Source organism: Engraulis encrasicolus, chromosome 3, assembly GCF_034702125.1.
Source record: "Engraulis encrasicolus isolate BLACKSEA-1 chromosome 3, IST_EnEncr_1.0, whole genome shotgun sequence".
NCBI classification, from domain to species: domain Eukaryota; kingdom Metazoa; phylum Chordata; class Actinopteri; order Clupeiformes; family Engraulidae; genus Engraulis; species Engraulis encrasicolus.
The window spans coordinates 2,742,070-2,814,158 of NC_085859.1; the positions used below are offsets into that span (position 1 = coordinate 2,742,070).

At 42.2% G+C, this 72,089-nt stretch overlaps 2 protein-coding genes across 2 annotated transcripts in view; one reads left to right on the forward strand and one right to left on the reverse strand.

The window, feature by feature from the left end:
* Window positions 1-29,561: 29,561 nt before the first annotated feature.
* On the forward strand, window positions 29,562-46,624 carry LOC134446455 (E3 ubiquitin-protein ligase TRIM47-like; the record flags this gene model as incomplete). The annotated part of the gene is made up of 7 exons (XM_063195821.1): window positions 29,562-30,164; window positions 42,584-42,679; window positions 42,987-43,220; window positions 43,343-43,514; window positions 43,845-43,961; window positions 44,515-44,574; window positions 46,602-46,624. Coding segments are annotated over exons 1-7 (1,278 nt in total), but the record flags the coding sequence as incomplete, so codon positions are not given.
* A 25,302-nt stretch (window positions 46,625-71,926) lies between these two features.
* LOC134446456 (hemicentin-1-like) overlaps window positions 71,927-72,089 on the reverse strand; it is a 77,172-nt gene continuing 77,009 nt past the window's right edge. The window contains exon 43 of the mRNA XM_063195822.1: window positions 71,927-72,089. This exon is cut by the window's right edge and continues 255 nt beyond it. Within this exon, the coding sequence (XP_063051892.1) occupies window positions 71,927-72,089 (163 nt within the window).

Genomic DNA, 72,089 nt, shown 5'->3' on the forward strand with positions numbered 1-72,089 from the left:
TCTTTTAGACATTAATCAATACTTTAATGTCTTTACATTAGGTCCAAAACATGTCTTAATTTGGTCTGGATTTGGCCTAATTATAATATTTGGAACCTGAATTTTAGTAATAACCTCAACACAAACAAAATTCCGCGCTCCCCCTGAAATCTCTGTCGCGGACCACCAGTGGTCCCTTGACCACACTTTGAGAACCACTGATCTAGAGTGTCAATCACATGACTGGTATACTATTTTTAATCGGAGTGTTTTTGTATAAAAGCAGAAGTGTGTGGAGGCAGTGCGGCTGTTCTCAGTTCGGGGATCTGAACTGCAGCCCCTCCAGGTTCTGATTGCTCATGATCTGACAGGCTCCATAAGAGCATATTTGACCAATTATTGGGTAAGACAATATTGCTATGTATTGTAAGCTGCAAGGAGGATATAAATTCAAATAAATTTTAAACAAGAGTTAAAAGAACGGCCTTCCAAAGGCAGGCATTACATTTGAATTTATTGACACATTGCAGCCTATTTTGATTTGGTTAAGTTCACTATGCAAAGTGGATATAAACCCAAATAAATTAAAAGAGTAAAAGAACAGGCAGGCGTTGCTTTTGGATTGTATTCAGTAATGTATATGAACTGTCATATATTGTAAAAATGAATTGTCATGTATTGAACAAATACTAATAAAAGAGTGGCAGACATACGCTGCCAGACACCTTCAACTGTTGCAGAATCATTCCTTACTGATTGCCTTCTTCAACTAAACAGCCGGGTCATCCGATAGGTGAGTGCTCTTTTCATATATTCTTTGTCACTGTTATTTATTTAAGTGTTAAACAGAACATTGTATTGGCTGCTGGGTAAGTCCAGTAAGGCCTGGTGTGTTATTCTTTTTATATATATATATATCCCTTTTGTTGTGTTCGGGTCATTCTTGACCCGTTTTCAAGTTAAAGTGTAAAAAAAACACACTTCTTTCCTTCATTGTCCTGGAATGAGGCTTCATCCAATCCTCAGTCACAATCATTTCAACACAAAGGAATATGTTTTATCATTTTAGTAAATTTTAAAGGTCTACAAAAAAAAAAAGTTTCATCTGTGGTTTTCGGGTCAAAATTGACCCAGCATAGATTTTTGGTTGTTGTATGCATTTCTGAAAAGCTGTTTGTTGACCATCGTCCTCAGTTTGGTGATTCATGGTGAGGAAAATATCTTTCTTGCCTTAAAAAGAAAAGTGCTCGCTTTTTCATATTACAAATCCAAGATGGCTGCTGGACAGTCCCATACACTACAATGTGTCATCTCCTGTTGTGAAAGGAGCACAGATGTATTTCTGGTGTCTACTTATATGTTTTCATGGTCAGGAAATCCATTTCTGTATTATATCATGATACTTTTTGCACATTTGTATTGCAAAATAAATTTTTGCACATTATAAATCTCTTTGGGTTGGTGTGGACCCGAACACCACAAATGTCACCATTGATGATATTTTTCAATGTTAGAAAAAAAACTAATAAAATACATTTGGGGTTTGTTGTACTCTCATGTCAGCTGTAATACAAACCCCAACTCCGATGAAGTTGGGACGTTTGGTAAACAGTGAATAAAATCAAAATGCTATCATTTTCAAAACATTCAATCTATTCATTAGATGGAGAATAGTGAAAAGACAACATATTAAGTGTTAAAACTGAGAAAAAATATTTTTTGAGGGGACATATGTACTCATTTTTAATTTGATAAATCCAACACGTCTCAAAAGAGTTGGGACGGGGACAATAAATGGCAGCAAATGTCGAGGAAGACTAAAAACAAAACAAAAGACAACACTTAACAGTTAAATACATTAACCGATGAGATGATTTTATATAAAAAACAGTGTTGATTCCTATCTTGGACATGATTTCACCAGCTTAAATGGTGGGTGTATTCCTTGTCATGTTTTGCAATGTTTTCCTTTCTGTAGTGCTTACAGTGTGACAGGTCTTGATCAAAAACCCACCATTTTATCACCTGCTGGTCCTTATGATGGAGCCAAACTGTTAAAACATAGTAGAGAATGCAATTTGACCTTACTATGTGGCAGTAATCGAATATCTCCCTTCAAAATATAATGCATGAGTGGCTTTTCATGCTGTTTAAAACTAGAGGTGCTTAACTCGAATCTTTGAGGCGTCCGGATTGATTGGATCATTCCAAGGAGGGTACCCGGATTAGACGGATCACTCGGATCACTTATTTAAAATAAATAAAAAATAAATGATATTTATGTATTTTTTTTAAAACGTTTCTGCCGTTAAGTAGCTTTGCGCCTCGCCTTTGTTGTTCCATTTATCAATTCACGTGGATAAATCAAAGAGTAAGACAGTTTGATCAACAAAACTCACTTTATGAATGTCACAGTTCCTAAACTCATGCTGCGAGCCGACCCACCTGGGTCTCCTCGCTAAACATGCAACCACAACTCGAACAGCCTTTGGCAGCAGTGAAACGGCATGTTCCTGATTTTGCAATAAATAATGTGTGTGTTTGTATTTAAGAAGACTAAAAGTCAAATATTTGGGAGCAGAAGTCTAGTTAAGCAGGGACAGTCAGGAGGCGAGCAGCAGATGACCACTCGCTTCCGCTGCCGAGTTGCCTTGCGACTCGCACACTCGTGGCAAAAACGAAACGTAAGCATTGATCCGATCCGTAGGGGATTCGCTGCTACCAACAACTCAGTCAGGATTCGTCTCACCGAGTCGCCGAGGGCGCCGCTGCTGAGTGACTCGGACGAGGGGAGTGACAGCAGTGGCTTTAAAGACTGTACGCTGTAACGCAGTGAGTGATAGTAGAGTCACGTCTGTAGACTATAATTTCCCTAAGAGTAGCCTACAGACTGAGATGTAAAAGCGTTGGCAGAGCACTGTTAACATTTAGGAATGTAGACCTCAACAGAGTCAGAAGCATACACACGGGGATCCGCGACTCAATTGGCCACAGGCTGGACGGATCAAACAGGCTCGATGAATGACGAGGCGGGAGTTGGTTCAGTTTTACTCAGTGAATGTTCGTGACTGAACAGCATAGCCTACTAGGGAGATTAGAGAATGGCTGTTGTAGTCAACTAAAGAGGATATATTCCGGTTTCACAATTTCTCGCGCTGTAACTGCCATTTTGTTGACATATTAATTAAATGCCGTCTGACCCGCCTTTGGCGGATCAATGCACGACAGCCATCCGGTCTGTTCGGATGAGGTCTTTACCCGGCTCTCCAACCGGATCCTCCGGGTTTTATATCATCTCTATCTAAAACCCATTTATACCAATGCACTACTGCACCCGCCATCATGGAGGCTGACTTTTGAAGCTAGCACTGACACAAGTTGGATGGTCCATTTTTACTGTAGCACAGGATGTGCAATGCTCTATTATTGTCAAAAAGAATGGACTTCTACAACTTCTGCTGACTTCTGTAAGCAAAGGACAGTTTCCCATGTCTTCTGGGTCTATTTCAAGTGAGCTCAGGTGCTTAGGAGAATGTTACACCCCTGTATCATTTTCATGCATTAAGCATTCTTAATATGGTAAATTTTCAATAGCTCTAGCACTCCAGGAATTAGAGTTAGACTACAGCCAATATATATTTCATGATGTCATGAACCTATACAATGATTTTATTAACAAAAATATGTCTTATATACACTCAATCATTGTAAATCAAAGGGAATTCAAAAATGTATGTAATAACTATGGTAATTATTCCCTTTGCATCTTTAATTCTGAGTGACTCAGCCTCTCTGTGATGATCTTATACCTGGACACCTATATTGTCCGTCAGTACAATTCATTTTGAAATGTTCTTCTTTGTTGTTTTATCTTATTTGGATGTTTACTAAATTTCACTGATCCCCGTCCCAACTCTTTTGAGACGTGTTGGATTTATCAAATTAGAAATGAGTACATATGTCCCCCAAAGCAATATTTTTTCTCGGTTTTAACACTTAATATGTTGTCTTTTCACTATTCTCCATCTAATGAATAGATTGAATGTTTTGAAAATGATAGCATTTTGATTTTATTCACTGTTTACCAAACGTCCCAACTTCATCGGAGTTGGGGTTTGTACATGGACAACATAATCACTAATTGTATCACTTTAGGAAGTATGATAGTTTAGGCAATCAAAAACGATTTGCATGATGTAAGATAAAAGCCATGTAAAGTCAAAAAGATGAATAAATTAAGTACTCTTTCCACGGATATGAATACATACCAAGTTAGCTATGAGATGAAAAACAATATTTGATGAGAACTAGTGTTTTTAGGTATTTTATGGCTGAGTTTTGCTATCACGGGTCAAAAATGACCCGAACACCAGGTGTATGCAGCTTTTGAACACAACATAAGGGATATATAAGTATGTTTTTTATTTTTGGGTGGGGGGGGGGTTGTGCCTTTATGATGCCAGGGCAGTGTGAGAGGAGACAGGAAATGAGCAGGAGGGATATGGGGTAGGGTTGGGAAATGACCCCGAACGGACTCAAACTCTATCAAGACCGTGCGTGCGTGCGTGCGTGCGTGCGTGCGTGCGTGCGCGCAGCCTCTGCTCTCTCTAGTGCAACTAGTGCTGTTTCAGTGATTTGTATTGTACTTACTGTGTGTGCTTGTGTGTGTGTGTGTGCATGTGCGTGTGTGCGTGTGTGTGTGTGTGTTCTTCCTAAAGTACTGGATCACTTTGGAACACTTTGGAGTTTATTATAATTATTTGGTCATTTTATAGTTAAAAACCCCAATCCTACGGCTTCTTTTTTATTAATCTTAACTGTGTCAACATGAAGACAAATTAAATAAAATTTGATGTTAGAAATGGTTGTGATCATGTGTGATTCTAGTGAAAACACACACACACACACACACACACACACACACACACACACACACACACACACACACACACACACACACACACACACATACACACACACACACACACACACACGGTGGCATGAATGTATTTCTTATTTGAGACGTCAGTTTTACCTTTTCCTGTCAATACTGCTTGTTTATGAAGTGTACTCTGTCAACAGGAAGCCAGTCAAAATAAATTAAAATGATTTTGGGAATTATTTTGTGATCTTGTTATTTATTACAAACACACACACACACACACACACACACACACACACACACACACACACACACACACACACACACACACACACACACACACACACACACACACACACACACACACACACACACACACACACACACACACACACACACAGTGATATGATGCTTATTGAACTTCTCTTGAGTGGAGCACTCAACTGCAAAAGTTTCTTTCTGTTTTTACGTGTGTGTTTGAGTAAATTAAACATCTTTGTTTCATTGCATACATGACATTTACAAAGAATTTCAAATTCAAATATTGTAATTTAGAACATCTATTGGCAGAAAATGGCAGAAAAAATGCCATATTTTATTCTGACTTCAAGCAATGCAAAGAGAACATTGCAGTCCATGCATAAGGGTGGGAGACGTGACGCCTTGTTTTTTCGTAACATTGGTTAAAAACCTACAAAACTGTTGTTTTTCCTTTAAAAAACAAATGTCAATGAAAGAAGATGTGGTACATTATGATTCATATTAGTCTTAGATGAGAAGAAACATTTTTGTTAAGATTTATGTACAGGTTTATATGTCAAATATCCTGCGGTGTGACTGTAACATTAATGAAACCTGGAATATAATATATATATAAAAATTAACCAACAACATTTTGAATAATGTATGAAGCATTTGGCATGATTGCATAAATATTAACTTTATATTAAGATATGTGAATGTGGAAAAAGTTCAATTTCGTAACACAAATTGCGTCCTGTGGGGTGACATGTATGTCAATGTTTGTGAATGGGCAGCTGCAAGGTCAACTACAAGGGTCTTAAAGACTGGCTCCTAACCAGTCAGTACCTCAGTTATTGGAGACTGCTGTGGAAGTTTAAGGTGACTCTTAACCTCTTAATATGTCTTCATATTGCAATCTTTCTGTCACGCAATGCTTCGGTTCATTTTATGGTGTCCTGTGGTGTGACTGCTCTTAAAGAAGGAAAAAAAGTTTTTTTATAAATGAAAACACATATTAGGATTAAACACAATACCATTATCAAGTTATCATGAGCTCAGATGTCAGTCATGTATACAAAAGGATGAAAATGGCCATAATGGAGTGAATTCCCTGTGGTGTGACCCCATTTTCCTGCGGTGTGACATCCCTATGCAATGTGTTGATGCAGGACACATTTTCCCAAAAATGGCAAAATAAGGTGAAATTCCACAGACCACTGAGTGCTTTAATTTTTCTAGGAATCAGAAAAACTTTTTTTTTTTGCGTTACGCCCTTAAACGTCAACCACCCATAAGCAGGTTCATGCTGATTCATGTGGTATATCCGATTTCACATGAAACTACACAAGCAGCACACTTGCACTTTCTCATGCAAGTTAAAGGCCTAGGCTACTGTGTAATATTTTTAGTAGTCTGTCCATAGGCTACTTCATGCTGCCTATTCACAAATATTACTTTTCACAAATACTTACCAACACCATCAAATCCTTAGTATTCATTATGATTATGATTAGTGTTACGCAGGAGTGTCGATAATAAAGTACAATTCCACACAGGCATAGTAAATGGCAGATTAACTGGCCAATGCATTTGCATTTGGCCTCTGTAAGCATGTTTAAAGTAAGACAACATTATTGGATTTGGAATAAGCAATCAGTTAATCAATTATCAAAAGACTGAGTTTCAGCTTGTCTCACAACAATGTTTTGATGACATCTGTAGGCTCTCCTAAAAAGAATGGGCAATTACTCAACATCCTCATCTCATGATTGTCACATGGGGCCATTACTCAATGGTTTGAGTGCCCACCAACAGAAAAACAAGACACATGAGATTAAAGGAGATTAACATTAGCATTAATTAATATAGGGCTATTTCTTGTGGAAAAAATACTTCAGTAATAATAACCTATTTATTCATAACTTATATCAATAGTAGGCCTATAATATAATATAATATAATATAATATGATATAATATTAATATAATATAATATAATATAATATAATATAATATAATATAATATAATATAATATAATATAATATAATACAATGTAATGTAATGTAATGTAATGTAATATAATATAGCCTAATATAATGTAATATAATAATATATACATGGTTAATATGGACCCCGGGAAACTGTGCACTGGAAAAAATGGGCCTCGACCTCAAAAAGGTTAAGAATCCCTGTTCTGTGGTATATTATGACTGAACCTGTTGTTTCTACCATAGAAGACTCGATTGATAAATAAAATGAAGTGAGGTACCGTCTCGTCTTCCCAACAGAACTTCACGCCACAGCTTGCATTTCTACCATAGAAGACTCAATAGACAAAATGAAATGAAAGGTATTTATTAATACACAGGGAGGCAACATTTCTCTTTGGCGCAGGTCCCCGACCTGCAGAATATAGTTTGTAAAACGGGGGGCTCATATCCTGCCGATGATGAGGCAGGGGCGAAGCCTACCCCCCATTACAGGACAGGGACCAACTGGTGACGGTGGCTCGTGGAGATAAGGCTGAAGAAGGCTGAAGCGGACCAGGGAACCAGGACATCGGGAGACGTAGGTTGAAAGAGATGGAGTCCAAGGAGACGAAGGTTGCAGGAGATGCGGTCCAAGGAGGCGTAGCTTGAAGGAGACGGGGTCCAAGGAGATGGAGGTTGGAGGAGACGGGGTCCAAGGAGACGGAGGTTGAAGGGGATGGAGGTGGGGCGTCGGCGTCTGATTACTCTGATTAGCAAAGAGCGGAAACAGACAGAGACTTTTAAAACCAAGGCGTAGACATTCTATTGGCTGAAAGCTGAGGCGAGAGACGTTGCGGGGTTCCCCATCCGGGAGCTATGATTGGATAATTAAGGCCAGTGATGAGTGTGAGGTACGTCTCGTCTTCCTAGCAGAACTTTACGCCACAGGCATACATTTCCTATTGTCATTGTGACACAGCACTCCACAGCACTCAATTGTTCACTGCATACTGCACACAAGAAAATTGCATTCATACCTCACCCGTGCAAGGAGGCAGACCCCAAGTGCGCCCCAAGGGAGCACTGTGGCGGGACGGTGCTCAGGGCTCAGTCATGGAGGAGGATGGTAAATGATTTTAGATGAAGTATTATGTGGTTTACTACTTTTAAATGTAGATATGCAATATAGAATATTTGCCAAATGTAACAAATTCCTATGCTGATAACTTGAATTGTCCTCTTTTTGCACAGCTCTCCCTCTTATGTATGGATTGACTGTTTTTTTCATATGGATTGAAGAGTATTTTGTTCATTTACAAAATAGTCCCCACTTTTTGGAAACCAGTTTGTATCTTAATATGTTGTAGCTCCCAACTCACCATACTTATATAGTGATGAAGGGCTACAAGGGCATGTCAAGAATCACTTCGCTGGGTTACACTTTACAACACAGCACTGTACTAACTAAGTCAGCTGTCACTCTGTTATCGGTATAACAGGGAATGTATTGTGCTCGTCACACCGTCATCATCACACCTGGTCCCACCTTCCGCCTCCCTGATGACAAGGAAGATTCTGATTGGCCAATCCCCAACCCCTTGATCCCCAGGCTCCTCCTTACAGGAAGTCAGCTGTCACTCTGTTGTCGCTCCTTAGAGTGCACTCGTCACACCGAGTGCGTTTTAATATGCGACCTTGCCTCCTCCACTTGCTTCTCGTCATGATTATATCACTGACAACAGCATTATATTTCAATATCTTGCAAAAGCTCAATTGTAAAGTCTTTTTATCATTTGCAATTGGGATGGTGAATGAAAAACAGTCCCTCAAAAGTTGTTGTGGCTAGGCTGACAGCTGGGAAACTTTATCGTTTTCTCCACGGAGGAGGGGCCAGGAGGCGGGACGAGGAGACAAGCGCAAGTGGAGGAGGCAAGGTCGCATATTAAGATGCACTCACCGACTTCATACCTGGTCCTACCTTACCTCTTCCTGATGACAAGAATGATTCTGATTGGCCAATCCAAAACCCCTCCCTCCCCAGGTAGTCAGCTGTCACTCTGCTGCTGCTTCTCAGAGTGTGCACTTGGGATTCTGTAGAGAGCTACAACATGGCGTCAGCGTCTTCTCAGGAGGAAGAGTCCTTCACTTGTCCAGTCTGTCTGGAGCTGCTGAGGGATCCGGTGACTATTCCTTGTGGACATAACTTCTGTATGAGGTGCATTAATGGCTGCTGGGATCAGGAGGACTGGAAAAGAAAATACAGCTGCCCTCTGTGCAAACACACCTTCGACTCCAGACCTGTCCTAAAAAAAACCCACCTGATGGCTGACATGGTGGAGAAGTTCGGAGGTAAGTCATTACTGAGGACCTCTAACAGCCTTTAATTCAAACATGCTGCCAATGACATGATGCCAACACAGCCTTGCTCCATTCTCTCTCTCTCTTTGTGTGTGTCTCTCTCTCTCTCTCTCTCTCTCTCTCTCTCTTTGTGTGTGTCTCTCTCTCTCTCTCTTTGTGTGTGTGTCTCTCTCTCTTTGTGTGTGTCTCTCTCTCTCTCTCTCTCTCTCTCTTTGTGTGTGTGTGTCTCTCTCTCTCTCTCTCTCTTTGTGTGTGTCTCTCTCTCTCTCTCCCTCTCTCTCTCTCTCTCTCCTCTCTCTCTCTCCTCTCTCTCTCTCTCTCTCTCTCTCTCTCTCTCTCTCTCTCTCTCTCTCTCTCTCTCTCTCTCTCTCTCAATGACACACACATACACATGATTGATGGAGACTCATAATGTCACTTTGTGATCTGACGTCCTAGTATAGGTTAATGTGTACGTGTAGGAACATTTCCTATAGATTTGGTGGGATGTTTTTTACTTCTAGGAAGAAATATAAACAAACCCACCTGTGGATTGAGAAAAAGACAAAACTAAAAAATGTTGCTTTTAATTGTTATTTGTTTTGGTTTGCGGAGACACTTTGATGAATGTGTGTTTGTATACCTTGTGTGGGTTGGGGGCGTGGAGGTTTTGTGTCATGTAACCAAGTGCTACCTCCCTACCTGATTAATGCCTTTCACCTGAAATTGTTTGTCATGACGTGTAGGCATGTAGCCAAAGTTTAATAAGGGTGTTCACATTTTGACTGCCTCAAATAGTGACTGTGTGTGAGTGACAACAATCCCCATAATGCACTGCAATGCTCAAGTTCCACAGGCCACACCCAGTTATTTGGGACTCTACACATCATCCCTCACTCAGCTTGCAGGCAGTGTTGCCAGATTGGGCTGCTTAGGATGGCCGTGTGCGGGTAAAAATGCCATTTAGCAGAAAACCCGCCCAATTTTAGCCATAGAAATCACTAGAATTGGGCGGGAGTTTGGGCTTCTAAGCGGGTTTTGAGCATTTTTTTTGGGGCTGGAAATCATCAGCCTCATCTGGCAACCCTGCTTGCAGGTGCATCACAGTGGGACAGACATCACTGGAAAGGAGAAGCTGGAGCACACTGCAGCTTAGTTTTCAAGACTTTATTTTGTGCATACACCCGACCAACGTTCCGGTGTTGCTACACCTTCTTCAAAGTCAAATGAAAGCAAGAGAGAGACACACATTTCAAGACTTGACATTCACAGGTGATCCCACTTGGTTTGTTTGGCTAAATTGGTCTCATCTCATTGCAGGTAATTGACCCCACCCCCCAACACCAGGACAAGATTGTAGACAATTAGACAGCTTGCCAACTTCCCAAAACAAAACAAAAAAGTGAAAAAACAATACACAAAGAACATTGTCAATAAACCACAGCTACAATTATTAAAAGACCACAGCCGCGATGCTGGAGCAATTTGTTACAGAAAGCAAGACATATTGAGTTTCTCATTTATGCCCTGAGGCTCCACTGAATTTAGAGTATGAATCCAAAATGCCTTTCTACGAAGCCTCTCTGTCTAATTAAGGGCGTTCTTGACGGCGTCTTTTTGACGAGGTTGAAAATTTGCTAGGCAGCGAGCATGCTCAGTGTGTCCGCGTGAAGCATCATGGTTAGAATTTGCCGTTCACGACGCAGTTGAAGGGAGTGACCTCTGCGCGGCAGTCGTGTCACATGGCGTTGAACCATCGCGGGAACAAAAGTTTTGTCAAGCAGCTACGCAGTAGCAGAAACCTACTGCGCTGGGCAGAAGACCTCCTCCATGATGTGAGGAATCTGCCGTGATTGGTGTTCATAGCTCATGTGATTCATGTGTGTGTAGTTGAACGTGCTTCATTTTCTACATGCTCAAATGCATTTCATGCTCAAATGCAGCATACTTAGAGTGGCATCATCGATATGTATGGTCGCACAACCCACTTACAACAGTAAAAAAGAGAAACAAACCACCCTGTCGTCACATGCTCCATCTTCGCCACGTTAGGAGTGTATGCCGTAGGTTACAAATTCAGTACTATTCATTGGGCCGCCTCCTTGACGGTTAGAGTAGTGGTTGCGCGCCTGACTTCCATTCGTGAGGTCCCCGGTTCGAAACTGCACCGAAACACAGGTCTTTAGTTGCTGATGGTTAATGTGGAAACAGACCCGTTGCGAGAGACTTATCTTGTCTTTTATGTATGAAAGTGCACGAAACAGAGTGGCCTTTGTGGTTGGCGCGCCATGGTAAAGCTACATATTGAACACCTGGGTTCAATCCTCGCAGGATGGGTTGGCGCTGTTAAGTAATTTTAAAACGGTCCTATCTGAATGACGACTTTGGTCCCAAAACACAAAATGAATAGCCTAAAGTGAGCACTAATTAACTGAATTATTACATGGAAGTGAAGCCAAATTATCACAAATTTAACTAAGAGTTGTACCATGATTCACCGAGTGGTAACCTGTGTCTCTACCTCAAGACCATCTGATTTCTCTTCGAGAGGCAGAGAGTCTCGGATTTCACAAGCATGTGCCGACATTGGTAAGCGCGTCATGGAATTAGTGCCATGATGATTTAATTCCATGAGAGGGCACCCTGGTACACCCGCTGTCAAAAAAGGTAGATCCACCCACAGACCTATAGATCCACCTTCTTTGCCGCTGTTGAAATCTCGTCGTCCTGATGTGTCCAGCTTGATTGCGACGCAGTTATCCCCTCCTTTTTATGACCAAGCAAATCACGTTTTGATCAAATCTTTTGCTGCGTAGTTGCAAACGAGCCTACTGTCTGAAATCTTGTCCTGGAGTTGGGGGTGGGGTCAATTACAAAATTCAAAAATTCAAAAGTATGACTGGGTACCTAGCAATGGAAAGCCTAATGCAAAATGGAGTGTCCCTTTAAAGCACTTGAATTGGAAAATATATATGAAATGTTCCTAAAGCTGATTTTCCAACATATTGACCCACACTGTATCCACTGCTCTGATTGAATGTGGAGCATATTGTGGTGTTGATGCACTTATTTAGGCCAATGTGATGTTTTCATATTGTGGTGTTGATGCACTTATTTAGGCCAATGTGATGTTTTCATATTGTGGTGTTGATGCACTTATTTAGGCTGATGTGATGTTTTCATATTGTGGTGTTGATGCACTTATTTAGGCCGATGTATTGTTTTCTTTCTCAGTGTCTGATGGCCAGGCTCTTTTTGCTGAACCAGTAACCAGAGAGGACTTCTTAAAGTGTGAGTTGGACACACACACACACACACACACACACACACACACACACACACACACACACACACACACACACACACACACACACACACACACACACACACACAGGGGTCATTCCACGTCAAATCAACAGGAGCCCACGCACTTAGGTCTCAAAAAATTCTGAAAATATTACCAAGTGTACCCATGGTACTTAAGAGAAACACTGTAAATTTATTTGAATGTAAGAGGTATAGGCTACTCTCCGCGTTACAGCCAATTTTAATGGGGGGAGGGGGGTGCCCATTTTGTTCACACTCTTTTTTTGACTAAGTTCACAAGCCCATGGCTCAAGAACTAAACCATGTACAGTAGGAAGCTCAAATTTGGCATGCTGCTACATAGATCAGAATCGTTTGTTGCAAAACTGTCCGTTTTGGTCTGGATGATCCTGCATCGTCATAGCATTCCCTCAAAGATGATACAAATTTTATTGCAGTTTTTGGATTTGCTCTGTTTAGGCCTTCAGAAGACATATTTGTACCCAATATAGATTCTTGATTTTTTCCCCTGGTAGAGATAAGTAGACACACTCTTACGTATGACAAGCAATAAATAGAAAGGAAACCCTATCAGTGTTTGAACAGAAGACCACACAAGTCTGACAAATCATTTTCAGAGCTCCAGAACCCCTTGTGGGATTGTCCACAGATGTTTAAAATATTTTTTTCCTTATTCTCCATGAATTCTTCTTTTAAAAAATGCCAATGAGACTTGTCTTATGTGATGCTTGTCTTATGTGATGTTTTCTTTTTTAATTTCCAACAAAACAAAATTTGAACATGGGCAACATGCACATTGAGAGCAATATGTTTTCTATGCGTTTATTCCACTGCCATCTGCTGGTCAAAAAAGTAACAACATGACTCTTTGTGCCTGACCTAGTGTCTCTTTTGGTGTGCGAACCTGCTCCCACATTGAACGCTCCTGAAATCATTGAAATTGAAAGGGATACCTGCATCCCTGCACAGGGACTCTCTTAGGTGATCATGTCAGGGCAAAAATTGCATTTGATTATTTAGTCTTTACATTAAATGTTATAGAAATCAAGTTGCTCTCTTTTTGCATTTTGCCCATGTTCAGGGTGGCAATTAAAAAAGAAAACATCACATAAGACAAGTCTCATTGGCATTTGTAAAAAGAAGACTTCATGGAGAATTAAGAAAAAATCTGTGGACAATCCCACAAGGTGTTCTGGTGCTCTGAAAATGGCACCCAAAATTATTTGTCAGACTTGTGTGGTCTTCTGGTCAAACACTGATGGGGTTTCCTTTCAATTTATAGCTTTTTATGAGAGCGTTTCTACTTGTATCTACAAGGGGGAAAATCATGAGGCTATGTTGGGATTCTTCTTGGGCGCACACAGCTGTGTCCTCGAAATGTAGATAAACAGCCAATCATGGCTTAGTTTTTAAGGGAAAATAAGAAGCATGTGATTCCTGTCGACCAATCAAGTTTGACGGTCAGATTAACCCCCCTCCCACACACACACACACACACACACACACAGGTAACCCCCCCCCCACACACACACACATACACACAAACGGGTAACCCCCACACACACACACACACACATGCACACACAGGTAACACCCCCCCCCCCCCCACACACACACACACATACCCACACACAGGTACCACCCCCCCCCACACACACACACACACACTGGTACCCCCCCCCCCACACACACACACACAGACATAACCCCCCACCCCCTCCACCCCAAACACACACACACACACACACACACACACACACACACACACACACACACACACACACACACACACACACACACACACACACACACACACACACACGTAGCCCCCACCCCCTCCACACACACACACACACAGACACACACATGTAATCCCCACCCCAAAACACACACACACACACTTAACCCCCCCCAAAACACACGTAACCCCTCCCAAATAGTCCTGGACCATCCATGTAGACCCGTTCGCAATTTTGAGTTGGGGGCGTTTCTCACTGGAATTGAGTTAGTGGGTTCCTAGACATTAAAAATCACGGAGGTGCTCGTCCACCATAGTGCCAGATTTTTCACAATATGGCCGCCAAATATGGCCGCCATCGCCTATGACAAAAACCTGTGTTTTTTACTTTTAAACTGTTTATACACATGCCATACATCAATTCTGACCAATTTTGGAGAGGAAATCATTTCTGACAATTTCATGAGGAGAATGTGTGATTGTGACCTTAAAAGGTCATTGTCAAGGTCAAATGTGCTAATCTGAAGAATGTCAATAGACTTTCTTTGTAAAAATGAGAAACAAATTCTCAATTATGGTATGAGGAGTTATTTGCTGATATTGCCATGATTATTTTGTGTCAGTATAGTGTCAGTATAGTCCTTAAAAGGTCAAGGTCAAGGTCATGTTCCAGGTCTTTTCCCTATTCTGAAGAACTCGGCCATGTGCTTGCCTATTAGGTCATTGTTAAGAATAAGGAACAGTCACTATAAATGTAAACCTAACATTTCCACACAGTCAGAGGACAGGACAGCACATGCACTGTGAAGTGTGTCAGAGATCACAAGAGTACACAACTTCACTGCCTCTTTCAAATGCTTGTGCATAAGATTCAACGCGGAATAAGGCGAACACCATTGCATATGATGCTTCCCACACAGCAAAAGCCTTCACATCAAGAACCTTCTCGCAACTTTTCACAGGATTGGTTCATGTTCAAGCTACCAGACAATCAGATCTGACCAGTCTTCTTGCTAGCTATGTTGTGGACTGCTCGAAAAACCGACAGAAAACCATACCTAGCACTTACAAGGGAGGATTATATATCCATTATACATGGGGGCATCTGTGGCCTAGTGGTTAGAGAGTTGGTCTTTCAATCTAGGGGTTGCAGGTTCGAATCCCCCCTGACCTCTCCCTACATCTCCATCCATGGCTGAAGTGCCCTTGAGCAAGGCACCTAGCCCCACATTGCTCCAGGGACTGTAACCAATACCCTGAAAAATAATAACTGTAAGTCGCTTTGAATAAATGAAAGCATCAGCTAAGTGTAATGTAATATACATTGGCAGGCATCCAGCTCTGATTATGCTGACAAAGCATCACTTTCTGGTACCAAGGGTTGACACTATGCAGCCTTATTACTGTTTCCAGATGCCTCAGTGAACAGACACCTTCAAAAGTCTCCAGTGTCGGGCACAGAATTAGGCCAAGCTGATGATATACTGCAGAGAAATTTACCATGCCAAGAGGTACCTGATCATGCAAAGTCAGTGGTTCGACCTGCCCTACCACCAGACATGCTGCTGCATCCTGAAAACAAACAAGCAACATTACTGCATGTTGCCACTGCAAAAGGTTTATCAGGAAAGCATGAATTCTTGATCAGCCTGATTCGCTCTGGTGTGTCAGGAGGAGACCTTTTGATGCAGGCTGCTGTACACACACTTGTCTCATCTGCTGTTGTGCCAATGATGCATGCTGGCTTCCTTCCTATAATACCAAGACCCATTACTGAGTGTGCCACTGTCAGACACTGCCTATCCAACTTCCAGTGTTCGCAGGCAGATGATCCAGGCATCAATGGCAATTTGGTGTGATGAAACCTGCATGAGACGGAGCACTTCAAGGATCTCTTCCACTGTATTGGCCCTTTCCATTGGACGCATGTTATTCTCAGATATCAGGGAAAATTGCCTCGAGGTTCTGGCCTAGATAAAGCATTGATGCATGTCTCTCCAGTGGGAGGTATTCTGGACTCACAAGGACAAGGTAGACTGTCCAATGCTTGCACCGGTACAGGCATTGCACACTTCACTGGCTTCAAAGAATTTGAGTTTGAGGCCTTGACTGAGCAAGTGGAGAGCTTGAATCAAGACAAGTCAGAGCTCTGCCAATTCTTTGAAGTTTGGCGGCCATCATTAAAAATCCTGTTGTCTCTGAAAGAGAAGGAAAATAAATCAATATGAGGCTACCATAACGTCCTATGCCAATCTTTGCAGAACGTAACTGCAGTAGCCTCTTACTGCTGTGCGAGGTGACATAAAGGTTGAGCAGCATTCAGAGAGTATGCAAGGGTCATGGAGGACAGTTTGTAGTAGGAGCCACACGCAATGTTAATGTTGCAGCAAAATTTGAGTTCTTTCCATCAGATTAGAATGATCACTGATGTCCTCAACTTTCTCACCAACAACACCACTTTGAAGCGGACAGAATACCACCTCCAACATGCACTGAGCACCGCTCCGTGCCTTACATTCAACCGAAATGTGTAATTGTTGCTAGACTTTGTGGTGGATCCGCAGAATCCATACTCATTGACCGTTAATGCGCCCGTTCCACTGCACAATCTGCTCAGCAACCAGGTTGTTAACAGGAGTGTTGCACCTCGCCTGCGCAACCGTCTCCAAAGCTTGTTTTCAGCTTATACTGGCAGGATAGGTTAGTTCTCAAGAACATAAGATAAGTGGAACTGTTTCAAAAAGGAATCTTCTGCAGTACAAAGATCAGCCATAGAAGACACTAGCAATCATTGTAAAGGAGCAGAAGTTGGTCTCATCTAAAGACATAGCTGAGGCACATAGGAGGATGGACATTGCTGAGGAACGGGACATGAGTATTCAGCAGATCTCATGATGTCCTTTCAGCATCACCCCTGTTAGATGGTGACCTTCTGTTGGTTGTTAACAAGTCAAAGCTTGTCAGTGAAATTGAGCCTCACCTTAATCTCACCCAATGAAGCTCTGAGTCTACTTATTGCCCTCATGTTCGGGTAGACTTCATGTCAAAGATCCGTCATATGCCTCTGGCAGAATTTAGGTGCTGTCATCATTGCCATCATCAACTCAGCAGTATCCCTCTGCTGACATTCAGAGCTCATCCATCTTGTGACTCCGACATTGAGATGTCATTGAAGGAACTCAACAACAGCCGTTGACATCATTGGCGTGAACGGACTAACACCCATTCCTCACCAACTTGATAAGTTCCGGGCCTCTGTGGAGAACAAGTGAAATCTCCAATTGTTAGTTCCAGACATGATTTATCATCAAACCAGAGGCAATACTACAGCCCTCTTGATGATGAGGTGCTACCAGCAAAGTCAGCTGATGGTGAAGAGATTCCAGAACTCTTGAACTGTGTTGATGAGGCTTAGGCCAGGTTGCTGGTGCATGTTGAGTGGGCTGTTCGTGTGAAGCAGTGCAGAAAAGTTGTTATAGACTCAAATGATACAGACACATTTGCATTGCTTCTCCACTACAGCCCATATTTCCAGGAACTTGGTATGCAGGAGATTTGCCAGCAGTATGGCACTGGCTAGATGCGGAGAATGCTTCCCCTCCATCAATTAGTCTCTCATCTTGGACCATCACTGACAAAAACTGTGATCAAAGAACATATCCTGTAAGGAGATGATTGCATGAGTAGGGGGGTTGCATGAGGTTGGGACTAAACATGCAGCCATGGTTTCTGATCCAGTCCAGTACTTGCTATCTTTGGAGAGGCCAAAATATTGACCGAGCAAGATGCAACATTGGCTGGGAAGTACTTGGTGCGTGTCTGGGCTGGGGCCAGATCAACCACAACAGCTGTAATATTTGATGATCACAGAGTATAAATGTACAGCATTGGTGATGGAATCAATGCACTCCCTCCCATCAATAGTGCTATAAGAGGGCACATTCACAGAAGGGCATTTCTAGTTCATATAGTCTGCAACATACTTACTTCTCCTCTAGTGGGGGCTCCTCTCTGTGTTGACTGTTGCAGTGCATGTGCTGTCCTGTCCTCTGACTGTGTGGAAATGTTAGGTTTACATTTATAGTGGCTGTTCCTTATTCTTAATAATGACCTAATAGGCAAGCACATGGCCGAGTTCTTCAGAATAGGGAAAAGACCTGGAACATGACCTTGACCTTGACCTTTTAAGGACTATACTGACACTATACTGACACAAAATAAATCATGGCAATATCAGCAAATAACTCCTCATACCATAATTGAGAATTTGTTTCTCATTTTTACAATGAAAGTCTATTGACATTCTTCAGAATAGCAAATTTGACCTTGACAATGACCTTTTAAGGTCACAATCACACATTCTCCTCATGAAATTGTCAGAAATGATTTCCTCTCCAAAAAATGGTCAGAATTGATGTATGGCATGTGTATAAACAGTTTAAAAGTAAAAAACACAGGTTTTTGTCATAGGCGATGGCGGCCATATTCGGCGGCCATATTGTGAAAAATCTGGCACTATGGTGGACGAGCACCTCCGTGATTTTTAATGTCTAGGAACCCAGTAACTCAATTCCAGTGAGAAACGCCCCCAACTCAAAATTGCGAACGGGTCTACATGGATGGTCCAGGACTAAAACACACATAGAGCTATTCATCTATAAGCTTGTTCTTTTCCTGTCTTCTCCTCCATCAGATTCCTGTCACTTCACTCTGGATCCAAACACAGCATATGAAGACCTCCATCTGTCTGAGGGGAACAGGAGGGTGGAGGGGAGACCTGAGGCCCAGTCATATCCTGATCATCCAGACAGATTTGATAGGTATCATCAGGTGCTGTGTAGAGAGGGTGTGTCTGCACGCTGCTACTGGGAGGTTGAGTGGAGTGGAGATTGGGTTAGTATAGCAGTGTCATATAAAAGCATCAGCAGGAAAGGAGGGGGTTTTGAGTGTGTGTTTGGATATAATGATCAGTCCTGGAGGCTGGACCTCACCAGCTCCAGCTCCTCTTTCTGGCACAATAGTGAAGAGACTGAACTCCCTCGAGAAGCCAGCTCCAGAATAGGAGTGTATGTGGATCACAGGGCAGGAACTCTGGCCTTCTACAGCATCTCTGGAGACACAATGACCCTCCTGCACAGAGTCCACACCACATTCACACACACACTCTACCCTGGGTTTGGGGTATATTGGGGTGGATCATCAGTGAAGCTGTTGTGAGGTTGTACAGGGCCAATGGGTAAATGCTGCTCATGTGGGGCCTCTATTTCTCTCTCTCTCACACATACACACACACATACACACACACACACTTTCCTCATGTCAAACACACATACACACACCCATCTTATATTTTTGTATTTTTTACTCTTTCATCTTCTATTTTTGTATTTTTTACTCTCTCCCACTCTCGCAAGCACACACACACACACACACACACACAATCACACATGCACACACACACACACACACACACACACACACACACACACACACACACACACACACACACACACACACACACACACACACACACACACACACACACACACACACACACACACACACATACTCAATATTACTCTCTCACTGACACACACTCTCTCACAAATACACACACACACACACACACACACACACACACACGCACACACACACTTATTGCATTATTGCAGTGTGTGTAGACATCAAATGGGTTTGTTTGCATATTGCTTAATGGTTGTAATTCTTTCTCATCTCTGTGGAAATGTCTGTTCCCGTATTAATGCCAACTGTTATATTATATCGTGGGATGTTATTGTACTTTCATAGCTGAAGTCAGTGATGACATTAATTATTATCAATTCTCAGCTGAGTCGGCTTATGTCAAAGTTTGTAGTAAATTAGTTTTCTCGTCATGATCCAGCCTTGAAAAACTGCATGATTTGATTTAACAGCGAATATTTTGTTAGTCTTATGTACAATTTGAACGATCTAAAATTGCAATTAATTAATTAATAATAAGAGTTTGTTATACATACAATTATTATAATAATTAATATCAATTCCAATCAAAGTCGGGCACCACTGATGATATTATACTAGGTTTGTTCTCCTCTATTCTGTTTACATTTGGACATTTATATTTCTGGTTTGGTATTTGTTATCCTCTATTCTATTTACATTTGGACATTTATATTTCTGGTTTGGTATTTGTTATCCTCTATTCTATTTACATTTGGACATTTATATTTCTGGTTTGGTGTTGTGGGGGTGGATTGCTGTTTTGATTTTATCGTTGCTGTCAATGAGTTATGTCCAAGTAATAAAGTTTCTACTCATGAACAACTGAATATTTTGTGTCAATACTTTCAATCCCTCTGTCACACACACACAAACAAAACAGAATATTTAAAAAAAAAAAATAGCTTTGAAGGTTTATCTGCCGACAACAGCACACACACACACACACACACACACACACACACACTCACAGACACACACAAAAACACTTTTTTTTGGCATTATTGCACACACACACACACAAACAAAACAGAATATGTTTTAAAAAAAATAGCTTTGAAGGTTTATCTGCCGACAACAGCACACACACACACACACACACACACACACACACACACACACACACACACACACACACACACACACACACACACACACACACACACACACACACAAAAACACTTTTTTTTGCATTATTGCACACACATACAGAATATTAAAAAAGACAAAATTTCATTTATTTCTGGTTGCATAATGGCAGGCTATTTGCAATGCTGTCAGGCTCCCAACAGGGTGACTGGAAAACTCTGCATTACATTTCAATGGGACCTTTCTGTTTAAATTATACAACAATACAAATATAAAATAAACATGAGCCCTTGAGGCCCACAAGACATTGGCATGATTTCAGATTCCCTCCACGTGTAAAAGCTCTTCTAATGTCTCTCTCTCTCTCTCTCTCTCTCTCTCTCTCTCTCTCTCTCTCTCTCTCTCTCTCTCTCTCACTCTCGCTCTCTCCCTCATGTTTGTTTGTGTGTGTGTTTGTGTGTGTGTCTGTGTCTGTGTGTGTGAGTCTGTCTGTGTGTTAAGCTTCCGGTTTGGCACATGTCTCTCCAGTCCGGCATCATGTAAAGGCGTATTTATTTCACGCCAGTGCATACTGCTTTGAGGTGACTTCGCATGTGAAGTCGTGCTCCTCAACGCTGCAGGCAGAGGCCATTCTAAGGTCAGGTGGGGCCCCAAGCGAAAATGCAAAAGAATGAGCATTTGAACCAAAATCGCCACTACTGTGGTAAAATGTGGACTGTTATTCACTATCTAGGAATGACCAAGATCATCTAATCTGTCAGTAAAGCAACCTTTCTGCCACTTGACTTTTGGCAGCACACACATGATAGACGGTAGTTAATTTTCGAGAGGTTATTTGACACCATGTGCCTGGCTCAGACAGGCTTTTTCTGGGCCCAGACCCTGATTTTTCTGCTTTAGCCTAAGACATTGGAACTCAATATTTATTTATTTACCAGATATACTGTAACTGTAAAAGACAGATTTCATTCAAACAGCCAGTAATGATATAATCATTACCACCAACGAAATGGTAATGATCGAAAATGGTTGTTAAGTTTTGAAAGATTACTTGAGCCAGGTGGTCGTAACAACTTGTCCAGTCTCTCTGTTGAGGGATGCAGTGGAACATGGCTATTCACTTGTCCAGTCTCTCTGTTGAGGGATGCAGTGGAACATGGCTATTCACTTGTCCAGTCTCTCTGTTGAGGGATGCAGTGGAACATGGCTATTCACTTGTCCAGTCTCTCTGTTGAGGGATGCAGTGGAACATGGCTATGCACTTGTCCAGTCTCTCTGTTGAGGGATGCCACCAGTGGAACATGACTATTCACTTGTCCAGTCCCTCTGTTGAGGGATTCAGTGGAGATTCCTTGTTGACATTTTGTGGCAAGATGCTGCTGTGATCTAGCCTGGCATGGCCTGCCCATTTCTACTCCTGTTCAATCGTATACATGAATAGACCCACGAATTAACACACGTATTATGGGCTGGCCATGCGAGAATGGTCCAGCTGTGATCAGGAAGATGGGGGGGGGATCCACTTGGCCTCTGTACAAACACACATTCAACTCCAGACCTGTCATCCTCCACAAAACACCTCTGATTTCAACTCCAGGCCTGTTCTCCTCCTCCTCCTCCTCCTCCTCCTCCACAACACACCTCTGATTTCAACTCCAGGCCTGTTCTCCTCCTCCTCCTCCTCCACAACACACCTCTGATTTCAACTCCAGGCCTGTCCTCCTCCTCCTCCTCCTCCTCCTCCTCCACAACACACCTCTGATTTCAACTCCAGACCTGTCCTCCTCCTCCTCCTCCTCCTCCTCCTCCTCCACAACACACCTCTGATTTCAACTCCAGGCCTGTCCTCCTCCTCCTCCTCCTCCTCCACAACACACCTCTGATTTCAACTCCAGGCCTGTTCTCCTCCTCCTCCTCCACAACACACCTCTGATTTAAATTCCAGGCCTGTCCTCCTCCTCCTCATCCTCCTCCACAACACACTTCTGATTGCTGAGATGGTGGAGAAGTTTAAAGGTGCACTGTGTGGGATGGTGGCAAGAGGAGGTATTGCACTGTGTGGGGTGGTGGCCAGAGGAGGTATTGCACTGTGTAGGATGGTGGCCAGAGTAGGTATTGCACTGTGTAGGATGGTGGCAAGAGGAGGTATTGCACTGTGTGGGGTGGTGGCCAGAGGAGGTATTGCAACTCTGCTGCTCGTTGAAACTTTGCTGGATATTGTAAAAACAAAGGCAATACGCACTCCGCGCTTCTAAATTGACAATCCGGTGCAAACAGAAGGACTCTGATGAAGACACATGTCGAAACGTTAGTCTTTCTGCAACGGAAAAAAAAACCCAGACAATAGACATCCGTGTGGCACCAGATTCTTTTTCCCTTTGCATTTGCTACTTATAATAGGTGATATTCTGGTGGTGGGGGGGGGGTCTTTTCAGAGCTGATATTTGGGGGGGGGGGGGTAGACTGGTGAGAGTCCTGCCTGCTGATGGCTAATCGGGGGTGGGGGGGGGAGCTAGTGTTGTATAGTTCACAGGAGATGGGGTCGTTACTGAGTGTGTGGTGTGTGTGGGGGGGGGGTGTTGGAGTGTAGCCTGTGGCATGGTCAAAGTGATATAATGGATGGGGGGGGTGAGTCCTGCCTGCTGATGGTTGGGGGTTGGGGGATGGTGGGGGGGGGTTATAGTGTTGTATAGTTCACAGGAGATGGGGTCGTTACTGATTCAAAAGTGGTGCGGGGGGGGGGGTGTTGCAGTGTAGCCCGTGGCATGGTCAAAGTGATGTAATGGAGGGGGGGGGGGGGGGGGGGGTGTTGTGCTGGGACTGAAGTTGTCCTGTTCGTAGATTTGTATAGTAGGGTGAGCTGGGGGGGGGGGGGGGGGTTGTGCTGGGAGTGAAGTTGTCCTGTTCGTAGATTTGTATAGTAGGGTGAGCTGGGGGGGGGGGGTGTTGTGCTGGGAGTGAAGTTGTCCTGTTGGTTGATGGGGTCGTTACTGATTCAAAAGTGGTGTGTGTGTGGGGGGGTGGAGTGGAGTGTAGCCCGTGGCATGGTCAAAGTGATGTAATGGCGGGGGGGGGGGGGGGGGAGGGGTGAGTCCTGCCTGCTGATGGTTAATCAGGGGGGGGGGTTATAGTGTTGTATAGTTCACAGTACATGGAGTCGTTGCCGATTCAAAGGTGGTGCGGGGGGGGGGGTGGGTTGCAGTGTAGCCCATGGCATGGTCCAAGTCTAATGGGGGGGGTGGGGGGGGGGGGGGGGGGGTGTTGTGCTGGGAGTGAAGTTGTCCTGTTAGTAGATTTGTATATTAGGGTGAGCTGGAGGGGGAGGGGGGGGTGTTGTGCTGGGAGTGAAGTTGTCCTGTTGGTAGATTTGTATAGTAGGGTGAGCAGGAGGGGGAGGGGGGGGTGTTGTGCTGGGAGTGAAGTTGTCCTGTTGGTAGATTTGTATAGTAGGGTGAGCTGGAGGGGGAGGGGGGGGTGTTGTGCTGGGAGTGAAGTTGTCCTGTTGGTAGATTTGTATAGTAGGGTGAGCTGGAGATGTACATGTCTGTTGGTAGCATTCATCATATTTTTTAAAATGGTATGGCTCTCACGAAAATGTCTTTTTTAATAATGTGACTTTTATGGCTCTCTCCACCAAAAAGGTTCCTGACCCCTGACTGAGGCCTACTGCCATAACCAGGAGCCATTAAGGGCAGGGCTCCAGAGTGCGACCAATTTGGTCGCATATGCGCCCATTTTTTTCAATGGTGCGCCTAAATAATATTTTTAGGCGCACCGGTGCGACCAGCCATCAGTAGAACAAAATCAATTACCAAACAACCGTTTTAATGGACATAAAATTAATAGTCATTCTACAGTAGTGGTCCATCATCACACAATAAAACTTGTCGATGCGGTCATTCCTTCAACTCCGCTGAACTACCGGTAGCTTTCTCCCCCTTCCTCGTTCACAGGCAGCCCGACGTTTCAGAATAGAATGTTCGACTTCGCTCAACTATCCGAGTTCACATGTGCCAGCGAGTTTTGTGTTCTCAACCAGGCGAGTTTTACAACGGACGAGAGAGTTACAATCACGGTAAAAACAGCAAAATGACTTGAGGATATTTTAAACACCAGAGAGTCACAATCACGGGGAAAAACTAAATGGCTTGAGCGGATATTAAACATTGCCACACAAAAACGCTGCCCGTTTCAGCCGCGTGCAGAGCTGGCCAAACAGGTGACGCGCTAGTCTGTCGGGACTTCTGTGACAGTTTTTTGATAGCGACTAGGGCAGGCTACATACGGCCTATCAGTCGGCAAGGCATCGTTCATGCATCTCGAGACAGCACGAGAGAGGGAGAGAGAGGGAGAGAGAGAGTGAGCGAGCAAGCGCACTAGTGCTGTCGTGTCTGTTCGTAGCGCTTGCTAAGATACCACAATCATTATGCAGAGGGAGAGCGCTCAAAAACGGGGAAATAGACAAAACCCAATTCACCTCAGATTCCACTGTAAACATAGGCTAGGCTATTTGTGTCTAATGATTTTAAAAATCATGACATTTTTAGCAGGGTTTGTTAAAAAAAAATCTATACATCCATCTATCCATCCATCCATATATCTATCTTCATATTGTAACTCTGTGCTTGTGCCGTGTGCGTAGCCTTATTGCAGAAAAGGCCGGTATGTTGATCTTACTAGTCAAACACATACTCACTAAAAGGCTACTAATTTGGTCTTTTCTACCAGCCAAACTGCTTGTAGCCAAGATGTGATAGTTAGGTAGCCTACTGTCATGTCTTTTATAAGGAGCACATTTGGAAGACTAGCCTATAGCACATGAAAGGCTCCAGGTCTTTTAAAATATAGCAACAATAATAGAATAATAATAATTATTATTATTACTATTATTCTTGCTATTATTATTGCTATTGTTATTTTTTATTATTATTTTTTAAAGCTGAGGTGCGTGTGTGTATGGGGTGGTGAAAACATTTGGGTGCACCTAAATTTTGTGCTGGTGCACCTAAACAAATTTTTTAGGCGCACCAGTGCAACCAGTGCAAAAAGTTAGTCTGGAGCCCTGATTAAGGGGGATACATAGTCATACTGTACAGACTTGGGGTAAAGCATAGACGTACTGTCAGCAGGGGATATCATTTTCATAGTCGTCCTGCGTGCGAATGCAGGAAAGGGCGTGGTGTTTTTTTTCCCGCAGAGAATTCAATGACGTCAATTCACCTCCGTGACAACAGGGGGCGAACTAACTCATTCAGTTGAGCCCAGTCCCTAGAATGAATCACAAAAGCTAGCCAGCTGGCTATTGTAATATTCCACTTGTAGCCTACTTCTAAAAGTTGAGGCATAATTAGTTGGTACAACATCAGTTTCTTTTTAGTCAAGTATTAGGCCTACATGAGATTAAATGCCAAACAAACGCAGTTTTAAAAGACAATAGACAGCCTGAATGGCCATTCACATCTGGGGCCTAGTAGTAGCTAGCCAGCTAAATCAGTCATTACAAACTCAAAGCTAGTTGACTAGCCACCTGAAACGTAATTCTACCACTAACAAAGATGCTTCTTGCTAAGATGCTTCTTGCAAAGTTGTGGCGTAATTAGACATGAATGATATACAAGATGAATGGCATACAAGATTCTCTCTTTATTCATGTTTTACAGTTCAGGTGGTTAAAATGCCAAACAAAAGCTATTTTTAAATGCAATAGATACATCTAATGGCCTTATTAACAGCCAGCTTAGCAACTGTCAGCCAAACCCATTCAAACTCTACAGGACATTAGCGAACCCTGTTTGAGCTAGCTGCCACACTACAAACAAACAAAGAGGCTTTTTTGCTACTACCAAACTACAAACATATATACTTTTCAGGATGGCCTTTTATGGATATTTTTTATAGATTTTTTTGGGGAGTTGTAGGCCTACTACTGAAATAAATCACAGTTTCTCTTCTCCCTGTCAAGTAAACTCAATGACCACGGTTACGTACAATGTCGTTTTCTGATGTAGCACTTTTAATTGTAAAAAAATTAAAATAAACACAGAATATATCAAACAGTAATAGTTTTGAAGCAAGACTAAGATATTCCTTTGTGATAAATGACTTTCTGTTTGAGAAGTTTTGCTCCACGGAGCGCAGTGCATGATGACTACATGACCTACAGGCAGCCTACACACTGAGTTGCACTGAGTTGCAATGGAGTTGCACTGAGTTGCGCTGGTTACCGATCGCCGCCCGGATCAAGCACAAGGCATTGACTCTTGCCTACAAAACCATCACAGGAATGACCCCAGCTTATCTGAAGGACCCACTAACGCCTTATGTTACTGGAAGAGAACCAATCAACTGAGCATTTCCAACCGTCCTGGGTAGAGGCAAGTTCAAGGCAGTGACGTGGTTTAAGCAGAGACGTTCTATTGGGCTAAGAAATGTTTGGTTTAAACTTTGGAACATCCCTCAACCAGTAGCAAGCAGAGGGAGGCGGCTTAACCAGGCCATGGAAACAAAGTTCTTCCTGTATGGAAATGGTCATTGTTATAGTCCTGGTTAGACCAGAATCGCGGTAGTGATCTGAAGTCTATGAAAATCAGGTAATGTGTGTGTGTGTGTGTGTGTGTGTGTGTGTGTGTGTGTGTGTGTGTGTGTGTGTGTGTGTGTGTGCGCGTGTGTTTGTGTGTGTGTGTGTGTGTTGTGTGTGTACTCGTTATTTACTCTTAATTAAAAAATAAAAATAAAAAACTTTGCAACTGCACTTGTTTTTCTGTATATTTCCTGTGCACTTTGTATTATACTTGTGATGTTGGCTTGATTATTTCCTCTTTTGAAAGTCGCTTTGGTTATAATGGCGTCTGCCAAATGCAATGTAATGTAATAAATACAGTAGGCCTATGTCCTCAGCTCTTAGCCCTCACTCAGGCAAGTAAATGAAGCTTATGAAGCATCTGATGCCGAGTAGGTGGTGGTATGGGGGGCCCCCGGATGATTTTTTTGTTTAGCGCCCCGCCCCATAAAGGCTTGGGCCGTCCCTGAGCTGAGCACGCGCTCATTTGCATAGACTCCGCGCCAGAAACTTGAAATAAGAGTGTGAGCTGTTCCAGTCGGCAGAGAAGACGGAAGAATGCTGTACTGTGTGTTTGATGCTGGAGCCAACCCTATCTCTTTCTCTCCGCGTCTCAGGACACATGGACTAATGTCCTCTTTCTGTGCCCTCTGTATGCCGTGCGTCTCGGAGAACGTAAGTTGTACTGTTACACTAGACTACATTGTTTATGCAGCCCACTCGCGGTTGCTTGTTACATTGTAACACCGCACCGGTAGGCTATTTATTTCAGTCTTACTGTTGGTCTGTTGGGCTAGAACATGTTCAATCATATAATAGCACTTAATGTTTTCTTTGCCGCTGTTTTGTCAGTGCCGCGGCTTTGTTCAATTACCTGTTATTTTGGCAGAGTAGTGGCTACTGGTTACTCCGGTCCGTGTTCAGTTAAAATAGCAGATTCGTAGGCATGCCGGGGTGTTCGTCTCGTCTCTGTAAAGGAGCCATGCTCCTTTTGCCTCATTAAATGCACTCGCTGTGTTTTCATTTTGTTTGAGTCATTGATACTTTGCTGTAGGCATTCACACCCGTGTGTATGGTTAAGATAGCTGCTCTTGCATGTATCATTCTTTTCCACATTGTTTTATCCATGAATGTTTGCATTCGTCTTTATGGCCTAGGTCAATGTTGGGCAAGTTACTCAAAAAGTGGTAATGCATTAGACCTACTCTCTATTACTGCAATGTTACTCTCTATTTAATATCCTTACACTACACTACTATATTTAAAATGTAAGGCATTACAATAAGTTTCCATTACTTTAGTTACTTTGGCCAAACGCACTGTGGGCTCATGAGTCATGACTATTTCACTTCCAACCCAGGAGGTGTTTTTGGTAGCATGCAGACTAAAAACTACCATGTTCAGGAATCGCTTCTTTCTGACCCACCACACTGAATAGCACTAAAATACCAGGTCATTGTCATGTATTGTAACTAAGGTTATTTAGCATTGTAACTAAGTAAATATAACAACGTTTCGTGTAATGCCTTACATTACTGCATGCCAGCAAAAAGTAATGCATTAAAGTAATGAATTACTTTTGTAATGCATTACCGCCCAACACTGCCTATTATGCATTACCGCCCAACGCTGCCTAAGCTTATTATGCATATACCTGTTTATTATGTTTACCCTGTTGGCTCTATGTGGCTCACTTATGTCTTGTTTTGTATTTCTATTCTTTTCTTATTACAGTAAACCACGGTTCACCGTTTCAAGGGTTTCCTACATCTTGAGTGTGTCTATATTTGGGATTATTCCTTTTTTTTCCGGCCGTCAACCTGTTAGTGCTGTTTGCTAACTCCTGGAGCAGCTGGACAAGCTGTGCTGTTTGCTAATTCCTGGACCAGCCCCTGTACAGCCTTCTCTGGGTGCATCACTTGGTATCATTTTTTACAGTATTACTTGGGGAAAGTTGCTGAAGCGATGGCAAGTAATGATGGCATTTTCACATGTCCAATTTGTTTGGACTTCCTAAAGGATCCAGCGACTCTTAACTGTGGACACAACTACTGTTTGGGCTGTATTGAGAACTGCTGGAATGAGGAAGATGTGAAGGGCGTTTACAGCTGTCCCCAGTGCAGACAGACTTTCACTCCAAGACCCGTTTTAAACAAGAATTGTATCATGGCTGAGCTCGTGGATCGAATGACGAAGAGCAGAACACAAACTGCAGCTGCTGTTGAATGTGCTGCTGGACCTGGAGATGTGGCCTGCGACGTCTGCACCGGTAGAAAACTCAAAGCTGTCAAGTCCTGTCTGGACTGTCTGGTATCGTACTGTGACACTCATTTAAAAGCTCACAATGAACTTAATCCAGGTAGAAATCACACCATAGTCGATGCTACGGGCCAGCTACAGGAGAGGATCTGCCCCCGTCATAAGAAGGTTTTTGACATATTCTGTCGCACCGACCAGAGTTGCATCTGCTATCTATGTACGATGGACAATCATAGAGGCCACAACACCATCACGGCTACAGCAGAATGGAGTCAGAAAAAGGTAAGACGTGGATTACAAGTGTATTGAGTATTTGGATATCAATTTTTAGTTGCTTCATATCATCATCATAAAGCTGTATTATTTGAATGTCTTAGCCCCACAATCAACTTGCCCCGTGAGAAAAAATGGCGGACTTCCGGTCGATTTCCTACATGAAAGTTTTGCTTAACTTAAAAAAAGTCTTTACGCGACTATAAATGTTGTGACTTTCATATTTTGATGTAAAAATATACCACAAACTGATGTAGCACAACAAACTTACCCCTCATTACCCTTTGACCACTTGTTTTTCTAAGCTAACCGGGTAAGCTAACGTTAGCATTTTAAGTGATCCACATCTTCAGGTCAATGTGTTTGAATTTTACTGTGTAGGAATTTGGCAGGGCAGGGTGAGTAAAGCAGATAGTTTGTAGGCCTATGTAGCCTAAACTGCATGTTACCAAGAGGTCTGCATAAATGATGGCATATCTACACTAGGCTACATCACAAAGCATGGCAGTATAACAAAGCTACACATTTATGCTGTCTATTATTTGTGCATGATTCCAGACAAATTTCAATTCTGCACTGGAGGTAGTAGTGCTGCATTTGTGTTGTAACTGGGGAGGGACAGAGAGTTGGGAGAAATGTTGTGCTGAAGAGCTTTTGAATTTAATAACATGCATATGCTCTGGTCTGTAAAGTAATACTTCATCACTTGGCATGAAAACATATCCATGTAAATAAAAAATAGTTTTATAATGTATTGCTTATGATTATGTTAGATGACAGCCATTTTTGACTGGAAACAGTACATGGATAGGAAACTAGGGCAGCTGCAAATTGCATGTGTTGAATTTCACACATTGTAATTTAACTCACTGCACCAGTCTAACTTAACAGTACTTGTCCACCTAAGCAGTTATGCCATCTGTATGCAGGTGGGTGTTTGAGTAGTGAGTAACAGCCACTAATAGTTGTAGAGAACAACATTGCTTAGCCTAGTTCGCTAACTAGCATGCTAACTAGCGATTTCTCAGACCAGAGACAAAGCTATTTATCTTCCTAACTATTTGGCTTTCCATAATCACAGACGGTTGCTAAGTAAAGCACATAGTTTCAAAACGCCCTCAGCACCATGCAATGGCTGGTTTAGTGGTTGAATTCCTCATGTAAATCCACCATTTGGATAACAGCAACTCTCCTCCAGTGCCCAGCAGCAGCAGTGCTCAGAGTGTTGTCTGTTGTCTGAGTGAGTTTTCTCTCTCCTGTCTGGCAGAACGCTGCAGCCCGCCCCCCTCAGCGCTGTCTGCTCATTGGTTCACAGACTTTTTTCTCCAGTTCACAACTACATTACTATTGGCTGAAAGGCTTGGCTTTCGTCACTGTCTGAATGAGTCCTGTCAAAGCGCTTTTGTTGATTTTAGCGTCTTCATAAAAATATCTCGATATTGCACAATTACTCATCGTCAAAACAACATTTATAGTCAGGGTCAATTTTCCCAAAAGATGAACCCTGAAGGCAAATTGTGTTAATTTTTGGTATACAACTGATTTAGGGGTATTCAAGGGTGCTGAATCCAAATCTGTTGTATACCGGGCGCAAAAATGTACGGAAATGCCTCAAACGGGCAAAATCCAATATGGCCGCCGACACCAGGTTAAAATCTCGCAATCCCTTTTCTTTTTGACTAAACAAGGTATGAATGTGAAAATAAGACTTATTTTTATGTTTTCATATATGGGGAACCCCATTTGGTCATCAGATTTAAGGTCAGATTTGAAGAAAATGCTTATATAATTGGCTGGCAGCTTTTTTAAAACAGGGAGCCTCATATTGTCAACGATTTTTAGCATTACGATCAAACTTTCAAGATCCACAGAAAATAATGTCTGATGTCTTTGTGAAAACCTGCACTGAACTGTCTACTTTCACCTGAAAAAAGAAGTTTGTGTCTACCTATTTCCATTCTTTAGTTACTGGCAGTACAACATGGGATGCACCTCCAAAAAAGCACTGATTTCTGACCCAAAAATAGTACACTTCTGTGTCCATATTTTTTCTTTCAGGACAAAGTGCCTTTTTATAGTGTTCATGTTTGGTATACAGCATTTCCATGGGTTTTGAAATATGCTCAATTCAAATCTGTCGTATACCAGGCTCAAAAAAATCCTATAATGCCTCAAAATGAAGGAATCCAATATGGCCGCCGTCACCAGAGATATACATATCTTTGATTAAACAAGGTGAACTCTTAAAAACATTATGTAGCTATATGTTTTCTTTTCATACATGGGGAAATAATCAAATATAAAATTATAATCAAAGGTAGTCAGTGTAGTCGGGCAGTTCAGTGTAGTCTGAATTCATGTTTACAACCATTGTTTTTCATGCCAATTAACTGACAGGCTAATTTCTATTGAAATGTTTTGTGTATTTCAATTGCTTATGCACAATGAAATGTGTTCACCTCAGCCCACCTCTTCCATTATGAACAAACTATACACAGATAAGCCTGTATGCCTGAATGTACCTTCATCTAATATGAATATCTAGTTTTGGGAAGTTATTGTCTGCGGATTTTATTGCCTTGCTTAGATTGAATCCTTGAACAGTAGAAAGGTGAAAGGTGGAACAAAAGACAGGTTGATGTCATTGTGAAATATTTACTTTCTTGATGGTTAGGCTATTCCCAATCATCATCAAGCTCCTCCTCCTCAGTGCTTTGGCCACTATAGGTTTAGACACTACATAACACAATGCACTACATTGTAGTTTTGCTGCAGATGTAGCGAAAGCAATGGAGTTGTTTTGTAGTGATGACTCCTAGTCATAAGAGTCTTTGCTATCTACATCAGAAGTCACACAATGACATTTTGTGCCCCCACATTATCAAGCCAATGTACTGAGGCAGGATCACATACTACTCCACCCTGTCCTCCTGTCAGTCACTGAAATGGGATGGATGAAATTGAATGGGGCATTAGTCCCACTACTCCTGTATCTGCCATTCACAAATCATGAAAAGACATCACAACGTGTGCTTGCCCCAAGGAGTGCCTCACCCCCCTCTGGATCTGCAAGAAGAGGCATGGATGGAGTCATTCAGTTGCTGCAAATTCACGATTCAAGATTCTTTTTATTCGTCCTAAGAGAAATTTGTCTTGGGCATACATAGCTGTCACATTTAAGCAAACAACTCCTTCAAAATCACTGGAGAGGAGGAGAGGTGATTGAGAATAAGTTAAGCTAGGGCTCTGACTTCTACTCCAAAGGGCTTGGATCATAAGTGGGACAGTCAGAGCACACCCATAACCCTAGTGATGGTCAATATCACGCTGCCTTCCCCTTACTTGCACTTCACCCCCATGGTGTACCTCACACAATTGTGCTTCTCCCATCCAGTGTGCTCCATCATCTAAGCTTCACCTATCACTTGGTCCCTCACATCGGATTACAACTCACTCATGGGTGTGCCTCCCATGGCCACAAGGCAGCCATCACACTTCAGGCACTTTGGTCACTCCATCACGTACAATAGATAACCTCTAATCCTTCGGATGCTACCACAATGCCGTAGAACCAATCAGGATCACTGATTTTTCAGAGATGTGACATAGTCAAAATGTATGGTGGTGAGAAGTTAAATAAATGAAAAAGCAGTTCTTTCAGCAACAATGGCTGCTCCAATGAGTCACTTTTCGAATCTGTGAATAGTTAAACACAGCTCAGACAAATGTGACACAAAATATGTCATAAGTGCAAGGATTTCTTTAAATAAATCCACTCTTTTGGACCTCTATGCCTATGGCGTAGCTCCAGATGGAAGTTGGCCAGCAAAAGGTGGCAGTCTGGTATACAGAGAATAATTTCTGTATCTTTGAATGCAAAGAAAACCAAAGAGATAATTGCGGCCTTCAGGAGGCACACCTACAGGAGGAACAAAGTTAGCCCCTCTCTAATCCTCCTGCTGCATCAACAGAGCTAAAACATTATCTAGGACAGCCTCCAACCCGGTCCTCAGCTCTTTGCCTTGCTGTCCTGGTACAGGTGTGTCAAAGCAAGGACCTAACAACTGAACAAAGGGCCATAACCACATTTCACACAGACATCCACAGAATGACCATTCATTGGTATCCCTCAATCCAATGATCTCTTTCCATCCATCTGGTGTTCTGCAATAGACTAATTGATTGATACAGCACAACATATTGAACTGAGGTTTGAAATACCGTAATACAGAATGAACACGAGCCATGTAAAATGGTTGTGTTTGCAGAGTGGGCCACCGCTACTGTAATATCTACATTGAGCAAGACAATCGATGCAATAACTTTTGGATACCAATGAGTATGACATGAGTACCAATAAATGAGTATGTCCTCTGTGTACACACCAACACACACAGACACACACACACACACACACACCGTATGCACTCTCTGCTCTGTTCATGGTTTTTTGGCACTACTAATTGTATATTCTGCTCACCTAAACTGTTTTGTGAATTAAATGTGTGCTCTGAAGTGTGTTGCTTTCAATCTCATTGAACATGTGCATAGTGACAAACACCATTCTGTTCTATTCTATTCTATTCTATTCTATTCTATTAGCTTTTTAAAGAAAACAACTTGACAGAGCTGAGGAGTGTGCAGCGAGAACTCAAAAGCAGAATGAAGGAGGCCAAGGTGGCGTATGGGAAGAAGGTGGAAATGAAAATGAAGGACAATGCTAAAGAGGCATGGCAGGGGATAAAAAGATCACTGGGTGTGGAAAGAAGAGAGGTATGGCAGAAGGCGACCTGTCAATGTGCAATGACTTAAACCATTTTTACAACCGGTTTGGAAACTCTGACACAGAGGGCAGCATTTCCCTTGTCACCTCTATCCCTACACCCCCCCAGCCCACACTTGACAACTACTCTTCAGCAGGCTCCCATCTCCCCCACTCACAACCCCCCACTCCCGTTACTACTTCACCCAGCTTCACTAACAGGGACACTTCATCCCCACACCCTCCTTCTCTGCCTATGGTCACCAACACTCCCACCACCATCAACAATGCAGCAGTACCCCCACCAATGGACACAGCAGGCTCACAAATCCCCACTACCTCTATCCCCCTCCCCTGCTCCTCACTTCTGCGACTTGGAACAAACCCACCACCCACCCCTTTCCCACTCCCCCCTTACCCCAACCCAGCACTCCCACAGCCGACAATCACCACTGATCAAGTTAGAGAGACACTGAAAAGACTTAAGTCCAAGGCGGCCAGCCCTGATGGCATCTGTGCAAGACTGCTTAAGACATGTGCTGAGGAATTAGCTGAGCCTCTTCATCACCTTTTTAATAGGAGTCTACAAGAAGGCAAAGTTCCTATCTTGTGGAAAACGTCATGCCTGGTGCCTGTTCCAAAGAAAACTCACCCCAAAGAACTTAATGATTACAGACCGGTTGCCCTCACCTCACACCTAATGAAAACTTTTGAACGAGTGCTGCTGCATAACTTTCTCAAACCCCAAGTACGCCACGCACTGGATCCTCTGCAGTTCGCCTACCAAGAGAACGTGGGAGTGGAGGATGCTATCCTGTACCTTCTTCACAGGGTACACGCTCACTTGGATAAGGGTGGCTGTGCTGTGAGAATCATGTTTTTTGACTTCTCCAGCGCATTCAACACCATACAACCACTGCTGCTGAGAGAGAAATTGGTGCGGATTGGAGTGCAGCCTAGCCTGGTAACCTGGATCACTGATTACCTCACAGAGCGGCCCCAGTTTGTAAGGATGGGTGACATAACATCGGAGACAGTGATTAGCAGCACAGGAGCACCACAAGGAACGGTTCTCTCCCCCGTGCTCTTCACCCTGTATACGACTGACTTCAGCTACAATTCTGGGACATGCCACATGCAGAAGTTTTCAGATGACACTGCAATTGTGGGGTGTATAAGAGACGGTCAGGAAGAGGAGTACAGGGGACTGGTGGATGACTTTGTAGGATGGTGCCAAAACAATCAGCTGCACCTGAACACCACCAAAAACCAAGGAAATGGTGATCGATTTCAGGCGCTCCACCCCGCCCTTGGTGCCTGTTTCGATTGGGGGGAGAGAATGTGGAGACTGTCTGTACTTACAAGTACTTAGGAGTGCATCTGGACAATAAGCTGGACTGGTCCACAAATTCTGATGCACTTTACAGGAAAGGCCAAAGCAGGCTCTATTTCCTCAGAAGGCTGAGGTCCTTCAATGTCTGCAGCCAACTTCTGCTCATATTCTACCAGTCTGTCATGGCCAGTGTGCTCTTCTACGCTGTGACTTGCTGGGGTGGAAGCATTAGGAGGAGAGATGCTGGACGCCTTGACAGACTGGTGAGGAAGGCGGGGTCAGTGGTGGGCATGGAGCTACAGTCACTCACCTCAACAGCTGAGAGCAGAACACTGAGCAGACTGGACTCTATTATGGACAATCAGCATCACCCCCTTAACGCCACCTTCACTAACCAACTGAGTCTGTTCAGTCACAGACTCCGTGCTTTCACCTGCAGGACAGACAGGCTAAGGAGGTCCTTTGTCCCTTGGGCCATTCAACTGTTTAACACTATACAGAAGGACACTAAGAAGGACATCATTATTGGGGATTGGACTGCCTGAGATGCCAGAGCTGGCCCAGATCTGGAGCCTCTTGGCATGTGTGTGTGTGTGTGTGTGTGTGTGTGTGTGTGTGTGTGTGTGTGTGTGTGTGTGTGTGTGTGTGTGTGTGTGTGTGTGTTTGTGTGTGTGTGTGTGTCTGTGTCTGTGTCTGTGTCTGTGTCTGTGTGTCTGTGTTTGTTTTTATGTAGCTACTTGACACCTGAATTTCCCCCTGGGGATCAATAAAGTTTCTCTACTCTACTACTCTACTCTACTCTATTCTATTCTATTCTATTCTATTCTATTCCAATCTATTCTATTCTATTCTATTCTATTCTACACATCAACTCGCCACTCAATCCTCCTTTATTCATAGATTGAATGAGCACATCAATAAAATTGGCAAACAGTGATTTCCATTGTAAAGTTGCATAAAAAGAATCATTTAGGCAGACTCGTGTGTGCACTTACTTTTATGGTTGAAAAGATGAGAGCATGGGAGGTGGTTTGAGATGGAAACATTTCATCATGGTATAATGCCTCAATTGAATTGAAATCTGCCTGAGTGTATATTAAAGCGCCTGTATATGTACGTATGTGTACGTTGGTGTTCCAATAAGAATGTCTTCTCTGCCACACTTGTGTGTGTGTGTACTGTATGTACTCTCTCAATGTGTGGTCCGTCTGAACATTGCCATGTTATGCTTGATTGTTATTTACATTAAGAGTGGTGACAAGGTGGGGATGAGGGAGTGAATGTAGTGTATGTGGGTAGTAAGTGTTTGTTGTCTTTTCAGCGACAGTGTTCGTATTGTAATGGACTCTACCGGGGACCTATTCAAAAACAAGGCATGTTATCTAAGATCAATACATTAAATTAATGGCGAATTAAATTGAAATAGGCGAAATATTCCAATATAAATGATCAATTTATTAACAGTCTTAAAGGAGAATTCCGGCCAGTTTGGATTAATATCCCATCTTGGGTGGACCGAGGGAAAGGGATGAAAGGCAAAACCGCGAGAAATTTTCATGCCTGCTGCGCAAAGTTGTTCCCTTTTGAACGCTTTGGCCATGGTGTGTGGGTCCATACAAGTCGATCTAGTGGTTCACATTTCCATTAGGTAGCATAGGTACGATACAACAGGAGTTTTCAAAAGTGGCGCACCTACCTCTTTCAGCTTCCGCCTTCCAACTACGTCCGCAAAATGGTTCGCCAAAGTGATACTTCATAGTAATCCATTTTATTTTTGTCCACCAAAGACGAGCCACAAGAAACATATTCACATGTTTTCATGTCCTGAGTTGTTATTGTCGCGCAGATTCACTTCTCTGTCACTGAACGCAGTTTAGTGACGTCACGGTGTCACATGACTCCTGGAAGGAATAATTCTTTATCTGTAACAAATATTCTGGTTCGAAAAAGATAACCATGGCCACCAAACTCTTCAATTGAACTACCCCAACGGAGGATCCATCTCAAAATATCAAACAGTATATTACGACAGCGCCTCTCTCGTTCTCGCTTATGTATAATAACTTGGATGAGCGAATGGCGTTCCTTCCAGGAGTCATGTGACACCGTGACGTCACTAAACTGCGTTCAGTGACAGAGAAGTGAATCTGCGCGACAATAACAACTCAGGACATGAAAACATGTGAATATGTTTCTTGTGGCTCGTCTTTGGTGGACAAAAATGAAATGGATTACTATGAAGTATCACTTTGGCGAACCATTTTGCGGACGTAGTTGGAAGGCGGAAGCTGAAAGAGGTAGGTGCGCCACTTTTGAAAACTCCTGTTGTATCGTACCTATGCTACCTAATGGAAATGTGAACCACTAGATCGACTTGTATGGACCCACACACCACGGCCAAAGCGTTCAAAAGGGTTTTACAACAACTTTGAGCAGCAGGTACGAAAATTTCTCGCGGTTTTGCCTTTCATCCCTTTCCCTCGGTCCACCCAAGATGGGATATTAATCCAAACTGGCCGGAATTCTCCTTTAAACATGTATGCAGGTCTAAATCATGTATTTTCATCCAAATCTTAAACCCAAGCACAGCAATGAATTACCAATGTATGAAAACCTATAGCTGGTGTAATATATTTAAGAGTTGACCTTGTTTAGTCAAAGACATGTACTGTATATCTCTGGTGACGACGGCCATATTGGAATCCTTCATTTTGAGGTACTATGGGCTCATTTTGAGCCTGGTATACGGCAAATTTGAGTTAAGCATCTTTCAAAACCCATGGAAATGCTGTAAACCAAACATGAACACTAAAAAGACACTTAATCCTGGAAGCAAAAATATGGACACAGAGAAGTGTAGCATTTTTGGGTCAAAAAACAGTGCTTTTTTGGTGGTGTCACCCCATGTTCTACTGCCAATAACTAAAGAATGGAAATAGGTAAACACACACTTCTTTTTTCAGGTGAAAGTAGACAGTTCTGTGTGGTTTTTGGTAGTATTGGTGTTCACAAAGACATCAGACATAATTTTCTGTTGATCTTGAAAGTTTGATCATAATGCTAAAAATCGTTGACAATATGAGGCTGCCTGTTTTAAAAAAGCTGCCAGCCAATTATATAAGCATTTTCTTCAGATCTGACCTTAAATCTGATGACAGAATGGGTTCCCCATATATGAAAACATAAAAATAAGTCTTATTTTCACATTCATACCTTGTTTAGTCAAAAAGAAAAGGGATTGCAAGATTTTAATCTTGTGTCGGCGGCCATATTGGATTTTGCCCGTTTGAGGCATTTCCGTACATTTTTGCGCCCGGTATACAGCAGATTTGGATTCAGCACCCTTGAATACCCCTAAATCAGTTGTATACCAAAAATTAACATGATTTGCCTTCAGGACCTTAAATAAGCACATTTTCAGAAATTCTGCCTAGACTATTACGATAACTTTGCAGACGGTATATATCGCCCACCCTTAACACTGAGTTCAAAAAGTATAGGCCTATATTGTTATATTAAATTATATTATGAGAATTACATTCTGATCATTTAGCCCATATTGTATTTTATTGTATTATGTTATATTATATTATATATTCCTCAAGTAATTATGCATTAGGAAAAGAAAGTCGCCTTGCTGTTGCCTGAGATATTATGACAGACAACGTTGAGTGAAACGTGATCAGACTCAACTTGTCTGCATATAGGTGTGCCAGCCAGCATGATCAACCACAAGCATTTTAATTTTATACGCTTCAAAATAAAGAAATGCTATATTTTGGGTGGTGTGTTGTTGTCCATAATGCATAGTAATGTCAACAAAGTTCGTTTCTGAACAAAAAAAGCTATTTCCTGTGTCTGTAAGGGGAGCTAATAAGCTAACAGGCTCCATTGAGAATGAATGGAGCTATGACAACAACACTTGCAGCTACTTACAACATGGATTCACCTGAATTTATTTTGAACAGATGGTGCTCCTCTTCATGCATGGTCATCTATTACCATGCCCAGTTCAGCTAATACTAGTCTTAATATCTGACAGGGTGTAGTGATTAAAATTACAGCTCACAATTTGAAATGACTACGTTTGTGATTTCGCTAGTTAGCACGCTAAGCTAACATAGCAAGCTTAACCATACAGTGAAATGCTGCTTGCAGTGACATTTGCCTGTCTTGAAAGATCGTTTTTCTCATAATTCAAACAGTAACAACTTACACCATTGGGCTTGGAATAATCACAGATTCAAGTACTCATCTCCAAAAGACCCACAAGAACTCTAGAAGTTGCAATGACGATTTAATAGATAAAATCTGCGCACCATGGATTTGAATAGGCCTAGAACTAGAACTACTCAACAGTCTCTAGCGCCCTCTAGCGATGAATACATTTTGATCGAGCAACCTCTTGCTCAACAACTAATCTAAAGTCGATTAATCATTTGCATCCCTATTCTGAACTATTAATTTGGAATTAATAACATATTCTAACCGTAGGGACTGTAAACTGCTGTAATTTACAGTGTAAACATTGACATGCCCACCTGCCATAGGCTATACAGCTCCAGGCCTTTTTATTAGAATAGCATGAAAAAGTTGATTTATTTCCATAATTCCATCAATAATGTTAAACTGTCATGGATTGTAGATTCATGGCCCAGTTTTTTAACTATTCCAATCAAATTTATTTTTACATATTTTGGTCTTCCAGCCCAAAAAACCCATGAATTGGGGAATTCACATCATTAGAATATTGTAATAAAATCAAAATTTTCTTCAGCAAAATTCGGGTCACATCAAGTCAGTTGAAATTTGGTACTTTCTACATAACATGCAATGTTCAATACTTGGTTAGGACACTCTCTGTCTTCATAACGGCCATGATGCATTTAACATTGAAGTCAATGGCAGAAACAGTGCATGGGAGTTATGAAAGCCCAGATATCGTTGATGCTTTGCGGTCAACTGTTCTTGTTTGTTGACCTGGTGTCCCACACTTCACTCTCCAATATACATTTCCATCTACACAGTCCGCGAGCAGAACATGTAGGCCTAAGTTCTTAATATAAAACAAAAACAAGAACAAACATTCAAAGACATACAGAGACTAAAACATATGCTAACACAACGGCAAATGCAACAAAAGTTCTTTTTTGTCCATAAATCATGGCGGTATGGAGCGTTCACGTTAATGGAGAAATATGGAAGCGTGTGGTTTTGACTCCCTGAAGAAGGCCAAGTGGCCGAAACATGTCAGAGTTTTTTAAAGGTTAATTGCAAACCAAGCCATGAAATAGAGGCTTTTTACTTTTAAAGAGAGTTTTTTAAAGAGAGTGCCTTGGATTTTTTCTTCTTTTTCAACGTCTGCATTTGCCCATCCAAAGAGAGAGAGAGAGAGAGAGAGAGCGCGAGAGAGAGAGAGAGCGAGAATCTGCCACTGACTTAAAAAGAGCTGCGCGCTCCTTTAAAAGAGGGAGGATCTTCGCGCAGCAGGTACAGCAAAGTCCACACTGAAGAGCCAGGCTACTAGATATCTAGAACCTACAGCACTGGCCCACGGCAATTTGGCCCAAACCTGGCCGTTGTTCTCAGAGTAAGAATGCCAGAGGAGTTACAACTCGAAATGAATTCGGTTAGAAAAAAATATATATCAAGCGCGACAACCGTGAGATTTATTACCGTCTGACATCTCATTGAGTCGCAAATGCACTATCGCAACACAATTACACAAACATTCAGCGAGAGTAGATATTGATAGTTTCAGTTTGACAATATTGAAAATGCGTATCACACGGAATATTTTGTAATGATGGCACAGGCAAGATTTCTGGAAGTAGTTTATGTGTTCCATGCAATGCGTGAGGAAATGTAGGCCTACTCACACACAATAATGTCTCGCTATGCTTCACCTCAAACAATAACGTCTCTCTAGTCTACCACTTATGAAAAAGCACTCAAACAACCCCTAGGCCTACCACGGCAGAGAGATGAATGTTTCCAGCATGCAAACACTGTTCATATTTAGTAGGTCTGCTGAAGCAACAGGTCTGAAAGTCTGAAAGCGTCTGTCAATCAAACAGACGTGACGTGCATACCCAAACTCCAAACCCATATTTTGAGAATAGATTAATGTGCAATGTTTTCTTTATCGCGCTATTAGAGTCTCACATTATCACAGCACGTTAACGCCGATTACGGCCCACCACTAATATATATATAGGCTATCGTAATGTGTGTGGGCATGGGCAATATTAGATGGACCCCGGTCCACTCTGCACCGAAAAAATGGGCCTCAACGTCAAAAAGGTTAAGAATCCCTGATGTAATGTATTACAGGAGGGTTTGGGTCAGAGCCAGAGGAGATGCCAACAGATAATCCAGTTGAAGGAGAAGGAGCGGCAGGAGCTGAGAAAGGCTGTGGAGACTCTCAAGGTGAGAACTGACCAGAGGAGAAGACAATCTGCAGCAGGTTTCTGATTCTGCAGTGAGATGATGGTTATGATGAGCTGTGACACAAGCATCTAATGTTGTTTGTCAAAGGAACTCCCCTTCATTTGGTCTCATTTTAAACAACTCCGCAATGATATTGCAACCCAATTGGATTCATATTGATATGTCTTATACAAATAAGATAATGTAGAGCAATATAATGAAGAGAAGTATTGATAAGGTCCTCTCCTCCTTATGGAAACCAATGTAACTTGTGTGTGTGTGTGTGTGTGGGTGTGTGTCCTATCAGTCTGGTGCACAGACAGCAGTGGAGGAGAGTGAGAGGATGTTTACTGAGATGGTCCGCTCCATGGAGAGAAGACGCTCTGAGGTGACAGAGCTGATCAGAGCTCAGGAGAAGGCTGAGGTGAGTCGAGCTGAAGGACTCCTGAAGCGACTGGAGCAGGAGATTGCTGAACTGAAGAGGACAGATGCTGAGATGAAGCAGCTTTCACTGACACAGGATGCCATCCATTTCCTCAAGGTAGACAACATTACCTTTTAGAGAGTTCAAACCACGGCAATACAGCCCTGTTAATGTCCTGCTGATCAAGGGCTCATGTCAGTAGGTCTACCTCACCCTAGTGTGTATGTTTCTCTGTACAGAACATTGCGTCCATCACTGAGAGGCCTTACAGCACAACTTCAACCAGTGTGACCTTCAGCCAAAGCTTCTCCTTGGAGCCCCTGAAGGAATCTTTGTCTGCACTGAAGATGCAACTGAACGAGAAACTAGATTCAGTCTTCCAACAGGGAATAGTCAAGATATCTGCAGCAGGTTTGACTATATTAGAAATCTTAACATTTCCAACATCAGCATTGCTAATGAGCTATTTATTGTGATACTTGATTATTAGCATTAGTGTAATAGATGCGATACATACAGAGGAATAAGAGGAACATTAAGTTGAATACAATACAAGGGAAGAGAAGCCTGTTCTGTCCTATAGCCTTGACATTGTTCTCATTACCTGAGCCGTTCTTTTTTTGCCGTTCTGTGTGTGTGTGTGTGTGTGTGTGTGTGTGTGTGTGTGTGTGTGTGTGTGTGTGTGTGTGTGTGTGTGTGTGCGCGCTCTTTGATATTTGATCTCTTTGTTTTCTCTTGTAGCTATGACCCATTTCCAGATCATCCAGCACATGCAGTGTGAGAAAAAATCATTGATGCAGCTGGAGGAAAAATTCAATTCTGTCGTCAAGCAGAAAAGAGTCAAGATATCTGCTGCAGGTTTGAAAAATATTGGAATCGTGCACCATCTGTCATTTTCAAGCTTCAAACTTAAATCCTTTTGATCTCTTCATTGCCAAGCTTGAGGTTGGAGGAAGGTATTTGACCGAAAGCTCGGCTATTAAAAGAACTCGAAAGAGGATTTAAGTGTGCAAGCATATTTTCGTCTTTCACGATTTGACATTTGCCTAAAATAACCCTTTGATGTGCTCACCCCACTCTACACGGCATAGACATAGACTTCACATTCAACACCACACTAAACTTACATGAATGTCATTTTCTGCACATTATTTCTTAGTAAAGGTGTAACGTGTGGGGTGTTAAAATTACCAAATCTGAACAGCATTGTTAAATACTGTTAAACATATTTATTGTTAAACACACAGTACTTAGACTTGTGTAATGCTTTTTTAATAACAATTCAGAAACTGCAAACAAATACACATGCACGATTGGTGGAGACTCATATCATGTGACCTCCACTGCTCTGATTGAATGTGGTGTAGTGTTCTTGCACTTATTTAGACCAATGTGATGTTTTCTGTCTCAGTGTCTGATGGCCAGGCTCTTATTGATGAACCAGAGACCAGAGCGTTCTTCACCTTTAAGAGTGAGTTGGACACACACACTCACCCTCACACTCACACAAAACACAACACATATTTGGATTCACCAACACACCAGTTCACACGCACATACAATATTTAACGGAAATGGAACGTTGGTAAAACCTCCCTGCGATAGCCTCATGCAGTCTCTAGTCTCTTGGCCCAGCGTTATCGTACTGTGTCTCCCATTGCCGGACCGTTGTAGTTGACGAGGCTGCAGGTTCGATCCCCGAGGGGAGTGAACAGGTGCAAGATGACCTCCGTCACACTGCCAGCCAAAGGTCAGTCAGCCAATAGCAATGTTGTTATCAGCCTGTCAGCCAATAGCAATGTTGTTATAAACTGTCTCTGGGTGGAGGATAAGTCTGTGGACCAATACAATAATATAGACGGTGTTGAGAGGGGCGGGTGGAAGCAGTTTGGTAAGGACTAGTTAGGACAGGAGAACCCGGGTGGGTAGGATTTGGCTGGTTAGCTTCGCCGATTAGCAAGGCACTTCTCATCGTCATTTTCAGAAGTTCACGCATTTCCGACATCCACTTCGCTCAACTTCGCTCATGATGAGTGGTGGGTGCGTGAGTTTAGTGTTGGGCAAATAGACCTTTATAGGTCTGTGGTTAGGCACCTTATAATACTTCCATGCATCCAATGCCCGTCTTCCATATAGCTTTCTGGTCAACCGTAAGTCAGTCAGTAACGTGGCACGTAATTGGCTGAGTAAACTGTCGGCGGCAGTAACTCCATTTTGGAAGCTGAACAAATCAGCGGGAGAGGGAGAACCCTTGGTATGGGCGGCTGGGCTGTGATGGCGTGAAATATAGGGTGATGTTGTGAAATATAGGGTGATGTTGTGCAATATAGGGTGATGTTGTGAAATATAGGGTGATGTTGTGCAATATAGGGTGATGTTGTGAAATATAGGGTGATGGTGTGCAATATAGGGTGATGGTGTGCAATATAGGGTGATGTTGTGAAATATAGGGTGATGTTGTGCAATATAGGGTGATGTTGTGAAATATAGGGTGATGTTGTGCAATATAGGGTAATGTTGTGCAAAAGCTCAATTGTAAATTCCTAATCATGTGAATATAGCCATTTAGTCTCTGTCCCTAAGTGTGACGTTTGGCCTTCTGAGACCTTGTTTACCTTAATGATAGAATTATAAGTTAATGTCAAATCCAATCATAAACACTAATTTACATCCATGTAAGTAAACATGGGTTGTATTAAAAATAAATATTGAGAAAATATCACATTTTTCACAAGTTGAACACCTGTACCCACTACTCTGTGGAAACTATAATCTCACGCGCCTTGCTTTAGAATTATTTAGTCAATATGTAACCATAGCAAAATAATATTCAGAGGAATTCCCATGGGTTTAATGACAGAGTTCTCCCCACATAAGAAAAACAACAAAATTCATGGTTGATATGGCCTACACACAGCAGACACTTTATGTATGTCATTTCCACAATCATATTTCATGAGAGGAATAAAACAATCAGGATTTATAACCTTTGGTAGTTGTCATTTGTGATCATCTAATGCTTAAAGGGGTATGCCACTATTTTGGGGCTTAATACAGTTAAAATCGTTGGCTGGGGTTTATAAAGGTGGTAAAGTGTCTTATTTTTCATGTTAAGCGTTGTCTTGCTGTAAGACAAGTTAAAAGAGGGAATATGTTGCTAAGCTAGTGAAAGTCAATGTGTCATGCTACACGGATACATTGACTTTCACTAGCTTAGCGACATATTCCCTCTTTTAACTTGTCTTAAAGCAAGACAACGGCTACATGAGAAATAAGACACTTTACCACCTTTATAAAGGTAGCCAACGATTTTAACTGTATTAAGCCCCAAAATAGTGGCATACCCCTTTAAACACAGAGGGCGATGAAGGAATAACATGGTGCGTGTGTGTGCTCGTGCATGGGCGTGCGTGTGTGTGCTCGTGCATGGGCGTGCGTGTGTGTGCTCGTGCATGGGCGTGCGTGTGTGTGCTCGTGCATGGACGTGCGTGTGTGTAGAGTGTGAGGTGCGTAGGAAAGAGCCGGTGCAGTACCCCGACTCCCATCATCTGTTCGTGGGAAACCTGCCACACGACATTTACGAGGAAGAGCTCAAGGACTTCTTCATGTGTGAGTTAATGACACCTCCTTTCCAGGGCTTGACATTAAAGGTGGGGTTGCAGGTTAACCATTTTAAGAAAATGTACCATTATGACATCACGTTGGGGGTTCCGCAGGCTCATAGGAGTCTATGTAGAACCTTAGAATCCTGGGGGAGTTCCCCCAACGTGATGTCATACCTGCAACNCTACTTTTAACTTTTTTGATTACCGGCCACTGTGGCTAGTGGTTTTCCCATGTTACTAGCCATTCAGGTATTCTACAAGCCAAGATTTTTATGTTGTTTTTTTTCTTTATCATGACACTGACCCTTTAGCACCCCATCTTCTGAAGTTAGATGTACAAAGACGTCCAAAAAGGAACTGTCATTCAGTGTAACGGATACCTTCTGCTGACTGTTACTGTAAAAAAAAACATGATTTTTAAATTGTTTAAAGTGAATGGATGACAGCCGAGGCTTTCATGAATTCACTGGAAAAAAATAAAATAAAAAGAGTCATGTTTCTTACAGTTACAGTCAGCAGAAGGTATCCGTTACATTGAATGACAATTTCTTTTTGGACGTCTTTGACCCTAAAGCAAGAAGACAAGTGCACTTCTACATGGAAATAAATCACACGAATAGAAACCGAGTAACTTACTTTTTCTTGAACTAAATACAAACAATTGATACAGAATAAAGGCTAAACTATGCTGATATGTCAAATCATAGAATAAGCTACCTGCCAAATTGGCTAGTGAGATTGAAATCATTACTAGCCACAGCCAAGTTTTACCAGCATTTGGCTGGTTGGCTGGTGCCAGTGTCGAGGCCTGCTCCTTTTACATTTAAAGGGACACTGTGTAAGAGTTTTAGTTGTTTATTTACAGAATTCATGCTGTCCATTTACTAATGTTACCTTTTTCACAAATACTTACCACCAGCATCAAATTATTCATTATGACTGGAAAAGAGGCACTTTCCATACATGAAAGGGGGGATCTTCTCCATGGTCCGCCATTTTGAATTTCCAGAAATAGCTTAAATAACTGAAATAGAATTAATTTAAATATGGTATATTATGTAAATTTTTTTATTACATTGTTTTAGATTTAGTAGTTTATTTCCGAGAAACATTGAGATTTCGGGGGGGGAAACGCCGCTTATCAATTAATCGTAAGTCGATCGATAAGACTATCAACTAATGATTAATGAATTAATCGATAATTTGCATCCCTACTCGAGACATAGGTTCCCCACCCCTGGCCCTCGAGACATAGGTTCCCCACCCCTGGCCCTCGAGACATAGGAACCCCACCCCTGTACTTAACTTACTGAACGCAACAACTGCCATCCTGTAATGCCATGTATGTGGGTGGTGGGCTGTGGTGGATATGCACTCGAGTGTCTGTATGTATGTATATGTGTGTTTATTGTTGTGTTTTTTTTAGGGGTGGGCATAGATTATTTTTTTTAATCTAGATTAATCTCACTGTAATTATGAAATTAATCTAGATTAATCTATATCAAAATGGCTCATTCAGAATAGGCACGATAGCGAAATAATGCCGAAAAAAACCTTGGGGTTTCTTAAGACAGATGGTGCATTAGACCAGAGCTCATCTTTTTTTTCCAAAATGCATCTCATCTTCAAAAAATGGTCATGTTGATACTTGGTGATGAAAAAATTACAGCAATATGTGTAAAGTGTGTCCAATATGTTAGGAAGCATTTACAGTTATAAGATACTGAAATTTCAAAATGAACAGCGCTATAAGTTGTAGAGACAAATACAAATAAATCTATCAAACATTTAATTTTAAACAAAATTACCTCAACAATGCAGCATTTCTAATGGGCAGAGAGAGAGAGAGAGAGAGAGAGAGAGAGAGAGAGAGAGAGAGAGAATCTGCCACTGACTGTTAAAAGGAGCAGTGGCTCCTTTAAGAGAGGGAGGAGCTCTGCGCGGGCTGCGCTGCACAGCAGCCCTCATCTAGAACATACAGCCCTGGCTCACGGCGATTTGACAGTTGTTCTCAGAGTTAGAATGCCAGATGAGTTACAACTCGACATGAATTCAATTTGCAAAAACAATGTTTTTTTTTCCCCATTTGTTAAGCACTTTGAGTTACATGCCTTGTATGACACTGTGCTATACAAATACAATTATTATTATTATTATTATTATTATTATTATTATTCTATGCAATGCATGAGGAAATGTAGGCTATGTCGGGCTGGTAGCTCACACACAATAATGTCTCTCTATGCTTCACCTCAAACAATAACGTCTCTTTAGTCTACCACTTATGAAAAAGCACTCAAACAACAACTACCACGGCAGAGGGATTAATGTTTTCAGCATGCAAACACTTCATATTTAGTAGGTCTGCTGAAACAACAGGTGGAGAGAGGAGAAGCGACTGGAGCGCAGTCTGAAAGCGTCTGTCAATTAAACGCTATGGTGACGTACATACCCAAACTCCAAACCTATATTTTGAGAATAGATTAACGTGCGATATTTTCTTTATCGCGCGACAAGAGTCTCACATTATCGCAGCACGTTAACGCCGATAACGGCCCACCACTAGTTTTTTTTGTTTTTTTGGGCGTCATGTGTATCAGTGTTGTGTGTATGTGGCAGCTATGTATGTCCAAGACAAATTTCCTTCGGGACTATTAAAAGAATCTTGAATCTTGAGATGAGCAGTGCCAATGCACTGCACAGAAACATGTCCGCGTTGTTGTCAGCTGTGCATGTGTTGTCGCTTTTCTCTGATGCCTTCTGTTAGAGATCAAAATGTTTTTCGTGTTTTTCTATATATATATATTTTCCCTTATGTCTTGCTTTTATCTTTACTTTTTATTCTATTTTCACCAGCCATGCCTTATGCTTTTATTTCATTTTGTTTTATTTTACATCATTTTTATCTTACTTCACCTACTCTGTACAGTACATTGAATTGCATTCATGTATGAAATTGCATTCATGTACCAATGAAATGAAAGGCCTTGTCTGGTCCCTTGTGGCCTGTAGGCTTTGGTAATGTGTGTGCGTGTGCGTGTGCGTGTGCGTGTGTGGTCTGCAGGCTTTGGGAATGTGGAGGAGATGCGCACCAACCCCAAGGCCAGATTTGGTTTCGTGGTATTCGAAGACCCCGAGGCTGTGCAGCGGATCCTGGGAAACCAGGTACCCCCCAACACACACTGGCACCCCACACACTGGCACCCCACACACTGGTACCCCACACACTGGCACCCCACACACTGGCACCCCACACACTGGTACCCCACACACTGGCACCCCACACACTGGCACCCCACACACACACTGGCACCCCACACACTGGTACCCCACACACTGGTACCCCACACACTGGCACGCACGCTCCTATGCATGCATTTACGGTCACACACACACACACACACGCGCGCGCGCTCATACACACACACACACACACACACACACACACACACACACACACACACACACACACACACACACACGCGCGTGCATATACACACACACACACACACACACACACACGGGCGCGCGCGCATACACACACACGCGCGCGCTCACAAGCTCCCGCACACCCAACTTCAGTCACACATCAACAGTTTGACCAACATCAACTTTTTATTAGTAATGCCCATTTTGTTTTGAATCATGTACTTTTGAATAGATTGGTATCGGTATCAGTGCAACACTAATAGTAATGTCCATTTTGTTTGATTGGTCCCGCCGATGACTCACGGTGCATACACACCGCAAGCGCAGACGTCCACTTAACGTCCACTTAACGTCCACTTAACGTCCACTTCACGTCTACTTCACGTTAGGGGTGTGCAAATGAATCGTCATAACGATGCATCGCGATTCTTGTTTTCGCGATAGACTGCATCGATTCATGACGCCAGAAATGGATTCTTTAATAATAACAAGAAAGTATGCACAGCGTCCATGAGCGTCTACTACCATAAATACCATCTCCGGTCCACTAGATGGCGCCGTATAGTGGCTTGCTAGGAGACACATCTTAGTTGATGTGGAGGAAGTAGCCTGGTGACACAGCCATTGTTTTGGACTGGTCATTGCTGTGTTTGGGCTAGAGCTAGCAGTTCCACTAAAACCCTTCCCCTTAAATTCACAAGTCATTAAACATTTTGATAAATATAACGTTTTTGAAGACCTGTCTCCAAACGATTGTTTAGTGTAGGGTTGCACGTTACACCGGTATAAAAAAGTACCTCGGTACAAAGGCATTTAAAACGGTACAATACTGCGTTTGAAAAGTACCGGTATGCAACAATGTGGCAAACGGCAACAGCTGCTGCTTATAAACACTCCAAACTGAATAGCGGTTAGCGTTAGCGATTGCTAAGCACTTTTATTTGTAACTTTAACTTACAGTTGGAATAGTACCATGCTGTACTGTATGTAGATTGCATTAGTGACATTATTTTTGATTGCTTTGTGAATCCATCCTGTAAAATTGCGTCTTTGGCTGTAGCAAATTAGCTAAACATGCTAGGTTACGAGACAACTAGCTCATTTATACGGAGGGAGACAGAGAGAAGAGGGGGGTTTTGATCCTGCTGCTTCGTGTGTGGGAGTGAGTGGGTGAGTGAGAGAGGCGCTTTTGATTGGATCAGCGCAAGTTTCAGATTAACCCCTGAAGTGCTGGGGAACAGCAAGTATTGGCTCCTGTAATAATATTGAGTTGGGGTTTTGGTTAAAATGTGATTTGGATGGGATTATTAAAAACAAATGCTACTGTTTCAGTGCAGAGTAGACTATTATGACGATGTTATATTGAGGTAGGTGTGATTTGTACCGGGAGCTGGAAAAATATTGCATTACAGGACATAGTTTTTTTAATGAATTCTACACAGCAACTGACAAGTAAGCTGTATCTTTACATATTTACTGAAGTTAATAAGTTTATATTTACTGAAGCAAATAAAAAGTAGCCCAAGCAACTTTTTTTTTACTGCAGTAAATATTGCAATGCATCGCGATGCATCGCAATGATGCAGGTATCGTGATGCATCGTGATATAATCGAATCGTGGCATGTGAATCGTGAAACGTATCGCATGGCGACCCCCTTGCCAATACCCACCCCTACTTAACGTCCACTTCACATGTTCGTTATCAGTTTGAAACTGTTACGGTACATGCACACCAAGATGTTCGCGTTCACTTAACGTCTCCGTGAGCAGTGCGAGTCCGAGAGGTTCGCGGGCAGCCTTTCACACTGCACAGTCAACGTCCAGGGTCTATCCGCGGGCAGCAGCCATTCATTTTCAATGGGAGCCGCTCATTGAGCGCATTTGTCGGGACGGACATGCGCCGTGCTTACACCGCGCTCCTGTGTGCAAGGCATGATCTGTTTACATGTATTCTAACCATTTCGGACTGATGCCGGACACGTTAAGTGGACGTCCGCGCTGTCGGTGTGTATGCACCGTTAGAATACATGAAAACAGATCATGCCTTGCACACAGGAGCGCGGTGGACATGTCCAATGCACACTGAAAATAGAACTGGAGTGTATTTCCTGAGCGGACATTCGCGTTCAATGAGCGTCTTCCATTGAAAATGAAAGGCTGCTGCCCGCGAATAGAACGTGGACGCTGACTGTGCAGCCCACTAACCTCTCGGACTCCCAATGCTCTCGGAGACGTAAAGCGAACGCGAATATCTTGGTGTGTATGTACAGTCAGACCACTTAATTGATGTTGATATTCAGATAGTGAAGAAACCGCAACGGTAACTTTCCTCTTTTCGTGTCTTTCTGTCTCGTCATTTGTCCCATCATCCCCCAGCCGATAATGTTCCGAGGAGAGGTGCCGCTGACCGTGGGGGAGAAGAAGACCATGCGCGGAGGTGGCGGAGGAGGAGGAGGAGGAGGTGGAGGAGGAGGTGGCCTCGGATCCCGCGGGCCAATGGGAAATGGCATGGGCCAGAGGGGCCCACCCTCCTCGTCCTGTGGTGGAGGAGGAAGGGGCGGAGGCTGGGTATTTGTCAGCAAGAGACGCTGATGACCACGCCCACAAAACCAACCAACCAACCAACTGGCTTCTTTCTAGATAATATGATGATGATGATGACGACGATGACGATGACGATGATGATGACGATGACGATGACGATGATGATGATGATGATGATGATGACAATGATGATGACGATGACGGTGATGATGATGATGGTGATGATGATGGTGATGATGATGATGATGGTGATGATGATGACGATGATGATGATGACGATGATGATGACCCACTACCACCATGTCTTGATGGAGAGCGGGGAGGGGCCAAAAGCGACAAAAAATTATCCCAACATTCACATCGCTCTCTTCCATCTCTCTTTTTCTTTTTTCTCTCGAGCTAGCTCTCCTCGTCTTTTTCCTCTCTTTTTTTTTCATTTTTGCCCCCCGTCATTCACTCTTGAACGTTCCTGGACTGCCTGACATGCTAGAGTAGAGCAAGAGATCCTGCAGAAAGAAAAAGCTTTGTTTTTAACTTCTTATTTCTTCTATTTTATTACTTCTTGTTTCTTTTATTTTATAACTTCTACTTTCTTTTTTCGTTTGTTATCGGTTCCATCTTTTTTATTTCATTTTTTTGTTCTTTTTGATCAGTGCAGTTTAGCTGCTTTACGCTGCTGTTTTTTTATTGTTGTCTTTATCATTATTCACAGCAATATACAGTGAGTCCAATATGTATTTGATCCCTTGCTGATTTTGTTGGTTTGCCTACTAACAAAGACATGATCAGTCAATAAATGTTATGATAATATGTATTCTAATATGGAGAGACAGAATATCAAAAAGAAAATCCAGAAATTAACTCAAGAGAATATATATTAATTTATTTCCATTTCATCGAGCAAAATAAGTATTTGATCCCCTGCCAACTGATAACAGTTTCGGGCCCACAGACCAGATGGGCACTTCCGATCAACTTGTCATCTGACTTAAAGACACCTGTACATACTAACATGCATAAAAGACACATTGAATCAGCAGAATCAGTCCATAGTATGAGTGAATCAGTCATACTCCAACCTCACCAGCATGGGAAAGACCAAAGAGCGGTCAAATGATATCAGGGACAAGATTTTAGACCTGAACAAAGATTAAATGGGCTGCAAAGCCACAAGAAAGAGACTGGGTATTAATGACCCAACTGTTGATGCATTTTTTCCAAAATGTGAGGAATACAAAATGACTATCCATCAGCCTGTCTAAGGTTCTATACAAGATTTGACCTTTTGTGGATTTGATAATCATGAGAACAGAAAAAAAGCACCCTAGACCTGTGCGGGATGAACTAGGCAATGATATTAATGCTACTGGGACCAAAATCACTGAGAAAACTACTGGTAGCACTTAATGCCACAGAGGTTTAAAATCCTGTAGTGCACACATGGTACCTCTACTTCAGAAGGAACCTGTGCAGTCCCACCTGAGGTTTGCCAACGGACATCAGACTGGTTTAGGATATGATACGTAGGTGCTGTAGTCAGATGAAACCAAAATCAAGCTGTTTCTCATTAACACAATTCAATGTGTTTTGAGAAAGAGAGCTGCTGTCTATGATCCCAAGAACACCCTCCTCACCATCATGCATGAAAGTGGTATCATTATGGTTTGAGGGTGTTTGTCTGGCCAAGGCACAGGACAACTTCACATTGTCAACGAATGGATGGAGGGAGACATGTAATGTGCAATCCTGAGAGCAAACGTCCTTCCCTCCACCACTACATTGAAGGTGGGCCATTTTTAGATCTCCCAACATGACAATAATACGCAACATACAGTCAAAGCAACGAAGGAGTGGCTCAATAAGAAGCATATTAAAGTTGTGAAGTGGCCTAGACAGTCTCCACATATTAACTCTATAGTAATTCTATGGAGGGAACTGAACCTGACATTTGCCAAGCTACAGCCACAAACTATTGATGTTTTAGAGATAATCTGCAAAGAAAAACGGGCAAAAATCTTTTCTACTATATGCACAAACATTGTCATCAACTAAAAGAAGCATCTGAAAGCAGTGCTAGACAACTAGGGCTTTGCCACAAAGTACTTTATCTTCTTTAGCTAGAGGGGTCAAATACTTATTAGCCTAAATTAAATACAAATAAATTAAAATATATTATTTTAAGTTATTTTCTGGAATTTCTTTTTGATATTCTGTCTCTCCATGTTTGAATACATATCATAAATGTATAGACTGATCATATCTTTATAAGTGGGCAAACTGGCAAAATCAGCAAGGGATCAAATATTTATTGGACTCACTGTACTTCGCAGCAGGCCTACATGAATGGGGAATTATAAATTATAAATGACCATCAGCGGAGTGTTTGCCTGTTTTTTTCGGACTCTCACCTCCTCAGTCCTCACGTCTTAGTAATTACAAATAAAGGTATCCAAACATTACACAAATGGTTCTAGTTACTGAAGAAAGAAATGTGTTATCCCTGTGTAAATTCATTTAATCCAATTTGCACGATATTGAAAATCTTTGTTTCCATTAGGTTTTATTCTGTTTTCTCGTCGCATATGCACATCATTGTGTCTTGAATCAAGTGTCAGCAGATTCATCCCAAATAGCACATTAAGAGCTTTCTCAAATGTCAATTCAGAGTTCAAAGCATTCAAATGTGTGAATGGTTCTGGGTTGTTAAACTTTGAGTGGATTGGATTTATCATTTAATATTTGTGCTCAATTAATAGGATATAGCTTTACCCATGGACAAAACTGCAATAATAGGTCTACTACATATAGCTCACTACTGCATTTTTTTTTTCAAACAGGATTACATTCTTTTTTTGTTTTTCAATAATAGGTTGTATGTAGCCGATATATAGGCCTAGACCTGTATATAGGCGTATACAGTCCTAGTATCAATTATTTAACTTACTTTGGTTGGTGGTGTGCCGCCAGATTGTTTTCAATGAAAAATTCAATATGTTTTTTCAATTGTTTAGGGATTTCGCCCACGCAGTTCACATGCACAGGAGTGGAGAGTACGTATGTTGGTATAGAATTGTCATACAGTGCTTAATTTGAGGGGGTGCTAGCTCCGAAACTTTGGGAAAGGCATCACAGGGACCTCTCGCTTGACAAATGTCATATAAACTAGGGCTGCACGATTATGGAAAAAAATCATAATCACGATTATTTTGGTCAAACTCGTAATCACGATTATTAATCACGATTATTTATTTGTTGCAGAATTTTGTAAAAATTATGTAAGGGTTAACGTTCGGCGAGAAGGTCGCTACCGTGGAATAGCAGCACGACAGAGAGAATCTTTAGACCCCGACGCGGAGCGGAGGGGTCTTGTTCTCTCTGAAGTGCTGCTATTCCACAAAGCGACCGACTCGCCGAAAGTTAACCCGCTTATTATATGGATATACTTAAATGATTCACACATGGCGGGGACATTTCTTTAGACCTATTTAATGTTAAGATTGTTGCTGCGCAAAACAAAACAGTGCCGTTGTGGAACACCGCTAGGCAACAGCAAAGAGGCTTGAGACAAGAGGGCTTACTCACGTCATAACAGCGTAGTAGGAAATGATGGCGAGGGGAGTACGGAAATGTTATTCACTGTGGAACAGGTCATAGGACAGCGTGAATGTCTGTCAGCTGTCCTTAATTACCCCCAGCAATTACTGCTGACCAACAGCTGCCGTTACTTGGCCACAAATTACGGAGTACGAAAATGGCATCCATCGTGGATGGATGACCAATGACCATGCGCAAGGGAGTTAATTTTCCATCCACTCGTGTCCTCAGGCAACGCCCCCGTACTACACCGTGGCCAATGCATTCCCCGCCAAGAGATTGTTCTTTCTCTTGAGTTTCTTTGGGCAACAGCTAGGTAGCCAGGACAACAGGTGTTGTCCATCACATCAGCTGATTAGAGTGACAAAAGACCGGACCCCCTGCGGAGTGATATGAAACATTCGCTTTAGCCACTGACTTGTATAGCCTACAAGCCAGTGGCTTTAGCAGTGAACGTCTTGTTGCCATTGACAGCGGTAGCCAGGACAACGCTGTCTATCACAGCAGCTGATTAGAGTCTTGTTGAAAAGTCGCTTTAGCAGTGAAAAGTCTTGTTGCCATTGACAGCGGTCTGTTATAGACCAACCCGTCCGTTATCGAAAAATAACAGACGTCCGAACGTTGGGGAGCCCCGTTGAAATGAATGGAGCATTCGACAGATGACGTCACAACCATATAATAAAACAAGATGAAATATAACCAAGGATGAATTATATACGGGATGAGCAAAATAAAATGTATTGTAATAACTATGTTAAGGCAATAGCATGAAACTTAGGTGGACAGATTTCTGGCCAGAAACACCAGCCAGTCAGTATGTTCTGGCTTCAAGGACGCTCTCAAAGGTAGGTCACTATTGCCACAATTAAATCGTGATAAAAATTTCGACTTCGATTTCACTAATTTATCACAATTTTTGATTATTTTCGATTAATTGTGCAGCCCTAATATAAACGCATCTGCAGGAAAGGAGAGAGTGATGAGTGTGAGTTTGGATGTAATGATTTCTGGCACAATAATCAAGAGACTAAACTCCCTCTAGTGGTCTGTTCCAGAATAGGAGTGTATGTGGATCACAGGGCAGGAACTCTTAAGGACTCTGCATACTTCACGTGCGCACTTTGGCGCGTGTGGCGCGAGAACCATTAATGACGTCATCACTTGCGACAGACTATTCATACTTCAGAAGGCTTTCGCTCGCATTGTCGGAAGTGCCCTCTGCTGTTCATGAGAGAAACGGCAGTATTTTTCGCAACTCGCAGCGTGAGTTCTATGGATGTATAAAATAGAAAGCCAAACACGGCTGCTGTAGGGCTACTGAACGTCTGACTTGTGACTTACCACATTGAAACATATATTTTTTGTTGTAGCCTACATTGCCAAATCATTCCAAGACCATGTGAGAGCATTGTTCTGGCGGCAGAATTTATAAATAGATCGCCGAACACAACGTGCTTCTGAACAAAGTAAACAATTGTTTCACTGAACAACATTTAAGAGAGAAGATAAAATAACTCTCTAGGACATTTTATTATCCTCAAAATGATGCATTATCNATTCTGTAGTAGCCTACAGTAGTTGTAGCCTCTCTTCGCAACTCCTGCTTTGTCTGCCTACCTGTATGGTCGCTGGTGGCGCACGACAAGTTACAAAATATCTGGGGTGCACGACGTTGCGCCACGGCAGCTCACGACACGGCGTGTGACGTCATTTGGGTCACGTGAGGTCGCGAGTGAGGTCGCGAGTGAAGTATGAAGGAGGATAGCGCCAGTCACGACAAGTATGAATCCCCCTTAAGCCTGGTCCAGACCATCCCATAATACTACCATTTCATTTCATATTGTGGTCTGGACTTTGTTTAATCTGATGCGTTTGCACGAAGCGGGAAGGACATTTTTTGAAAAATCAGGATAAGTTGTTGAACAAACATGTCTGACGTCTATCTTTGGTGATGTAGTACCGTTTAACAGACATGTCTGACAGAACATCATACTGTAGGATAAAATGACAATGTTGGACTGTTTGTCAGAACACCGGCCCAAATCCTGCCGCTCAACATCGCTCCACAGAAGACAGGTACCAGACGTAGTGCGGAGCCAAGTGTCTTGGCGGAAGTACGTAGGATGGTGCACAGGGGTAGAGGAGAGAGGGGGGAGGGGGCTTTCAGATATGAGAGAAGGGGCATTTGGGGTGGGGGTGGAGGACAGAAGGGATAGTCAGGGGGTGTTTGGGGTAGTCTGGTGGTGTTTGGGGTAGTTGGGTGGTGTCTGGGGTAGTCTGAAGGGAGTTTGGGGTGGGGGGGGGTGGAGGAGAGAAGGGTGTTTGGGGTAAATGGGGAGTCTGGGGTGTGTTTGGGGTAGTCTGGGGGTAGTTGAGGGGGTGTCTGGGGTAGTTAGGTGCGTGATTGGGGTAGTTGGGGGGTGTGTGGGGTAGTCTGGTGGTGATTGGGGTAGTTGAGGGGGTGTCTGGGGTAGTTGGGTGATTGGGGTAGTTGGGTGATTGGGGTAGTCTGGGGGGTGATTGGGGTAGTTGGGTGATTGGGGTAGTCTGGGGGGTGATTGGGGTAGTTGGGTGATTGGGGTAGTCTGGGGTGGTGTTTGGGGTAGTCTGGGGGTGCTTGAGGTAGTAGGATCTCTGGCCTTCTACAGCATCTCTGGAGACACAATGACCCTCCTGCACAGAGTCCACACCACATTCACACACACACTCTACCCTGGGGTTGGGTTTGGTAGTGGGTCAGTGAAGCTGTTGTGAGGCCCCTACACCACACACACACACACACACAACACACACACACACACACACAGAGGATATGGAGATCAGTCAGTCCCCCCAGGAAATCGCGATGTTGCGATCGCGTCGTTTTTCGCAACTTCAATGAATTCCCGCGAATTCTGCGCGAGAGCGCAACTTTAACCAATCACCGCGATTTCCCGCAACTTTGAACACTTTGAACCAAACCATGTTGCGCTGAGTTCACTGACGTCGACAAACTTCCTTTCAAAAAGGATAATACAATAAAAAATACAATAAAAAAGTAACCTAGCAATCAGTCCCAGCACTTTACTATGCATGTACAAAGTTGTCGGTGAGGGGGGAAAACTAATAAATACGAATGTAGGAAACGCCATGTTCTCATTGCGCGTCTGCTCGCATGGTCACAGGAGGGAAAATGTATGACTAGTCTGGCATAACCAATAGGCCTACATTTTTAATATGTGGTAGGCCTACATAAATAGGCCTATATAATTAACACTTCATGACAGTCATCTACATTACGCCAAGTATAGGGCTACAACAAGATGCGTTTTTTTCTAAAGCGGTCCACCTGCTGGACCACTTTGTTGTTTGACTTGTGCGCGTACAGGAGGCAACATTTTCCCTCCGAATTGAGATGCGCAAATGTCTTGTCCACAACAAAGGAGTAATTTCCATCCTTCATTGTGAATGCTGCGTGTGTGCGATATAGTAATATCTTTCGCGCAAATTGGGCTATGGCTGGATACGAGCACTTGGTGATCGTGGTGACCGTGTCGTCAAATCACTTTCGTTTAACCTGCCGCGGTCAAACGGGTAAGGAACACTGAACAAGAATAAAACCAGAACCGACACGTTGGAAAGCTGTGGGACTAAGTTGGAAAACTACTCTCTGTTTCTCCCTCTCCTTCTCTCTTCCTTGTGCGATTGACGGTATTGATTGACAGCTGAGACCTCTGTTTAGTCTAGTCGTGATTTCATGAACCCATTTTCATTTCATGAACCCATGTTCGGCAGGCGACGTGGTGTTTTATAGATAACCATCTCGTCGTCTTTTATATTCACAACAGCACCAAAATTAATATAATTTCTGAGCATTATTCAGCAAGCACCCTTCACAACAGGAAATCTGTGAACTCCATCCTCGTTACATTGAATGATGATCATCAGCCGTTAATTTAAAGCCGGCTGACGGCGCGGGAGAACAAAAAAAAAAACCTAGGCCTATGCCTTCTTTCGAAAGCGACCCCTCCCTCTGCTTTTATTTGTGTTGCTTTTGACAAGCTTGAAAATTAAACGCCGACACAGGCAGGCTATGTGTAGCAGACGACTCACATTAACCAGGATTTCAGTCACAAGAGTTCCTGTCGCGCACCCTCTTCAACTGGGTGGACATGCCCAATTCTGCCCGCCTAGTTAATTAGTATCCACTTTTTAAAGTCAGGAATGGATATCGACATGATACGAAGTTTGTATGCTTACAATTTGAAACGGTGATGACATTTAAAACAGAGTCAAACGGCCATAAACAGCATTGTAATGAAGGGTGTCGTAGCCTCATGGCAGCATGAAAGAGATGGAACTTTTCACGACGACATTCTGGCTAAAAACTCGCCCTGGCAGCTTCCCTTTAATATGAAAACACCAGAGGACTGGAATGTGGCAGTGTCCTTTACTTTAAAGGACTTTTTCAAGCGTGGGGAAACACATTAAAAATCGCAACAAAAATCACACCTTTCACTTCATGCCGCAACAAAATCGCAACAACACAGTAAGAAGCTCCGCAACTTTTATCGCGATTTTCTGGAAATCCTCGTGCACCATCTGGCAATTCCGACCGCGATTTTTTGAGAAAATGCCCGCGATTTCCTGGTGGGACTGAGCAGTGAATCAGTAAAGCCTCTGTAGATCCTCTCTATCTCTCTCTCTCTCTCTCTCTCTCACTCTCTCTCTCTCTCTCTCTCTCTCTCTCTCTCTCTCTCTCTCTCTCTCTCTCTCTCTCTCTCTCTCTCTCTCTTTCTCTCTCTCTCTCTCTCTCTCTCTCTCTCTCTCTCACTCACTCACTCACTCACTCTCCCTCTCTTCTCACTCAGCATTGCATTCTGGGTGAGGAATGTTGAGACCAGTGTTCAGTGTTTAGACTAGATTATTGTCTAAAATAAATTGTATGTAAGGGTTAACGTTCGGCGAGAAGGTTGCTACCGTGGAATAGCAGCACGACAGAGAGAATCTTTAGACCCCGACGCGGAGCGGAGGGGTCTTGTTCTCTCTGAAGTGCTGGTATTCCACAAAGCGACCGACTCGCCGAACGTTAACCCGCTTATTATATGGATATACTTAAATGATTCACACATGGCGGGGACATTTCTTTATTTAATGTTAAGTTTATTATAATTTTTCATGTCTGCGCAAAACAAAACAGTGCCGTTGGTCTAACTACTTTTATGGCACTGTTAAGAAATCTTACCTTCAAGTTCATGAGCAGGCTTGATTGTGCAAAAAATGAGCTCATCACTCAATTGGTTGATCCAAGTCGTAGCTCTGTAAGATATATGTCTACTATCTGGGAACACTGGCATGAATGCCTTCACTAGCTTCCTTTTATTGTATGTGTATTTTTTTATTTTTTTATTATTTTATTGTTGATGAGTGTATTGTAATGTGTCCAATGTGGGCCCTGAGCCTGTAATAAAGTTTATATATATATATATATATATATATATATATATATATATATATATATATATATATATATATATATATATATATGCCTGTCACAGTACAACTTCACTATTTATGATGAAGTTTGATGGGCACTTTACTACATACAATATATATGAGAGAGAGAGAGAGGACCATTGGGTTAATGTCATGCAGGTCTCAATTTTGCCCTCAGTGGCGTAATATCGCATTTTAGTTATTTCTTTGAAAAAAAAAAAAAATAAATCATAAAAAAAAAATATATATATACTTTTTTTTATTTTTTACATCCGGGCCGGATTGAACCCTCTGGCGGGCCGGATGCGGCCCGCAGGCCGTATGTTTGACACACCTGGTTTAGATCTTCTGAAAATCCGGTGACTCTTAGCTGTGGACACAATTTTTGTTTGAGGTGTAGCCTATTGAGAACGGCTGGAATGAGGAAGACGTGAAGGGCTTTTACAGCTGTCTCCAGTGCAGACAGACTTTCTGTTGGAACTGTATTTTATTCTTTATGAGAGCAAACATGTTGCCTTGGCACAAATGTGCCCTTTCACATTCAAGAATTCCTGTTCAAGGCTAAGCAGAAGATTACTGGACTGTGCGAGGACTTTATCTGTACCAGAACAATGGAATGCCCAAACACAACAGAGTTGCATCTCCACATGGCAGGCCAAGGCCTGTGTGTTCGTTGCCTGATTATCATAGACTTGCAATCGAGATTCGATCTGCAGCGCCGCCGAAGGTGTTGCGTCACTAGGAGGGCGCAGCCTGGCTAGTGTGTTCGTGTGTTTGTGTGTGTGTGTGTGTGTGTGTGTGAATGAATTAATCTCTATCCGGGTACGCCCCCCTTTTCCCTTAGCGGATAGAGATAATTGTAATCAGGGACATTCCTACAATAAATAACGCTTGGAGATATTTCGCTTTTAGAACGATTGGGAAAAATCGCCATCGACGGTTCTTTCCACTCGCTCTCCAAGCTGGCTTGAAACTTAATTACTGATTCTCTGTGTCTTTCATTTCAGGTTTTTCATATTTACAAATGTTAAGGGTTTGAACCTAACATTTACTTGGTCCTTCAGAGCCGGATCCCAAGATACCCGACGATTCCAGCACGCGAGGAGGGAACCAGGAAAGTCTGTGGCCACAGCACTAAGACCCGTTTCCGGGACTGGTCTCTCCCTCGCAGGCTGGGATCCGACGGTTGACGGGAATCTTGAAAAGACCAGAGAATCGTGAGTAGGCCTACATTTTTATTTTTATTTAAAAAGGATTGAATGAAAAGACGGTAAAATAAGAGAAGACAAAACCCTGACAATTCTAGACCCTATCAGGTAAAAAGGGAGGCCAGACTCCTCTGTGTTGTTGAACAAGTTAAAATCTGAAGACTACGTAAAGTAAAGTACGTAGTACGAGTACGAGAAACTAGTACGAGAAACTAGTTTAAATTCTGTGTTCTCTGCGTTGAGAGAAAGTGTGCGTGAAAGGATTCGTATTACCACTCGGTAATACGTTTCATACCAATACAACAAGGTTCAAATAGCGAGTCTTTGTGGAAGCCTGTATGCAAGAAGATTCCACCTGTGAGGGGCACGTATCCTCGGAGGTTGAAGTGAATCTTACCACAAACGATCGTTGATCGCTATCTTGTTGAAAAGTGTATCCAACAATAGAGGCACTGTAGGTGTTGTGACGTTGGACTAAATTCATAGAGACAAAATGGGGGGCAGTAACAGCAAAAGTGAAAAGTTCCTTGCTGAAATGCAATGCAAGGACTGGAAAATCGTGCATAGAGAAAATCCTAGTGCAGTAGCACCGCTGTGTTACTGGGTAAAAAACTATGGGTTTAATGGAAAGTTGTCTACAACAAACCTAACATTTATGGCCTGGCCAGCAGGGCCAACAGGAACACTACAATGAACACCAAAACTATCACGGCCAACGTCGAGGCCAACACCAAAATTCCTGACTAGACCGAGAGCACCAGTATCGACCGTACGGGCATGGCCCCTCGGCCGATGACTGGTTTGATGATAATGAGGAAACGGACGGGGATGTGGAAGAGGTAGACGTCGTTCTAAACTTAGAGGGATTGTTTTACCAAGAAAAAATTAGACCTGAAATTACCCTTCTGGTCCAAGGGACCCCCGTACGTTTCCTCTGTGACTCTGGTGCTAAAAAAAAAAGCAAATGACAGCCATTTGGATTACTCACTGAGCAGTTAATGTCTCAGATAGCCTACCATATAATAATAATAATAATAATAATAATAATAATAATAATAATAATAATAATAGTAATAATAATAATAATTGTATTTGTATAACACTGTGTCATACAAGGCAAGTAATATGGATATCTGTTTGTCTGTCTGTGTGGGCCCTATTTGTTGTATGAATTGTCCTAGTGGGACACCCCACTGTGTGTGTGAGAAAGATTGTATATGTGTCTGTGGAGTGTACGTGTGTATAGTGTGTTTAGTGGAGGTACTCTATTGTGTTCAGAGTTAGCTGGAGCTTGGGAGTGCACATGTTGAAACAACATTTTTAAAATAAAAATAAGCCTTTTATTTTATTCTAAAATTCAACTTTGAGGTGTAGGATTTTGTCATGATTTTGTTTTTCCACACATTCTTACCCATTTATTTTTGATTAGGAGAAAACAGGGTTGTGGAGTTATGTTGTTTCTTTACTATTTTCAATTGAAAGTTAACATGTTAATGTTTAAGCCTTTAAGACACGGCATTATAAATTAGCTGTTACCAGAATGGCAATGACCAAGTCATAATGTATTACTAAAGGCCCCGTGCACTGTCATGGTAGTGTAGTGTAGTTGCAAAAGAGTTTGCTTTCATGATTTACAGTACCAAAATGTCTTTGTTTCTTCTAAAGAATAGATGAAGCTTTCTCCTTGTTCTTATTTTTTTTTAAAGAACAATGGGTTTGAGATCTTGAAATAACGCAGGCATTATTTGATGGCCCAAAGGTGCTGTGAGTAAACCCAATTTGGACCTGGTCTGAGAGTTAGGTCACATGTGCTGAACGTTTCTAGAAATTTAGGTTGTCATTTTGTTTTGATTGACTTTTAACTATGACTTATTTCTTCGTTTTATTTCATCGAATTTCTTGCCTTATTATGTTCTATTTTGATGAGTTATTGATCAATGGATCATGGGTTTGGTTTAAAAAAAAAAAAAACCCTAAAAGTTGGGTAGTAGTATTATTGAATATTCAATATTGAAACCTCCAACAGTGTATGCTAAACCACCTGTTTGTCACTGAAAAGACAATAAGAACTAAAAAAAAAAAAAAATCTGAACACCGACCTAGATAAACAATACCAAAGCTTAAAGATATGTTAAATATCTATCATTGTCATTAGTTTAATACTGTAAGTGTGAACATTGCTTCACATGGTGTGTGATGAGACATGTCAATGTTCTCTATTTGCTTTTAAAAGTTTGAATTTGATGACGTTGGGATCCTTATATTTTCATTTGTTTGATTTATAAACAAAGAGACAGTTGTCTAACTCTGTCTTTTCATTTCAGTCGTCAACTTGCAATCAAAGTGAAAACTGATTGCCAATAAGGTTTTAGTTCCGTTACAAATGTTTTATGTAGCCGATACATGAAGTCAATCATTTTTTGCTCTGATTTGATTTCAAATTGATCTGGCTTGAGTGTACATGAAAGAAAGTTGTTTTCCCTATAATACTTTTTTTTGTGTTCTTTGAGGAACAGGCCCAGTGTTATGGAAACGAGCTGAAACACAGCTGATGTGAATGGAAGGAACCTAGACAATACCAATGATCGCTAGGTTAAGTGAATTTTGTTTTTAATTTGATGAGTTTCACAAGATTTTTCCAGAGTTTGTTTTGTTTCAATTGGGTAATAATTTTAGTTATAACACTTGATAAAATGACAACTGTTTATTTTTTTTTTCTTTCTTTCAAACCATGAAAAGTTTGACCTAAAGTTAGACAAGGTCTTACCTTTATACCTTAGATAAAGGGTCTGTCCGGTTGTTTGTTTCATTTTTCTTTTAAAGTTGCGTATTTTACAATGGCAGTTGTGTTTTCTTTCTTTTTATCTCTTACATTTTGATTGGTTGATCTAGTGATCTGTATGTCTGGGTGATGACATTGAAACTTTGGAATGGTGTGAGAAAGTAGAGAGTAGTAATAAATGTCATTCATTTTAAATTGGTGGAGCCATGGGCTAAGCCATGTATCAACAGGAGGGATATTATTGGATTCTCAAATATTACTCATACTCAATTTTTTTTATTTTTACAAAATACATTTTTGAATGTACTGACATTATTGGCAGGAGTTGGGCTAGGCCCCTATATCACAATGACCTCATGACAAAAGGACAGTGAGGACTGCATGCCAATATATTTCAGTTCTGTTACAAAGTGATTTATGCAGGCCTAACTATCATGTAAAGACAGCCAATACTATGGGTATAGTCATTTTGTACGGCATGCTTAATGTTTCTTAACACATTCACTACCAAGTCACGTACAAATACGTTTTGCCTCCCATGCGTTGGCTCCCAAACCGTATAATTACGCTTTTACTTTTTTTATTGGATTCTGAATCTACACATTCTAATTCACATTCTGTGTGATTTTCGTAATAATGTGATGAACAGAACTGACATAGATCATGAAAACACCTACAAAGTCAAAACTCCTACAAAGTCAGGATCTGGATATTTCATCATCTGTGCATTTTATTACACACAGTATTTGAGTTTTATTAATAGCGAATCAAACCGTCTCTGACCACTTCCTGATCACGTCACGTCACGTCTCCATTTACTTCCTAGACCATCAAAACAAAACATGTCCTGTCAGCACAGCCCTTGCTAGCTAGCCTGTTCCTAAACATATGATGGAAGGATAAGGAGTTGTGCTGCCATCAGGATAGGTGTAAAATGGAAGGTTGTAATGAAAAACAGCATGCAACACAGCAGGAACTAACCTTCTTTTGGGTGAGTACTTTGGCACGTCTACTTTTATCTACAGAACGAAAACTGCCAGTCAAGTGACATTAGCTAGCTAGCATTTCAGATGCTCTGAACTGCCTGACCAGGTGATTTTTGCATCAAAGTAGTTTACTTGGAAGGTACTGGAGTTGTTCTTTGGGCAAGAAAATGCATTTAGACCCGCAATTTAAACTCGGAGAGTCAGAGCGCACCCCTGACATCTCAGTTCGAATGTTCAAAATCGCTATTTTTACCTAAACCAGTGCGTGCTTAAAGTGAAATAACTTCGGAATGAAACAAGCTAGAAACAAACCGTAAAAATATACAGACAGCTGAGTCTTTGGGCTTTCAAACAAGCCCTGACATGTGTCTGTGGGTTGAAGACAAAATATTCGGTGGGTTTTCAAAAAATGACATAAAATGATGAAATTGTCTGGGAGTCTATGGTTGAATTCCAAAAAACGGCTGGTATTGAATGTGTTAATGTTTCTTCTACATTCTATATTGGATGAACTATGTGGTCAACACCACATTTTGTCAGTTTGCGTTTATCGCCTATTCTGTAAGGAACTGTAATGTAAACGTGAGCCACAATAGTCAGATACTGACCAGAGTAATTTTCTTTTTCATAATTTTGCTCTTGATAAATTGTTGTTCCCCGGGAATGTAGAGCTAGCTTGTTTCCTCTCTATTATAATGCTCTCTAATCTGTGCACCTCCTCTAAACTAATGTCTGTGTATTTCTTTAAGCAAATGTTTGAAAAAGCCTGCCTTGATGTAGGCTATGCGAGTGATTCTCTGATTCGGCTACACTTTTAAGTCCGTGGATTTGATTTGCCAATTCCACTAACTATTAAGATTAAGCTTGGCAATTTGTTTGTTTGGCACTATGTAAACATCTAGGTCATTTAGTTGGGAAAAATACTGATATTTGACTTTTTGCTTTTGCCAAAAGCGTAGGGGAATCGTAGAATCACTCATGCACCTATGAACTGGAGGGTGTTGGAAGATGTTTACTTCTCATCATTTACTGTGCTCAAAGTCTGTTTCGGAAATTACTTAAGTCTTATTGAGTCATGTGGATGGCACATGTCTCAAACAGGAGAGATATTTTAGGATTAATCAGTGCATCAAACACATATTTGTATAGGGCACATGTTAAATAAAACCTTGTTCTGAAACTTCACCCCTTAACCTAACCTAAAACAAACATAAGAGAGCTACAATGTGGAATCAAATTGCATCAGGGTTTGAATCATTTGTATGTTGGTGGTGTACTATAAACAAAAATGTGGACAGAATGAACAACATCCACTATAAATGTGCAGGCGCTGGGCAACAAAACTGAATTCGGGTTCAGGGCCATCCATGAACAACTGAAGGCAACCTGCCTAATGGCATTCCAATCTCGTATTGCGGTTGATATGCTTTTGGCCGATAGGAGTGTGTGCTCTATTTTTGGTTATCAATGTTGTTCCTTCATACCGAACAATACGGCAGCTGACGAAAGTGTCACCAGGGCGATAGAGGGACTGGGATCCCTCAACCAAAAAGAAAATGAAAGACCACTCCAGGGTCGACACTTCAGTGTGGGATGGTTTCTCTGACATGTTGGCAAATACAGACAGTTGGCAGCGTCCATAATCATGTCTATTGCAATATTTGCGGCGATCCTCACGTTATGTGGATGTTGTTGTATTCTTTGTATTAGAGTGTTGTGCACCAGATTTAGTACCACTGCCATTGCACAAATGGAAGAAAAAATGTCAAACCTATATGCTCTTCTAACTAGACAGGATAGTGATGTCGATGACACTATGATGATGTTGTTGGTGGAGACCATGAGCCTCCACACCAATCTGACGATTCCATCCAGGTCCCTGATCTGTTCCCTGACCCAGGGGATTATGCTCGGGGCCTCTAAGTGTACCTATTTAAAGAAAAAATCATTTGAAGTCATCACTGGATGATGTTAATGTTTGCCTCTATATAGAATAAACAGGGGGAAATGTTGGAACTGTATTTTATTCTTTATGAGAGCAAACATGTTGCCTTGGCACAAATGTGCCCTTTCACATTCAAGAATTCCTGTTCAAGGCTAAGCAGAAGATTACTGGACTGTGCGAGGACTTTATCTGTACCAGAACAATGGAATGCCCAAACACAACAGAGTTGCATCTCCACATGGCAGGCCAAGGCCTGTGTGTTCGTTGCCTGATTATCATAGACTTGCAATCGAGATTCGATCTGCAGCGCCGCCGAAGGTGTTGCATCACTAGGAGGGCGCAGCCTGGCTAGTGTGTTCGTGTGTTTGTGTGTGTGTGTGTGTGTGTGTGAATGAATTAATCTCTATCCGGGTACGCCCCCCTTTTCCCTTAGCGGATAGAGATAATTGTAATCAGGGACATTCCTACAATAAATAACGCTTGGAGATATTTCGCTTTTAGAACGATTGGGAAAAATCGCCATCGACGGTTCTTTCCACTCGCTCTCCAAGCTGGCTTGAAACTTAATTACTGATTCTCTGTGTCTTTCATTTCAGGTTTTTCATATTTACAAATGTTAAGGGTTTGAACCTAACACTTTCCCTCAAAAAGTCCTGTCTGGAGTGTCGTATCGTAGGCTACTGTGACACTCACTTGAAAGCTCACAATGAACTTAATTCAGGTAGCAATCGCACAATGGTCGATGCCACTGGCCAGCTTTGTGGTGGGATGTTATTTTACTTTTATAGCTTGACCTTAATGTCATGTGTCAATGTGATGACATTGAGCCCGTTTATAATCAGGTCATTGGAATAAACAGGTTATTGAAGTTAACAGTTTATTGCAGTCTGTCGGTTGCCCGTGTTCCACTAAAGTGTGTGACACGAAGCTAGAATTTAAGGCCTGTGATCAGGGGCGCCGCTAGGGGGGGAAAGGTGGTACTGATTCTAACGGCCCGGCCCAACACAGAACGGCCCTATAATCTTTCATAGGGCCCAAAATCCCTGGCGGCGCCTCTGCCTGTGATTGGCTACTCATCCTTCTAGAATGTCAATAACCTGATAATAACCCGATTATGCTGGGTACATGACACGAGAAATCAGTTTATTAGCCAAAAACTTACCTGTGCGAATCGGATTTGTCATAAACAGATAACGGAAATAAACCTATTATGAAAACTGTTTAGTTTACCTGAACCTGAACGGTAACTCCAAAAAACCTGATTCTAAATGGTTTACTGATGCGCATATAAACGGGCTCATTAATTAATATCAATTCCCAGCTGAGTCGGCTTATCCCAAAGGCCCGGCATGCGAGACTAGCGCCTCATCCAGTGTTGGAGTGCGTTACAATATGCGACCTTGCCTCCTCCACTTGTGCCTGTCTCCTCGTCCTGCCTCCTGGCCCCTACTCCGTGGAGAAAATGATAAAGTTTCCCAGCTGTCAGCCTAGCCACAACAACTTTTGAGGGACTGTTTTTCATTCACCATCCCAATTACGAATCAGAAAAAGACTCTACAATTGAGCCTTTCCAAGATATTGAAATATAATGCTGTTGTCAGTGATGTCATCATGACATATTACTTCCTGGTACGAGGAGACAAGCACAAGTGGAGGAGGCAAGGCTGCATATTGTAACACACTCCAGGTCTCCAAGTGGCTTTCTTGAGTCTCTGACCTATGACCCTTAAGTAGGCCCAGGTGACTCAAAGGTTACGCAGCGCCCCCGTGTGGTGTGAACTTGGTAGTGTACTGTCTAAGTAGTGCGCTACCTTACATTGAAAACAGACAAAACTTGCCTTGAAGATTCATCTGTCGACAACAACACGCCTGCACACACACACACACACACAGACACACACACACACACACACACACACATACACACACACACACACACACACACACACACACACACACAAACACTTTTTTGCATTACTGCACACACACACACACACACACACACACACACACACACACACACACACACACACACACACAAACAAAACAGAATATTAAAAAAGACAAAACTCCATTTATTTCTGGTTGCATAGTGGCAGGCTATTTGCAATGCCGTCAGACTCCCAACAGGGTGACTGGAAAACTCTGCATGACATTTCAATGGGACCTTTCTGTTTAAATTATACAACAATACAAATATAAAATAAACATGAGCCCTTGAGGCCCACAAGACATTGGCATGATTTCAGATTCCCTCCATATGTAAAAGTCTCTCAGTTCCACAGGCACATGAACACAAATATGTAAAAACAAAACTTATACTTAAAATAGTTTTACAAAAAAATTATACATGAGGGTAACACAATCAATGACACCCCAGATTCTGCCTTGGTTGGCAACTATCATTGGCCTTTAACGTGTTGTATTTGTATTTTATATTACTATGTAATTCTCCTTTAACGTGTTGTATTGTATTTTCTATTACTAGGTAATTCTCCTTTAACGTGTTGTAATTTCAAACTCTTTGTATGACCAGTGCATGTAAAGAAATTGACAATAAAGCCGACTTGACTTGACTTGTATTGTATTTTCTATTACTATGTAATTATCCTTAAACGTGTTGTATTGTATTTTCTATTACTATGTAATTCCCCGTTAACATGCTGAGCACCTTAACTGAGACTTGTAGCACCTTAGTGTTAGCAGACTTCACCTGTGTATCGTAACGGGAGAAGACTTAACGTGTGTATCGTAACGGTAGACGACTTTACGTATGTGTATCGTAACGGTAGACGACTTTACGTATGTATCGTAACAGGAGCAGACTTAACGTGTGTATCGTAACGTGAGAAGACGTTACGTGTGTATCGTAACGGGAGCAGACTTCACATGTGTATCTGAGAGCAGTCTGTAATTCACGTATGTGTCCAAGTGTTTCTATACGTCATGAGTGTGTAAGCAGTCTTTATTTGTGTTTCCGAGTGTGTAAGCAGTCTTTATTTGTGAGTCTGAGAATGAATGATCTGCAGTTCTTTGGAGAGAAGTGACGTGCCGGTTCAGATTGAGACATTATGGGTGTTGAAAATAGCTACTACGCTTCATCAGGGCCAAGGCAGGGTGTGTGTGTGTGTGTGTGTGTGTATTTACAGACATTGTCTCTTTAAGTCAGTGTTTATAAGTACTGTGTGTCTGTTCAGCAGGGGTCCTTGTGTGTGTGTGTGTGTGTGTGTGTGTGTGTGTGTGTGTGTGTGTGTTCAGTAGGGGTAGGTGGATATCGATATGTAAATGATGAAGATGCTCTGGTACGTGATTCGTCCGTCCTGGTTGAGAGTGGTGGCCTGCACTCTGAGTCTGACCAATCCCGCGCTGTCTAGCGGCCGCACTGTGAAGATGATGCCCCGCCCCCTCTCGTCACGG